The sequence below is a fragment of the Pelmatolapia mariae genome, linkage group LG10_11, assembly GCF_036321145.2.
Source record: "Pelmatolapia mariae isolate MD_Pm_ZW linkage group LG10_11, Pm_UMD_F_2, whole genome shotgun sequence".
Classification (NCBI taxonomy): domain Eukaryota; kingdom Metazoa; phylum Chordata; class Actinopteri; order Cichliformes; family Cichlidae; genus Pelmatolapia; species Pelmatolapia mariae.
The window spans coordinates 54,199,572-54,267,337 of NC_086236.1; the positions used below are offsets into that span (position 1 = coordinate 54,199,572).

Genomic DNA, 67,766 nt, shown 5'->3' on the forward strand with positions numbered 1-67,766 from the left:
GCAGCAACCTCTCTAAATGGTCAGCAGGGGGAACACATGTCTTGAAAATAAAGAAATAAAAGCTTCCTCTTTCAGCAAGTCCCCAAACAGAAAAGCAGCTGGTTTAACAAAATGTTAGTATGCACTCCCGGACAGGATAGGGGCAGTTATAAGTTAAATTGCTATACATCACGTGACTAGAAATACGCTTTCTTTTTTGGGTGGGGACAGGACCTACAGGTGTTTGGGGGCGAGGCTTGTGTTATAGGTGTGTGAGGAAAAAAAATCGGTTTCAGGTGTTTCAGCATTCCCAGCCCTCGACGACTCAGGAAGTGAGTGCTGAAGCTTTGATTCATTGTCAAAAAGCTACAAGATTTACTTATTTACTTTTTACTGAACACTACAGCTGCAAGGTCCGAACCTCTGCTGAATTTTTGTGAAGGGGAACAAACTAACAAGCTACAAAAAACAAAAAGGGTTGTCTCGATCCCGTGGGACTTCTCTTGGATCCTTCTTTGAAGATGCATTCCGCCAGATATGACAGAGATGTAAGTTTCGTACAACTTGATATGCGAGTCTTTATTTATTTATTTATTTATTTATTAAGTCTTGGGTGTCAGCATTACCTCAGTGTTTCCTGTTTGGTCGCGCTCACAGTCGCACAGATCTTCTGAAGTTAAACCTGCTGCTGACAGGCTCTTTGTGGGCCGTGTCCACGACAAGAAGAGGCACTAATACATCTCTGCAAAATGTAACCCTTGATCCTCGTATATTTAGCACCTGACAGCGTTTCTGCTAAATCTAGTCTTAAATGACTCTTGTTTCTAGGCCTCGCCCACCTTGGGATCAGCGACGTGATGTCCCCTCATCATAATGAATGGATAAACTGAGACTTCTTGAGTAGAAAAATGGGTCCTTCTCCGTTTTTCATTTTGGGCAAAGTGTCCAAAAGTTTGTGTTTGACATGTTATTAAGACAAACAAACAGCTTTTCAGCTTTTTACAAATCAAAGTTGCATCTTTTAGGCAGGTTTAGTGTAATATCAGATCAACTATTAATGATTAATTATTAAGCCTGTGAGCTATTTCTGGTTACCACCTGAGAAGAGTTGTTTTCTGTTCCTGCAGTAAGAGAAGGTGAAACTGAGATGGTCTCAGACAGTCCTCTTTTGTCAGAATAGCTACTGTTACTAGAAATTAGAATTATCTTCAAGTTTGACTGAATGTAATTTACAGCTTTGAATTAAAAAAATCTAAACTGTAGATTGCCCCAATCCAGAAAACTGGGTAGCCTGTGCTGGCAGAGAGGCCCTGAGATTTTCTCACACATTTCTAATAAACTATTCTAGTATCCAGAGCAGCGTCACATTTCCAGTGATTTCCCAGCAAAAAGGTGTGGTGTGGCTTTTGTAGAATGGAGGCTGGCAGATGAGCAGGACTTCAGTTTTGACAATAAAGTTATTATTATTGGCATTAAAAGCTTTTTACTGAACAATATTTACTCAGGCTTGCATGTTCAGTGCTAATAGGATGAGAAAACTGCCAAGAGCGTTCTTTGCTCAACCTACAGGTCAAATTTTCCAGGAACATGCATACATTACGGTATTTAAATGTCCATACCGTTCTACTTATTTCATACGGTAATTCAGTCTTGTTTAAGACTCTGTGCATTAGCAGTACATCATGTGGGTGGAAAGAAAAGTGACAGACAGCCAAAGGTGAATTTCTCTTAGCAAAGGGATTCCTTAATGGTTTCAAGGCTTTGGTCAGAACTGCTTAAAACCACTAGCACTTCAGCTTCTCAGCTTAGTGAGAAACGTTCAAACTTCCAGGCAAGTTCACTGTGTGGTGTATTGTGAATAAATAACAGGAACTATATATTGAATAACATTAAGAAAGAGCTAACTAATAATGTGTTGAAATATCTCCAGTACCATCGTGTAGGTTGAGGATGCTCTCAATATATGACATTTGACCCAAGTAAATGAAGGAGTGTATTCTGACTCGACCTCTGACTTCTACTAAGACACAGAAAAATACTACCTTTTATATTTATTCTGAAATGTTACGCATATCTACAAGACTCAAAATCAAATGCTATAGCAGAAGAAGTTGTTGTAGATGGTAAACCTGCACACATCTGTATGAACGCGTTCAGCAGTTGTCCAGCCTTGATAATAAAGATGGTAAAAAATGCATCCAGTCCTTTAGGGTTGTGGCAAAATTTGAAACCTGCAAAAGCTCTCAATCTTTCTAAATTTAAAAGTGTGCATATTGAAATGTGATAAAACAAAATCAGTTTTTGTAAATGTGTGCTTGTAGTTCATTTGCAACTGCAGAATTACTACATTGTCACATCTAGACATCTTATCTTTACTATATTTACCACCACCTCACTGCCTGACCTATTTCCTTTTCCGATGTGCTGTAAAAAATACTGAAGTAACTCAGAACCTCTGACATGTATACATGCTCAAGGACAGAGTTGGGTATAGATAGATTGATGGATGGATGGATGTTCCATAAATAAAAATGCATAAAACCCAATAAGAAATCTTTTAACTGCAGAGCCACAGAGCTGAAATGCCACGCCTTGCCTTTTTAATCTTAAAGCTATGACAGACTGTTTCTTGAGCGAAACTGTGGTTGCATAGTTTTTGAAAGTTTTTTTTTTTAAAGATTTGATTACTCACAATGAAGTCGATCTTAGATACTGGATCAAATGGGAATACTGTGATTAATGCACTCTGCCTGCTGTTTGTGTGGTGACTCAGCAGAGTTGGTAAATAATTCTTCAAGCAAGGCCGTGCTGCCTTTTCCTCTCTGTTTCAGCCTACATTTCAAATCAGCCATGTTATAACTTAGCAACAAAAGTGACGGAAACACGGTGATGATGTCAAATCTTATTTTGACTTCACCGAGTGGTACATCCCTGTTAATGCTGACAAAACTGGAGACGGCTTAAATCTTACACAGTCTTAAATGCGGTCAGTTATGTTCAGCCTGACAGACTTTATTGCATAATTCAGCTTTAGCCAGCGTCTGCATCTTTGGGTACAGAATGTGCCAGTGGGCACGACCTGATGTATTGTTCTTCCTTCAGTACTGGGAAAGATGCAGTAAGGGATGATTTGTTGAATTATCTGTTCCCAACCTTCTGCCTGGTTCAACATTTTTCCCACTGTATGCTTGGAGCTATTGTCAGGTGAGAAATGTGTGTAGGCGTCTGCTCACTAAAACTTAATGACATCGCTGCAGTCTGTATTGTGCTGATTGGCTCTTTTGGTTGCCGTACCAAAGGCATATAAGGTAAAGCCATCATTTTTAGACAGAAGCATGTTTGTGGATTTTAAGGTTAACTACTGCATATGTTTAACAAGCTGCATAAAGCCTGCTGTGGCTCCAGCGGGAGCTCAGTAAAAATCTGCATTAATTGATGTCACTTAGGTCACCATCTAGTGAGACTGCACACTAGTTTTACAGAGAAAAGTCTGGGTGTCTGGAGTTAAAAACAAGTGACCAGCCTGTCCTCGTCTCTGCCCGAGGCGATCAGCTAGAGGCTGTATTAGCTGCTGCTATCATAACGCAATGGATCTGCATTGTGTGTGTAATGTAGCCTCTAGGGCTGCGCAAGGGAAAAATACAGAAGAAAAATTTGTGGATTTTAGTCTATTGATTTTGATATATAAATTGTCCCTCAGTATTCTAACAATGGTATGGCAGTACAATACTTAAGGCCTGGCCTCTTGTGAGCTTTGTATCACTGTGGAGCTGTGACTCTGCAGCCCCCAGAAAACTTCAGAAAGTCCACGTCTAAGAAATGCACACGGCTACACTTGAGTTAAAAGAACAGAACAAAGTCGTCGCTGTCCTTGGGTATTTTTTAAATATCTGATAGGATTGCACAGAATACCAGGTGGCACCTATGTGAGTAAACACTGGTGTAGAAACATGGCAGCTTGCATGTTGCTCAAATTTTGTTCACACCCATTTAAGAGTCTTAAAGGATCAGTGGGTGTGTATAAGTGTGTATCTGGAAACATGTAGTACTTTAAAAAAAATGTTTTTAATGTCAGACATTTTGATTTGTTATGGTACCACAAGTTAATAGCAACATGTGTGGTACGATAACTCCTATGTGTGTGTGTGTGTGTATGTGTGTGTGTGTGTATGTGTGTGTGTGTGTATATGTATATATATATATATATATATATATATATATATATATGCTTTGCATGTCATCATTTAAATGACACTTACCATCTGTAACCACTTAGCAGTTCACTTTGGCTGTGGCTTAAATGTCAGCTGTGTCAGTTCTGTGTGTTCCTTCCTCACTAGTGGTGGTTGACTACCGCAAATTGCGTAACATTTGTCTTTGCCTTTCTTAGCAATTTATTATTGTAGTCATTAGATAAATGATTATGTCAGAAATGAAGATGTATAGAGTCCTTTAAAAAACAATCAAGTGAAATGGTAGTATCTCGAAATATAAGAAACTGCTTTTGAATATACTAAAAAACACAGTAAAAGCTCACAAGTAAGCTTTCAAGCCACACCTCATGGATGAACTTTCCTGCTTGTAAGACTGGTTAGACGATAAAGACGTCTCAGTTACGACTGCGGAATTACAGCTCACATTTTATGTTTAACACCCATGTGGTGAACCAGATTGTTTTCTTGTTAACCATTAACAACTTTTTAAGTTTGAAGCCAGTGGTGTAATGGAGTTTGGTGTAGGTGTAGACAACCTGTCCTTGAGCAACACACCATAACCAGCTCCAAAGTCATGAAACTTGAAACACTGGGGGCAGTGGTTTAGATCTTCATTAGATGACTGCACTGCTTTAAAGTTAATTTGGGGCTAAAGAAAAAAGAAAGACTCTCCGCTTTGCTAAAAGGTGTTTGCTTCTTCAATTGTTTGGCAAGTGCTCCTTTCGAACCGCGACAAGATGATGCATCTGTCTGAAAACCACTCCTCTTCTTCTTATTCATACTGTAGTGTTTTTTTGTGTGTATTTTTTGCGCTCCTCCTTCTTTGGTTGTAAAGATGGGGCAATTGGTACATACCACTTTTTTTTTTTTTTACTGGTGATGAATAGATCATAATCATAAACACATATTGTTGTTCTGTTTAGGTTATACATATTTAACCAATAATTGAAACACGTCAGCCGATACCAGATTATCTAAATACAAACCATCAAGAGATAAAATGCTGTTTACTAGATGGGCAGCTTTTTAATTTGTTCTGTTTGTGAGTTTGTTTTTTATAAGGGTTTTGCCTTGTGATATAATCAAATACCTTTATTGTCATTGCATATAGCACATACAATGAAATTTGTTGTCTCTTTTTAACAAAAGAAAGTTGTTTTCTTGTTAACCATTAACAGCAAGTTTGAAGCCAGTAGTGTAATAGAGTTTGTCCAATAAATAAAAAATTCTATGTAATGATATGAAAAAGCCAATGTATAAAGATTTCAATGTGCTTGAGAGGTAAAAATTGTGCAAGAGTTTAAAGTACTCTAAAACCATACATGCTACAAAAACCCACTTAAATGCCTTAAAAATGAAAAATAAAACATTGTAGAGGGGCTATTACTGTGCCTTGGAGCAGCTGGAATGATGCTAGAAAACTGAGAATTGACTTTAGTTATGGCTGCTGGATTAAAAACTGTTTGTAAAACTGGAAGTACGGGTCTCTAAAGCCCTGTTACATGTTCCAGATGGCAACATTTGAGAACCATTGAGCTAAGCTAGCTAGCTAAAGATCCATTTCGTTACTATGAGTCATCTCCTGTTGCTGTGGAAACAGGTAACTTCCTTCAATACTTCTACACTTGCGTCTGTCTTATTTTGTTTGTCTTTTTTTTTTTCTTTTCTGTTTATATCCACAGCCTTGAGGTGTTGCCGTAGTTGGTTACCACCAGATGCCAACAATAATGAGCCCTGTAACTGGTGCGCTCTCACTCTTGTGTGGTATGCTCACACAGAAGCTTCAGTGCTTGTGTCTTTGAAGGTTGAAGTTCTATTGCAAGGCTGTGTTGTTAAGTATGCTTGTGCATTTTTAAGTAGGCATATTTAAATGCCAGAGCTTTCTTAGCAGGTATACGCTGTAAACCTGCACATCAACTAGGCTACATCTTCATAGTTCAGTGTTGACTGATGGCCTACAGTCATTTAGGGTGGCATAGCTCACTGACTTGGTATTTAAAAAAAATGCTGCACATTCAGAATGAGAGAGTATTTCCTTCTTCTAGCGAGGAATAGAATATGGTGAAAAGTATGTAATAGTTTTATTAGGCTGTGATCAGGGTGACTAATAAAGAGAGACCCTGGAGCACTTGCTGACCCCATATCTAATGATTCCCCTCATTTTAGCCCATGATTGCTGTTGCAGATTCCAATTAGAAAGCATGTGTGGAAGCCCTAGCTGGGCAAGAATAGGCCTTAATTGCCATGAGTTATCATCTAGACTCATGTAATTGAGCCCCCATCTTAAGGGGCAGCACATCTGACAAATTGATTTAATACCAAAGTGATTCTCCATCCCTAATGGCACTCTGGCTTCTTCACTCAGGGGCTACTGGCACTGAATTCATTGTGTGTTGATTACTAACAGGCCTAAAACCTTTCTCTCTGTCCACCCACTTGAGCGAGATTGGTAACAGACTTTCATACAGTATCGGCACACACACACACACACCCTGAAGCACATGTCCATATTATGATGTTTTATCTTGGTTATCATGCTGAATTTCTGAATGTAAGCGTGTGTGCTGCTGCGTGAATAAAAAAAGGCACAGTTACTAAACTGGTTTTGTCAGTCTTGTGTAAAAACAAGTCACCTGTCTGAACTTGTCACTCCTGGAAAGTAGTCCAAAGTGTTTCACAACACATGTAACTGTTGCATTGCAGCAACATATTACTTGGAATAAAACAGTTTTTTCTACCTTGTACACAGGGAGCTCATTTCTTCATGACAGCCAATGAAACATTTGAAGTTTAAAAAGATTAAAAAGTAAAGCTTGAAGAACTCACAGATGTGCTTTTCACTTCTGTTGTGGGATTAATGAGTTTGCAAAGTTGTTTCTGTAATTAAAAGTATAAAAATCACTTTGAATCTACATTTCAAAATTTCATAGAAATGGTAAGTTTGAACCATAGATGGACAAGATAATAGCGAGAGGCAAAAATAATTTATACCCATAACAAACCCACAGCAGACCTGGGTGCACCTTCGTGCTTTGCCGCATCGTTTATTTGCTGTATACACACAGTTGGCTGCAGCTGTCTCTCGCTGCCAGCCACACACACTGACGACAACAACAATACTGCAGGACCCAGTTCCGTGCAGGTGCGTCTGCCTTCCCTGCACGGCACTGCAGGCCATGCCCCACCGCAATACCACTCCATGCAAAAGTCAAAAACATGTATTGATCATGGTAGTCTGTACATTACATACAGAAATTTGACTTGTGCAGACAAAAATCTACCATTAAACACTATAGGCACTACACGCAGTGCCACACCCTAAATGACATCATCCTCTAAATGGCACCATTATTTATAATGTCAACAAGTAGTTTTTATGAAACTAACTAACAATAAAGACCATAAGCTAATTAGGAAAACCTTTATTAAAGTATCAATCAAATGAGCAGTACACTAATTCTCTAATAGACTTCTATACTGCTGACCAGAGAGAACTAGCTGGCCATTAGGATACATTGGCTTCATTTTTCAGACCCAGAGGCTATGCCCATCTTCTCTACAGTCTGTTTTAAAGACCCACTTCTTACCGGTGAATTTTGGTCACTATTTTAAGGTTTAGGAAAAACTAAATATTTCTCTGCAGCTCACGGTGTAAATGTTGTCTGCACTGACAATGTGGCTTCCTTTCTGTTTGCTCACTGTGTTTTTTGCTCTCTTTCTGCATCAGGGGCACAGCAAACATGAGCGGATCGACTTTTTAAACCAAAAAGAGAAGGCACCACCAAAGAGCAAGACTGGCATCGTGATTGGTGTTGTTGTGGCACTTCTCATCCTTTCAGCCGTCGCAGCTTTCCTCATTTGGTTTTTTGTCTGTGAGTATTAAAAGCTTTCTTTGAATATGCCGTCCAGGGTGGGTGCTTGGCGTGCGTGCTTTGATATGCTTGATAAATTCAGGATGAAGACAATTGCTGGACATTGTGCGCAGACGATCTGTCCGAAAATCAGAGTTGTCCTTGACAGAATGTAAATGGATAGTTGCGTTGTTAACATTGCTTACTGCCAAACCTTTTAGAGCACGATAAACAGAAGTAGATCATTTACACTTGCTGTGAAAGCACAGCTCTTTGAATGTGAGTGCAAGAGTGGCTTGTTTGGGTTTTGTAATTTCCCATTAGTGTTAGCCTGTTTGACAGCTCTGACGTTCTTTTTAATAACGCAAAGGAGAAAAATGTCACAGAGACCATGGCGCAGCTTTCTTGTCATTTACACATACGGAGCCTGATAAAAAGGCTTCTGAAGTCTTGATAAACACCGTCTTGATTCGACTGACTGTTTTAATTGCCCTGAGAGCAAACTGTCGTCACAGCATAAGATTGCACTGTACAGTCTCAGCTAGTGCTTGAAGGCCTGTTGAAAACTTTCCCCTTTCATCAGAAGCAACCATCTCATCCCATTTTGTTGATCAAACACTTAACTCTCATCTGCTTCTCTTCCAAGTTAAAGATGCTGATTCAGATGCCGCCCTCAGTAAGCAGCTCCGTCAATCAGTACCGGTTTTTAGCGGGCGTATGAAGCTGGTTAATCAACCTTATGACCAAAACCTGGAGGACACCAGCAGCCCAGAATTCCAGGCTCTGGCAGAAAAATTGGAGACAGTTGTAAGTCTGACACCCTGTTTTGTTCCCTTTCTGTCATGTGCATTGTTATTGTTAACTATTTAGAGCAGAGTTTTGAGTGCTCTTGTTAAGGATTAGCACTGAATGTTGTTTGCCATTGAGGAAATGCTTTTTTAAATATGTCCATCCCAGTGCACAGAAAGCGCTAAAGGGCACATTTGTGTGGGTGGAATAAAACTCCGTGCATTCCCTGAGTAATTCCCTCAACAGCATCTCCTATTATTGGAGGCAGTGGAGATGTTTGTAGCACCACTTAGGAGAATGTTGATAACAAAAAGCCCTCCCTCAAACCCATCAAGCGCACACTTTCTCACTGAAAGCTACATAAGTGAGGGTGTTAGATGAGAATTAGAGTGGAAGTGCTGGACAAGAATATTAGATGACTACACAATTGGATGAAAGCTTTGCGATGCGCAACCCTGCTTCCAAAAAAAGTTGGAAAGGATGCCGAGTAAAATCTAGACAATATATAATGCACTCATTTCCATATCACTGAACCCTTCTATTTAATCTAAAATAGAACAAAGACAGCATTACATGCTGTAAGTAAGAATATTTAAGAAAATCTACACACATTTTGAATTTGATGCAAGCAACATGTTTTGTTGGGTTTTTTTGTTTTTGTTTTTTAAAGATACCCAATCATATTTACTACTGTATTGCATCATCTCTCTTTTTACCAGCACACCGAGTGTCCTGAGGATGCTGTATTTTTGAAAGCAAGTGTTTGCTAATTCTTGCTTGATATAGGATTCCAGCTGTTCAGAGCCTCCCTTTGTTTTAGTTTCAGTCTACTGAAAAATATTACATGATGTGGTGTACAGGTACTTCAAGAAAAATTCCCAAATTTTGATTTGTCTGCGCAATCCCACTTCCCTTCAGTCCATCTTAAATGAGCTCTGACTTGGAGAATGCAGCGTTTTTCTGACCCAAGTCATTTTCGCTACTTAATCAAGTCTGGTTTTTTGGTTTTGTTGAACTAACTTTTCTCCCCATTCTTACTTCTAAAAGACTCCAGTCTGCTCTTAAAATAGATAAATAAATAATGATTAAGCTCTAATAGATGTGAAATCCTCCACTAGACATTTTTTCAGCCTAACTTTCTAGCATGTTTTTTTTCAGTATCTAATTCAAAATGGTAAATGGACCTATACTTATATAGCACTTTTCTACTCTACCTGAGCACTCAAAGCGCTTTGTACAACTTGCCTCATTCAGCCATTCACACCAATTCATACAAGCACTTTTTTTTCTATGCTTTTTCCTGAGTAAGTGCTTTCTGTCTAACATCACATACATTCATACTCCGATGGGTGGATCGGAGAGCAACTTGGGAAAAGTATCTCACCCTAGGTTATTTGGCACACAGACTGGGAGCAGCCAGGGATTGAACCACCAACCTTCTGATTAGTTAAAAAAAATGAGTATGTAGTTTTCAGAAAGACCAAAATATTTCTTGGTCTGTCTTTGTGCTGCTTTCAGTCACATGTAATTTATAAAAAGGAAGCAAATTAAGCTTTTGTTTCAGCTCTTATCACTAACTATTATACTAACTGCTATGCTATTTATATGTTGAGTATGAACACATGCACAGATCTTATAAATATTAAGTGGAATACATTGTCTCTCCACAGCTGGGGAACTATTTAAAGAAAGATCCAATCCTCGAAAAATACTACACCAAATCTGTAGTCACTGCATTCAGGTACTGTTAGCTATTTTAGCTTTTGGTATTTAGCTGTTTAGGTTTTTGTGACCTCTTGAATGCTCAAATCTGTTTCTTTGATTCCATTTCCATTTGTCTGCTTACACCAGCGAGGGCGTGAAAGCCTACTACTGGTCTCAGTTTAACATTCCACACAGCGACCTGGAGATGATACCGGACGTTTCAGAGGAGCGGATCTTGGATGCACTGGAGAGTGGCATTAGGCAAAGCCGCTCGGCAAGTGCCCCTGATGTCAAGATCAGTCAAGTCACTGCCTCACGTATGTAACACCAGGGTCTGGTGGGGGGGGGGTCACAAGACGTGTTGCCCTAGTTGGTTTTAGTATTTGATTTTTAAAAATCAAGAAAGATAAAGCTTTGTGAATACAGATCAGAATAGCGTTATTGTTGTATGGTTTCCAAATTGGTATTCTGTTTGCTTTGTATTTATATTACAGGGGCTTGCTTTGAGTTGTGCTGATAAGATGATAACTGATAAGCCAGACCTCTCAGCTTGTGCTGCATCTGAGATTGCACATTTTATGCTGTTTGGATCCTCTAATGATATTAGCTGGGGCCTGGCCTCACTCGAGACAGCCATTTTTCTTCCTTCTGTCTTCTCAGCATTCACGTTGCATTTGTCCACATCCTGGCCACCAGCCAAGTGTTGGCCCTGTGACTCAGTGGTTTCGGTCCTCCTTTTAAAATGATTTCTGTGGGTATGATTTGATGTTGCTGTCCCAGATAGTTAGACAGAGATGTATGAGTTGCTGCTGTAGGGCAAGGTGAGATGGAGCAGAAAGAGCTACACACCATCACCGGTTCCCTTAACCGCAGGGAAATGGAACAGAAAATGTGCAACCCAAATATTTTAGGCTCATGCATCAAATTCTATCAGCCTCCCAACTTTAGTGACCCATTCTTACCTTTCCTTCTGTTTCTCTGTCACCCACCCCCTCTCTCTGTCTCTAGTCACGGATTCTCGTATGGCCAGGGACCCAAGAGCCAGTGAGTACTGCATGTCCCATTTCAATCACTCGCAGTTGTAATTTTCCAGCTGGCTAGATGCTCACGCTCCTGCCAGTCTGTAACGAATGACTGGTCTAGCCTGTACTGTACATGTGCTGCTGCTCTAGTCAGAGATTGAGAACTGAGTATCAGGCAAGAGTGAGCCACTTTTCTTTGACTCCGTCTGATGGGTTATAACCTTCAGATGTATTATTTTGCATTACCGTAATTGCCGTCCTCACGTTAACATCAAGTGACGGTATAGAACTAACTACAGATGAGTTATTTCTTCAGGCAAAAGTCTATTCATTTATTTACAATATTTGTGTAAATGTGTTTTACAAAGTCACTACAGGCCATGATGATGATTATGTTTTCTTTTGGCTGTTTCCTAGTGCCACATGTCCCTGCCCACTCTGATTTAACCCGTGTTCTCATTCACAGATGATTGTTTCTACCGCCTGGAAGCTGACACAAATCCCCAGAATTTTTCATCTCCAGGGTACTCCACGGGCTACCCCCCTAAGTCACGGTGTCAGTGGCAAATCCGAGCCTCGGAGGAAAACGTTATAGTTGTCAATTTCCTTTATTTCTACATTGAGGATGACTGCTCAGACGACTTTGTCTACATCTATGACTCTTTGAGTCCAGACGATTCTCAGGCCATTACAAAGTAAGTAGTGGTGTAAATATCCAGAAGGTTTGTGGTGGGAGTAATAATAATGATTCTTTATTAAAGGAAATTAAAGGATAATACCACTATACCATTTACTAGCTAAATGTCTTTTTGTTTTTACTGCCGTATTCCCTGTGAAAGAAATTCCATTATTTAAAAAAGTACAAAAATTGTGATCAAATATCGAGTATGATATCAAATAAGCCATAACACCTATCAACATGTTGGCTTTTCAGCCCATTAGTATAAATGGTGGTCAATTGTGCACTTTTCATAGAGGTCTGCTGTGCATTTTTCCACAGACACACCTGTGTATTTGCCTGCTAAATTACCAAAAACTGTGTTTGTAGTAGTTCCCACTATGCTGTGTATCTTCAGGACCACATTTTGTCATGACTAATACAGATAAGGTGACAAAAAGTAAACCAGTAAATTGAGCTTTTGTTTCTACAGTACATCAGGTAAACTGTAGTATTGCTGTAAACCTTAGTAGGAGGATTTCTACCAACATTTGTCTTTTTAGTCCCGATGATCAAAGAGATTCACAGAAGAGAACTGGTTACTTTATGTTTGACTTAAAGGTTGCAAAAGGATATCTGAACAAATATTTTCTTGATGTAGGTGGAACATGTTCCACTCCAATCCTTTCACTGGATTTTTGATTACATTTTTGGGGGGCTCTGAAAGCCTTTAGTGCTATATGTCCCATTTATTGTCAACTTCTGAGACCTTGGTGAGATTGAGTTGGCTCAAAAGGGACCTCTCCTATTAAATGTGTGAAAGGTGCCACCCTGAATCCTGCTACAGCACTGTCTGTAATTGCACTTTGTGATCAGTGGGATGGATATGATTCTGAAACTACAAGCTCCTGAATGCAACATCAGTTGTAGCTGCAGGCAATTTCAAACCCAGAAACCACTGCCAAACAAATGCGTGTTACCAAGTGATGCATACAATTTTTATAATACTATTGAGTGATCAGCTTTATCCAAGGTGACATGAGGTTTATGAGAGCCATAATATAATACTCTGTAATGACATTATTCTACTGAGGGTAGATGTATTGCTGCTCTTGCAGCGTCATTCACACCTCCGTGGCTCTGCTGCCAGCAGAGCCATGCTAAAACTTTCTTGCTAATGTTCCCATTGTTTGACTTTGAAAGTCGGCCTAAGCAATTTCTGTCCATCTCTCTCTGCTTCATTTTCTCTTTCTCCACTTCCCTCTGCTTATCTATTGATTTCTTCTCAAATTATTATTATTTTTTTTTTCCATGAACCATTTTAAATCTGTTTGCTGTATCGGTGTTTTAGTGCTTCTGGCTAAAAATGCATACAGTTACGTTTGCCCTCTCTTAGTTGGAGCACCCAATCTCCAGTCAGTAAATGCATCAGACACATGACTTGGCTTCATGGTTGTCTTTCCTGTTTTCAGACTGTTTTTTGGATTCCATAATCATAATCAATTTTGTTTACCTTGCTGCTTTACCGCTTCTCCTTGGTTCACAGGAAGTGTGGTCAGAGGCCTCCTTCTAACCCTCTGGAGGTTGTGTCATCTAACAACATCATGCTGATTAACTTTATAACTGAGACTAATGCTGAGAAGCCTGGCTTCCAAGCTGCGTACAGTGCGATCCCCAAGACTGATGGTAAAAAAGCAGACATGCATCTAGATGTGCCTAGATGTTACCTTTACACGTAAATCCATGACAAACTCTAGTATGTTCTGTAAGAATCTAAATGTATGACATGTTCATTTCAGTTAAGTGTGGTGGCAGCCTTTCTCAAAAAGAGGGAAACTTCACCTCCCCACTTTACCCAAGCTTTTATCCTCCTGCTACAGACTGCAAGTGGACCATCACGGTATGTACCACTCTGCCTTTCCCCAGCCCCTCCTCTGCTTGAACCTTTACCCCCACACACCCCCTGCTCCTCCTCCTCCTTCACCATGCTTAGCCTGCCATGAGAGAGATGCTGAGGCAGCACTACTGCACAGTACCTCTTCTATCTTCATCTGTCAGACTGCTGTTTCTGCTGCAGTTCTAGCTGGGCTGCAGTGTTTTGTGTGTTCGGTTGAGTTTGTTGGTGTGTGTGTGTGTGTGTGTGTGTGTGTGTGTGTGTGTGTGTGTGTGTGTGCGCTCAGTTCCACGATAGCTGTGGCTTGGTGTGTATCTTAGTTCTGTGTGTGAAGGGAGGAAAAAAAATACAATCAGCTATTCTTTTGTATTACAGGTCACTCCTGGGAGCAAAGTACGGCTGAGGTTCACCATGTTTCGCATGAAAGAGCCTGGGGTGGACACCCGTTTATGTCACAAAGACTATGTGGAAATTATGGGAAACAAGTAAGATATTCAGTTCCTCATATTGATGTCCAAAATAACACAAAGTTGATTCTGATACCTTTTTGTTTGTTTCTTTTCCTCATTGTGCCAAGGCCACAACGAAATATTATTAGAATGTGAAAACTAAAATGTGGCATTAACAGGTGCACATTTGGTGTGTATCCTATCAACCTGTGACATCATGATGCACCAATAGCATAATTACCCGTGACCAGTTAGAATCATGTGGTTTTTATAGCTTTATTATGTGAGGAGAGATAAGAACCTAATAAAGATGAGGTTGTATTGGAGGATGGGATCCAACATGCGACTTTCATCCACAAGAGTTGGTTTTACGTCCCATATGAAACGCAAAGCAAATGTGGTATTTTTCATTTTTAGTTGCAGGAGTTGTGATTATTGGCAGTATTTTCATCTAAAAATATCAGATAAATATGTTTTTCAAAAAAGCCTTTCTGGGATTCCTTTATGGCATATAGAAGGTGAATTTCTCCCATGTGCTGTTTTGTTCCCATAATTTCAAACCTATGAGATTTTGTGATCAGTGAGTAACAGTGATGGTCGTGGAGAAATAATTTTATTTGCTAATAGGCCAATACCAGTCAGGTTAATACTAATGTTGGCTGATATATGTACTATATTTACGCATGTGTATATATCTGTTAACAAAACTGTTTCCTTACTTCCTGGTCTGATTTGACTGCCTTGTGTATTTTCCTTGTTTATTTACAGTAAACTGGTTTGTTTACAACCTTTCTGTCTTGTGCTGCCTCTTCAGAATCTGAGCAATTACTTTTTCACCAAAAGCTACCATAACCGTATCCGAAACTTAAACTGAATTTTGCTTTTGTCTTTCAGGTATTGTGGAGAAGTCGCATCACTGTCTTTGACCTCTGACACCAACGTTCTAGTGGTTAATTTCCACTCTGATCAGTCTCACACTGACAAAGGCTTCAGTGCAGAGTACAGTTCCTATGATCCTTCAAACCGTAAGTCTTGTCTCTCAACTAAATTTACACAACATGTTGTGTTATGAGTGAAATGTCTGTCACAATGTGACGGTGACGGCTGTGAGACTGCACAGTAACCGTGTTGTTAGATGATAACTGACTGGTAGTCAAACGGAGCTGTTCAGTGTTCATGCTTTCTCATCTGTGGCAGGGAAACTCAAGAGCCACTCTAATCACTGAAGAGCTTATTTACTGACTCCTTTTTATTTGTCACTGTCAGTCAGGAGCACGTCACTTTCAATACTCTCCACTCTTTGTTGTCTCCAAGCTTGACTAAAATGAATTTATAATTGCTCTGATCAACAGGGGCAAGCATTGGCAGCATGACTCGTCTTGTGAACATGCATAACTCTGTTTTGCTCAATTTGTCACTATACCCCCACCCACCCACCCCGACCCATGTTTTCTATGTGTTATGGGATAAGCTTGCCCTAACCGGTTTGCCTGTACCAATGGCATGTGCATCGACCAGAAATTGAAGTGTGATGGCTGGAACGACTGTGGTGACATGAGCGATGAGAGGCAGTGCAGTAAGTTCGTCCTTATCCCTGCCCCGCTTTTCTTACCTTTATTCCTCAGAACTACTTCTTTTGGCATCCTTATTTGTGAATTTCCCAATCATTCATATATACATCTTCTTAAGATGAATTGTTGAAATTTCTGTTGTTTCAGATTGCGATAAGGACCAGTTCGCTTGCAATAATGGTATGTGTAAACCGAAACTCTGGGTGTGTGATCGCGTCAACGACTGTGGGGATGGAAGTGATGAGAAAATGTGCGGTAAGTATTCCCACCTCTTGGAGGACTCTTCAGTACATGCAAAAACCCTATTTAGCCTATTTGCTGTGCTAAAACAATAAAAGTCCATCACCACCACCACTACTACTACAGCCAGTGACGACTTGGCTGTGTACGCTCATTATTCTATCTAGAATGGAGTTTGTTTGAAGCCTTGCCCAGTTTACCCAGCGTCCTGTCAGATGCTTAATCATATACAACACATGCAAGAACTCTGGAGGCAGATGTTAATGGCGCCTCTGGCTGTACCACTAATGTCCTTCTAGAACTCATTGGATTGTCTTTTATTCAAGTTTTTATTTATTTATTTATTTTAAAATTTTATTGCAATTTCTTCATCTTGTGTTCTATTGCCTCAAGGTTGTGCCCTAAATGAGTTCCAGTGTGGGAACGGGGTTTGTCTGCCACAGAGTGTTCAGTGTGATGGTAAGCAAGACTGCAAAGATGGGAGCGATGAGGTTGGTTGTAAAACTGGTGAGTGTCTTCTGTTATTCTCTTCCCTTAAAACCACCAACATTGATTTATTTGGGTTGTTTGTTTTGAAGCATCTTACACAAACCATTAAATAATGAACCTTCATCCACAGCTCAGCAGTTATAGCAGTTTAACAAAGACGTTTCTCTGAAGACCTGATTCTTAACTCGAAACATTTTATGTTAGCTTTGTGTTTCTTTTTGTTTCATTCCCTCCTACTCTGTACTTCGCTCTTTATCAGCTTCCCTTTCGCTCACTCAGACACACACAGGGGGCACCCTTGCGTTTCCTTTTGATTTTCACTTCTGTGAATAAATAGGGATATTAGACCTCAACCCCAATCAATATGTCCAATCAATGCAATCAGCTCCTCAATCACTCTGTATTGTGTATTCAAGCGTCACTTTGAAGCCTCTCTGATTGCATACTATTTTACTGGTTAAAGCGTGTTTTCATTTTGGGACGTGTCTCCACCCCACTACAGATACGAGTATATGCACTGACTATAGCTTCAAGTGTAAGAGCGGAGATTGTATCAACAAGGTGAATGCCGAATGTGACCGCGTCCAGGACTGCTCTGATAACTCGGATGAGGCCATTTGTGGTAAGGCATGCTTTAATTGCTTCACCCCTTGCGAGATTTGGGTTTTTAAAAATTGCTGCAAGTGGTCCTAATTTCTTCATTGCCATTCAGGTGATATTGGAGAAGCTGGGCTGAGCTGCATGTTGGGCTGTCTGTTAGAAAAGAGCCCCAGGCCTCGACTGCTTTTATTTCATTCTTCTTTGAAAGCAGCTCTTGTTATCTCTGAACTTTTTGGGTTTTTTTCCCTACATTTCAGCCTCAGGCTTTGTCTCTATTTATTAATTTAATTTCTTTTCTTTTTTTGTTTTTTGGATCGGCTAATACGCATGTATGCCTTATTAAGATTCCAAAGAGTCATAATAGTATTTGCAGCCAGGTTTGGCATCATGATGGCTTTAACTTAATCGCAGTTTCTAATTGTTCTCTCTTACTTCCTCTCTGCCTCTGTTATATTTTCTGTCAAATTACAGATTGTGGCACCAGGCCTTACAAGCTGAATCGCATCGTAGGAGGGCAGAATGCTGAGCTAGGGGAGTGGCCTTGGCAGGTTAGCCTTCACTTGTTAACCAACGGGCCGACTTGTGGTGCCTCAATCATCTCTAACACGTGGCTTCTTTCGGCCGCTCACTGTTTTATCACCGGCGACCCAGTGTAAGTCACAGATCCGTAGCACTCATACACAACTGTAGTTCTCTCTGTGTAGCATACGAACTGTTCAGAAAAAAACAGAGTTCTGCAAAAAATTGCATCTGTTGCAATTCAGGAAGGAATCTTGGTGGTGGTGGTATCCTGGGAATGTTTTCATCAGAGTGCCTATAGGTGGTGCACTAAGCATACTGTTCAGACTGAGACAATTGAATTATGACTGAGCTTGAGATGGGTTTATTTTCACATATTTGCCATACAATGCATTTAGTATTCCTCACAGTTCTACACATTTTATGTCTTGAATAATTTCTTAATCCAATCTAAAAGTTAAATGCAATACTAATAATGAGTGTAGCAGGAGCTGCATTTGTGAAGTTTTAAATAAAAAGTTTTTGTTTAGCATGTAAGAGAGGTCTGGTCATTTTTATGTGAGCCCAAAAAAATGTGAGATGTTTTTTGCTTTCAGTTCAAAACTATTTTTTTTTTTAAAAAAAATTTATTTGTTTTGGTCGAGCTGACGGAACCAAAAGCAGTGACTAAACTCTTAAATGTTGTTGCAGGGCTGCTGTAATGGATTACATTAGATTATGCCATGCTTACTCATATTTCTTCCCTATTTTATACCTAAATACAAAAAAATGTAAAACTTTCCTCCATGATACTGTACTACCGCAGGAACAAAGATCCATCCAGCTGGCAGTCCTACAGTGGCATGCAGAACCAATACAACTTCGACAACGTGCAGTCCCGCAAATTGAAGAGAATCATCCCCCACCCGCTTTACAGTCAAATGACATCTGACTATGACATTGCTCTGCTGGAGCTCATTGAACCTCTGGTATTTGCCAATACCATCCAACCCATCTGCCTACCCGATTCCTCCCATGTCTTCCCAGCAGGCATGTCCTGCTGGGTCACAGGCTGGGGCGCTCTCCGAGAAGGAGGTATTATAAATGTAATGGTGATTCTCTGAACAACTGTAGTCATTTTAAATTTAATTTAAAAAAAATTCATTTATGTATTTATTTTTTGGTGACCCACTCTGTTTTTTACCTTTTGCTTATCCAGTGCACATCATAATTATCCTCCCTCCCTTCCTTTCCTTCCTTCCTTTTACTTTCCTTTATCTTTCTTATTCCATTCACTGTCCATCCCATTTCCTAATCTCTCCAATCACGACATACTCCTCTTGCACTTCTTTCTGTCTTCCTTTCTCAAATCTGCTTTATTCCCTATACATATATTAACACAGATGTCGGCTCTGCTGTGTCGCCTCTTAAACCTTCATTAGCTAACATTAATCTACCCCGTTAACCAATGACTGTAGAAAACAGTCATTGGTTAATACCTTTTTTATGACAGCACTGGAAGGCGAGGTCATGTGGCACAGTACTGACCCCTTTGTCATGCTCTTGCAGGTCAAGCCGCACAGATTTTACAGAAAGCATTAGTGAAAATCATCAATGACTCCGTGTGTGACGTGGTCACAGAAGGCCAAGTCACCTCCAGGATGCTCTGCAGTGGATACTTGTCTGGAGGAGTTGACGCATGCCAGGTGAGATTGTGTGCACATTTCCTAAAGACATGGAAAAAAACAAAACAATTTGTTGATATGGACAGATCGCATCCAAATGCAGTCTAACAACCATTCTCCTCCAACCGTGATCACCAGGGTGACTCTGGAGGCCCCCTGGCGTGCTTCGAAGAGAGCGGGAAGTGGTTCCAGGCGGGCATTGTGAGCTGGGGAGAGGGCTGCGCTCGTCGGAACAAGCCTGGTGTCTACACGCGCGTCACCAAGCTCAGAGAATGGATTAAACAGGAGGCAAATATTTGATGTTTGTGTGGGGAACAGGCTGGGTTGCAGAGTAACCCATCCTGTTGCTCAAGGTCATCAGTGCTTTAAAAAAACCCCATCAGACTGAACATGGTATTCTGATCAGAACAAAGCTTGCCAAGATTTACTGAGGATACTGTTGCATGGACAAAGCTACTCGCATCAGCTACTTGACTTCAGGCACGGTATTTTATGTAATTTTTAAAGACGATCTTTAGCACAATGAGCATAGTTACCCCCATCAATTCATGACCTCTTTAAGCGGTAAATACACAGAGAAATATGAAATATGTGTAGTTTGTGAATTATTTTTACTGAATTTATTATTACTTTTTGTCCAGTGTGACTGTTTTAAGGGATTCAGAGTGTTTCTGAGTACAGTATCATACTCTGGAAAGTGGTTGTATGTTAAAGTTTTAATGTGATTTTTTTTTTTTTTTTTTTTTTCCTCTTTTGTGAGATGCTTTCATCCTCTTGCTGCAGTAAATATTGCCCATTGCCAGTAGGCTCATGCGGTAAGTGGCTATAAATTTATGGTTTTATGTAATGACAGACGTTTCTTTAAAAACAAAAAACAAAACAAAAAAACAATAGCTACAATAAAAACAAATAACACAAGAACAAAAATCCAGGTTGGGGAATTTTCATATCCTACTAAAATGAATGAAAACCAAAAATTGCCTTGAAGGTAGAAAATGCAGTAATCAATCTAAAAGCCTACAGTTTGCTTTGGAAAATGGCCAGCAATAAAGTACACCAGTTTGTAGTCAGCAGTCTGAAAATAGGAAAAACACTAGCATGAACATTGAAGAGTTAGACTGGAGTGATTCATAAAAACTTGTAGCAACCCAGATCAGTTTATTTGTTATTTATAGAGGGCCCTGCCGGTGAATGATTAGGCAAAATGTCATACTCAAGAGAAGGGCAGAGGGTGGTGTTTAGGTCTCGCTGGCTTTTGCACATGTCTGCAGTTAAGCTCAGGGCGACTGGGGTCTTCAATCACACAGCCTGAGTGTAAATCAGTGCGGTTTTCACTAGTTGCAAGAGCAATGCAATCCATTCTTCACCGTGAGAGCTTCCTCTGTTTGATCACGACACAACTTCACCTTCAGCAACATATCTGACCCGATGGTTTATTCTAACGCACCTGCAACTGTTACACTCAGGATAAGAACTAGAATTTTTCCAAGGATTATTTATTGAAGGGGAGGAAATTGTAGAATAAAAAATTGGCAGGGTTATATACATATGTAAATGTGTATTATTTTTTTCAAAATATGTATGTAGAAAGTTGGGAGAGGCTACAAATTTTAGAAGATATTTTCATGAGCATTGTATACAAACTGTGACTTGGATTATGGACCTTTTATTCTGTGTGTGTGTGTGCGTTTGTATCTATTTTTATGAGTCATGATAATAAACATCTTTTATCTGATTCCTCTGCACCTAATTACATTACCTGTATCATTTGTCTTTGATGGGGCCTTGTTTTGTATTATGTTGTGCATAATGAATGCAGGCCTTGTGAGACTTTGTCCCTTCTCACAGTAGAATTGTAATGAGCGTGTTCTTCTCCTCCCTGTCGTGAGCAGCGGGCCTACCTGGGGAACAAAGGTGACAGGGCGAACTCATATTGTCAAATAATACCTACCTTTGTCGCAGCTCTATCCTGTTACCCTTCGAGATAGGCGCGTTGGCTTCAGGAGGTGGATACACATACAGTGGGGGTTCTACTATCTCATCTGTCTTCATTAAAAGCAGCACACCACTGGGGGAATAGGAAAATCAACATAGACAGTGCTGCTAATTTATGTATTCATCATTTTTGCTACATGGGAGGCTTTGTTTTTCACTGTTCCCCATGCCCAATGAAGCAGCTCACCAGGCTGATTAACTCTGAGGATTCACATGAGCCGTGTTCTTTATCGGAAATGGTTTTATTTAAATATAAATATGTGTACAAAGGTACAAGCAACAATAGCTCATTTTTTTTTAGCAAATAAAATTCTTAATACAATATTAAAAGAATGAACAAACAAAATGGCAATTAGTTGTGTTCCAAAGCATGGTAACTGCATTCAGAGGAATGATGAACAACTCAGACAAGAAAATGTGTGAATACCAAATAAAATAAACTGAGATAGATACATATGTATATAAAGATACTTTACAGTAGAGCAGCTTACACGCTGTACTTTAAGGCGTATACAAAATAGAAAAATAAAGACAAGCGATGATGTTTGCCTCCTCACTTTAAGTGACATTTGTTCTCTCATTAGGCTGCCTGGGAACGTTTCATTTCTTTCTTTATATTTTTAGACAAATGGCAGTACAAGCATCCACACCAAAAACGCCCAGGAAGTGGAATGCGGCTGGGTCAGGTGCAGTAACCGATGTCTCGAACATGAAATGGACATGAATAAAAACGCTGAAGAGTTTCACTAGACACATCATTTGCATGCAACAGAGAGAAAGTATGGACTTAGCCATTTGTACAGATACTCAGTTTCAGGGTAGTACTGTTTCTTGTAAACATAGCGAGACGATTTGATTGAGTTGAGTTGTAAAACTTGAGAGCGGGTGGTCCCCCGTCAGGACCACCTTCCACGTCTTACCCCACCTAAGCCTGCCGAAGTTGACGCTGCGTTCAAGTTTATTTCAAGTTCAAGATTGCCACCATTTTCCAAAAAAAAAAAAAAAAAAAAGACCACTTTTGATTGTTCTGGTAAGTTCCTACTCTTGATTTTACAATCAGAAAGTACAGCAGGAAACGATGCAGGGGTAGATCAACAGTTTTCAACATCAGCCCCTATTTTTATTACCTATACAATTTGTTACCATCTTTGGGTTTTCACTGCCTTAACTCGTCCGTGTCAGTACAACATAGAGTCCTCCATTAAAACGAAGGCAATATGCACATTCTTCTCTCCCCACTGGCAGACAACACTTTGTGTCCAACGTGTTAAGGTTATCACGAGAGGCTCCAGAAACACAGTTCAGTCCAGATGTATTCCACTTACAATAGAGTGCCTGTAGCACTTGTTGGTTAGTGCAGCTAGCCTGTTGTGCAGAATAGTTCATGTCTGTCTCTGTGGATAGCTCAGTCATTTGTAGATGATAGAGACACAAATGTGCTTACAATTCCTTTCGCATGCCAACGAAAACATCAAAATGACAGACAACAAAGGTTCTTCACACCTTTTTACCCCCTCCCCCTCAAATACTGTACGTGTTAGCTCGTACTATCTTCTTTCAAAGTATTTACGAGGTCATGTTTACAATTAGTGTTGACACAAAGTAAACTCTGGAATGCAGGTAAACAGCTACCCCAGTTGTTTTGGCCACCCAAATTTAAGGGATGCGTTTGATTTATTTTCTGGTTGGCCCACGAACTCGCAGAACATCTCCACAAGTTTGGGTGGTCATCATGTAGAGACAACCTAGTGAGGTATCGCACTGTAATGTTCATCATATGCTTGACTTGAACATCACAATCTGCTTAATTTTCTAGCTCTACAAGTTCACATTATTGTAGATGCTGCCGTCCATCGCAGGTTGGTTATTCATAACCGAAATCATGCCTCCCTTCTTATACTGTCCTAACAAATCCCTGCAGGACTGTCCGAGTAAAGAAAGTTCATGTTAGTCCGCCCACACATGTGGTGACAAATAGTTATCTACTCACTGCTTCTTTACTCTTTTTTTTTTTCGGCCCTATCAGACATGAGTCTGCATACGTTGCGAGGGCCGGCCATAGTCGGACTGCTGGGAGGACACTTGTGACGAGGCGTAAGAGAAGCGAGATGAGCTTGAGACCTTGCTGGCCTGATCTGATTGGTCGTACGCATCCACCTTCTCATAGGAAGCAGGCTTAACATAACTGGTGAAGGCGTGGCCATAAGTAGCAGGTAGGTAAGCAGTGCCACTGTAGAGGGGGTCAGTGGGATAAACTCCCCCTTGCTGGGCAGGCTGCTGCTGGGCAGCCTGCTGCTGTTCGTATGAGGTTCTGCTCACTGTGGTGGTTGCGTATCGGTGGGAGAAGTCATAGGCACGGGGTTGGGTGCCGTGCTGACCGTACACGGGGCTGGGGGAGGGCAGCTGCGATGGAGTGTAGACCGGCCGAGAATTGGGCACGTATTCAGAAAATCCGCTGCTGCGAATATGACGGTCGTCGTGGCCACGAACATTGTAGTAACCATTGGTAGGATCCTTTGAAAAAAACAGAGGGAAAAAACCATCAATTTGACTTTAGTTCAGTATCATGTGAAAAAAAAGCATGCTTACTATTTTGAGAGTTTCTTCAAGGAAGTGTTTTTCAGTTTTACCTTGATGTCCGATCTTTCGTCCTCCTCCTCTTCCAGGAGGTCGCTGTGTTCTGTGCGCGATGTCCCGGGAGACTCGCTGCTGTTTGGAGCCTGAGGGAAGACCAAGAATTATTAGGATGAACAAGACCTTACTAGAATAAGAACAAAAGAAAGCCTGAACATTATGTTATAATAGTACTGATTTCTCTCTCACAGTCCATGGAGATGTTTGACATACAGAGAAGCTGAACAAAATAGACCTACCATGGGTTCTTTGACATCTTCCTCGTCGTCGTTGCCGCGTGTAGCATTGTGATCGCTGTGAACAATCTGAACTCTGATGTCACTCTTGGAAAGACGAGTGCATCTTTTGCCTATGGGAAATGAGAACAGATTCACTCAACATTGCCGGGAAGATTTGTAAATCCAATTTACACGAAGCTTTCTATTCAAACTCAAGGTGAAACGGCACAAAATTGAACATAATCTTTTCAATTTTCAGCTCGCAGGCACTTTATTATGTTCGATTTGAAGAATTGGCTGTTGACCCTCCTGCCCATACTAACCGTTGAGCTCACCTTTGCCTGTGTGCCTGCAGCAGAGGGAGACCAGAGTGATGACACAGATGAGCAGGACACAGCCGCCACCTACTGCCCCACCTACAATTATCAACATCGGCAGTGCTTCTGCAAGAACAATGGTAACAGAAGAAATGCGTGGCAAAGAGGGTGAGGGTCGATGGTTTGTCAAGAGATGGGGAAGGGATGAAATGAGAGACAGCAGAACATAAGTGTCTGTGCTAAGAAAGTGCATATTGGAGCAAATGAAAGAAACAGAAGAGATTCTGTTCTCTTTTTTTTTCTTGCCTTGCTAATCTGAAAAACGCTCTAGTGCCCATAAATTGATCTGCAGTAAGCCCTGATCTTCTCACAGTGACTGTAACATATGCTCATGTGGGCAATCCAGCATCTCACAGCCTGGCTATTGTCTCTAATCTCTCTGAAAGAAGGGTAACAAGGCCTGACATGCAATGAAGCAATAGACAGTAATCTAATTAGAGATTCCAGGAGATAGTGCTGCCCATTTCTCTGGAGACCCTGCTCTGCTACGTTGATGTAAATTACTGGCGAGGACCTCATTTTTGGTGTCTACTGCAACAAAGGTTTCCCCTAGCATCACTGGAGTCGTACCACCGCTGTTTAATTTTAAAACCACTTAAGGGGCCTGCAGCCTGAGATGCTGAGCTTGGCTATAAGACAGTGATAGAGACTATGATCCCAACTGCAAACACATGTGGCTTCCTCTAATTGACTTTTGTCCCTAATCAATATCTATGTTATGGGGCAAACATATTCATTAAAGAAGCCATCTGCTGATTAAATCATATCGATTAGAAGAGCATAATTAAGATAAGCACGAGACGGGGGCACTACTTTTACCCAATCTTCACAGCAAGAACCGAGACTATCGCTATAACTCCTGTGCAGGAGTATTACTCTGCCCGTGTGTACCTTGCTCCTTCAGCGTGACCAGGGCAGTGCCTGTGCCGAAGCGGTTCCAAGCAGTGCAGTTGTAGCGCAGCTGGAAATCTTGTGCCAGAGCCTCAGATAGCACCAGAGACGACACGACTCCGTGGTCACTGGTTACTGTCTGCACTGAGTAACGACCGGAGGAGCCGGAGGACAGGCTCATGTCCCCAAAGGTCCACACCTGTGGAGAAGAGTGAGAGAATAGACAACAGGGGGTAAGTCATTGTTCTATAAAGAATCCTTCACCTGTGAGCAAAGCAGAAGCCGGCACGGCTGTTTATCCTTAGATCCCTGCCTGCTGCTGTGTGAACGCCGGCTCTCTCTCTCTCTCTCTCTCTCTCTCTTGTGCTTTTTCCCTGCTGACCTCTGAGGTGCTCGGTGTCTGACACAACTCACAGACTCATGTTTAAGCTGCCTCCCACGTTTGCCCTGCAGGTGAAGCCTAAGGAGGGTTAGGTAGCTACACTGGGAAATAAGGCTACTTTTTGCCGTGTCTAGCACAGGGCCAGCAGGGCACCTGTCTCTCACTTCTCGCACCCTAATTATCCTCTCTCAGCCCAGCGTACATTCAGCAGTTCAACAGGGTCAGACGACTGATGCCTCTTGGGCCGCTAATTGAATGTGGTCTGGCTGAAACCTGCAGGAAGCCATTCTTTCGGCAGCTCCAATAACTCCACAATCATTCCGGTCAGTGTCTGTGTATATGTTTTGTTTTAGCAAGCAAGGTGGAGATGTGCTGGTGCAAAGGTGTAGAGGTGAGGTCAGGGGTAAAGCTCATGTTAGTGATGCTGCTTATGTGGGCGGGGTAAGGAATGGGGAGTATGTACAAACTGAGTGTGTAAGCTAATAAGCATTAGTGAATGACAACACACAACACAAATAAGAGGATCACTTACAATCTTATCAGGTGGGGGGCTGCTTCCCACCCGGCACTCCAGCTTGCCCTTGGAGTGTTTGACAGCGTGCTGTGTGGCCTCTGCTGTGATGATAGGTGGACCTGTGGGCAGATGAAAGAAAGTGAAGGAAATAAAGAGAGTTTTAAAAAAGACGTACAAGTGCAAGCACACAAAAAACCTAGACAGTAAAGTGGTGTTAGAAATAATAACTAAGTAACCATTTCCTATATCAGGCCCATCCAATGGCACAAAGGATAAATCTGGTATGTATTAATCTCATGACTTTTCTGTAATCTTTGCTCTTTTTGTGAAATGTTTCATGAGAAAACTCTGCTTTGGTGTTTGAAACTACTGAAAATTCTAAAAAAAAATAAAAAATAATGTTTTAACTAAATAAGTAACTAGACAGTTGTCAAATGAATGTAACAGAGTAAAAAGATAAAAAATATATAGGTTTTTAAAGTAATGAGGAGTAAATTTAACATAAAGCGATTTATTATTATTTTTTTTTGTTCTTTAAGAAACTTCTTACCATTTACAGTTAGAGTGACATCTCTTTCTGCAACTCCAATACGGGGTACAATGGCCTTGCAGGTGTATGTGCCAGCATCCTCCTGAGTAACAGCCTTCAGCTGCAAGGTGTTACCATTACTGAGCACCTAGTGAGAAATCCAGGGAGACAAGTGAGAACTATGTTAGAGACAGAAAGAGACAGAAAGAACAAGGTGGTGAGCAGAAGAGGCAGGCGAAAGCAAAGTGGGACCTTTATCAGTGGCCCACTCACTGTGCAGGCAGCACAGAGGTGGGCTGACCATTGTAACAAATGCTGGTGGTTTGAGTTTAATTTCATTGTGAAGAGCTTTAATCACAGCATTAAGCACTCCAGCCACTGCTGAGTGACCGTGCTGCTGTGGAGATTGTTGCAATTAAACAGTGGGGACAGAACCAAGCATGTGTGAGTGGGCCCTAGCCTTTGGAGCTGCTACACTCACTCACTCCTTAGCTCATTGATCCTGTCATTCCATCAAGCTGTGATTAATCCATTTACCCCCGCTCCATCCTCCTCCCTCCTCCCTCCCTCTCTCCATCTTCACATCTCCCTCTCACTCTACATTTTTTTTAATTTCACCACGCTTATGGAGTAACCCAATTAATCTATTACTCATGGCTGTGTGAGGGACAGTGGCAGTGGGTGGATTAGAAAAAATGTCTGCACCATTCCCTGAGTGTGGCTGAAAGCATTCTCTCTTTAAGATGACAGCATTGCTTATGCCATCCCACAGCATTCTTGACCGGGGGTGCTTTTTCCAGCATAGCTTCAGAAATTACATTAGTTGCCAAGAGAGATCTCCTATGGGATGCCCCCACTAATGGTGTGCACGCTAGAACACTTTTACCAGCATGATGTAACGTGAAGGTGGAAGTGTCCCATTTGTTCCACCTGCAAAATTGACTTTAAGGAGATAGATACGCAAGCGTAGCTGGGCCTTTGTGCTGTCGAGAAGCGGGAGATGCTGCTCTAAAAGTTACAAGTACAAGTAGTGATTCTCCCCTTGAATGACTGATTGATTGACCGATTGATTAAGTCGAGATTGTGACAACATGTCGTGTGCTCTGATGGTGCTCTATGAATCTGTCATAGGACAGGCAGTTTTCTGCCAGAGGCTTTAGCCCTCAGGGAGAGTGGTGAGAGGAGGTGTTGAAGTTTCTGCCTGAAAAAAGGAAGTGTGGGAAAAAGTGTGAGGGATTCATGCCTCAAGGCCATGTGTGAATGTTTCTCTCCGGAGGAATGGTGCTGAGATGTGGTGCTGAAGCTTTAGCATCAAGAAAATGTGGTGACTGGCTTTTTTGTTGTTGTTGCCTTACCACACTGGAGCCTTGCTTGGTCCAAGCCAGGGTCAGAGGAGGGTTTCCAGTCCACGCACAAGTGAAGGCTGCATCCATGCCGGTATCCACTGTCATGGGCTTCGGCTCCGACAGCAGTCTGGGGCCAACTAGAAGGGAAGCAATGCAGGCGGCCAGTTAGAATCAGTAAGAGACTTTTTTTTTTTTTTTTAAAGCTGCTCTACCTTCAATATCTGAAAACACAAACCACACCGCATACAGTGTTTGCCTTCAGTTAAACTTACACTGGACATCAACCAGAGTGCTGACATTGGTGCTGCCCACAGAGTTGGACACCTCACAGGAGACGGGGTCTGTGAAGTAGGAGTAGTCCACTGTCACCTCAAGGCTATCCCCATTTGCTTCAGAGATGGGGACTCCTCCTTTCGACCACCTGGAACAAATGAATGATCACAGCTCCATTAGTTCAGGTAAGGAACGGTGCGATGCGTATCAAAGTGGCTGTTAGCCGATTTGTGGCTTGTGCCAATCAAACAGCCCATTAAATCCTCGGAGTCTACTTGGCATCTTTTTGTCTCAGTTTATAACATTTTTGCAGCTTATAAAATTCATTTTATTAGGCTTTTATGTCTCAGTGCAACACAGAGGTTTAGAGTGGACACAGAAAAGACAGATACCTGTATCCAGTGATTTCAGGATTGGCTGAGGCAGAGCAGATGAAGAGAACCTTGGCTCCCTCTGTTACAGTCTGAGGCTGGACTGACAGAGTCACTGAAGGGGGGTCTGTGAGAAGCAGAAACATTCATGTCACTGACATGCATGACTTCGCAAAAGCATTCATTCGTCTCCACAGAACACTGGTGACTGCATGCTGCACGTTGATAATTTCAGAGTGTTTGTAGGCAGGTGGATGCTGGACTCACGCTGGACATTGATAGTGACTGATGTCTGTCGTCCAGCAGGGGCAGCTGGGTTAAGAACCCTGCAGGTGTAGGTGCGTCCGGAGTCACTGTCCTCTGGAATGATTGGAAGCTTACTGACAGCTGCTTCCCTCTTCCCATCCTCCATTAGGGACTATGAGGAAGGACAAAAACGAAGAGGTGAGTAAAAATCAGCTCAGCGTCACACAACAAAGTTGCATGTCATTAGTGACTTCACCATTTACACACCGCCAGTCTTATTTTATTTTTTTCATGCGTGAAGCATTAAAAATTGCCATCCTGTTCCCTGGCATGGCACTTAAATCATATATTTTATGATGCAGCAGGGGATATTGTGCTGTTCCCACATTTCTGAGAGTGTTCCCAGTCAGCGCTCCTTGTTTGTCATCATCTTTTAAATCTATTTACTGCTCACAGAAATCAATACGCCTAAGTGAGGAAAGGTGTAGATTCTGAGGATATGGCTCACTGCTCTCTCACTTTCTTCCTCTCTTCCTCATACATGAGAAAAAAACAAAAAAAAGAAAGTGAAAGCTGAGCTGCCTGCGTGTCCTTTTTTTTTGGTTGGTGACAGCGAGGGAGGGGTGTCACACATCATTGGAAAAGAGCAGGGGCGAGCTGAACCTTTTCCCTGGACAGCCAGATCAATGGAGCAGGTCTTCCATTTTCTAAGCCAGACACACAAAAAGCATTTTTATGCTAGATCAAATCACATCCCTCCCTGTCGCCAGCCCTCACTTGGACAGAGCACTGCCTACCCCCAGTTTCACTCCTAAACGTTGGAAATTCTCTTGTTCTTTCTTTTTTTTTATTTTCACAAAGCTATTAACAACACTTTGCTCTGTCTTCACTCCCCCCACCCCTTTCTATTCCTCTCCTCCACATTCCTCACATCTCATCTCATCTCCTCTCTCTCCCCCTGTAGCCCGCTTCCTTCCCTCCTCACTGTGGGCTCTCGCCTCCTTAAATGTGGCGTTTAGCATCGTTTAGCGTGGTCAGAGAGCATGAAAAATGTGACACTTTCCCAGCCGCGGCTAGCTTACGCTCTGGCGCATCCCCATTGTGTTTTTACAATTGTTGTGGGTGATTTCTTCTTTGCAGAAACTCTACTGTATGAAACACTCATGCCTGTCTGAGCTTTGGCATGCTCCAGTTATGCTGTAGTGTGGCTGCATTAGTGAGCAAAAAAAGGGGAGGGAGTAGAGAGTGAAGAGGGCTGAGGTGGTGTGGGGTGAGGTGGTGTGGGGAGGGGAGGGAAGGGAGAGAAGCTAGGGTGGAAGGGGTGGGGTGGGATGGGTAGGGGGGGTCAGGAATGAGTGGATGCGGAAGGGGGACTGCAGAGAGTAAGCGAACAAATCTTGTGAGGAAAGGGTGGCGATGGAAAAAGAAAGCGTGAGATACCGTGAAAGATAGATGGAGAAAAAAAGCATCCAAACAGAAATGAGGAAAAAGATAGGAGTATTATACCCCGAGAGAAAATATTTCTGTTTTTGAATAGCTTTGCATTTATTTCTGCCCGCTGTTACAGTTTGTAATATTGTGTAGGTGTGTGGTGATTGAATGATAATGCAAAGCGCGGCTCTGTTCTCACTGTACCTTGGAATAAATTGCAGTTTCCATGACTTCTCCATCTCTGTACCAGGTGATTTCAGCAGCAGGTTTGGCTCCCGAGGCTCTGCAGGTGAGGTTGTGCGGTGTGTGGGCCTTGAGACGTACAACGGGGCCGCCTTCCACCACAGGGTCAGAGGGAGGAACTGTAAAGCAGAAACAAACATACAGCTCAAAACAAAAAGACTCATTGCAGCTCCGGGCGAGCGCAGAACCGCAAAGACGCATTACTGATATTGAGCTTGCTGTTGCTCTTAGCCCATCGTCAATATATAACAATACCTTCTTATTGCCAAGTGTCTTTTTAACAAGGTGTAGTTTCAGACAGGAGAAAAGGCCGAGAGCTGTTGTCATTTGGTGAAAGAAAAAAAAAGCACACACACACTCAAACTTATTTATTTCCTTTCTTGGGGCTAGCATTATTGCTCTATTTGCTCTTACTGTTGCAGAGTGATGTTTCAACTGAATTGCTTATTTGTTCATTTATTTGCATGGTTTCGCACGCACCACTGTCAAGCCAAGCGTGCCACCCCTGATGAAGGCGTCTATCTCCCCAACCAATAAGGGAAGGCGTAAACATGGGGTTTGTGCTGGCCTTTCTTGCACCCTCTACCGAACCAATTTCACTGTGTGTATCTGAATTGTCAGAGGTCCTTCCGCTGCCGCGGCACGGACACTAATGGAATCCGAGTGCTAGGTGATTTTAATTTCCATGCCGATTCCCCTGACTGCACTCCCACCGTTGACTCCTTTGACTGTGCAGGATTGCTTTGGTCTCATCTGGCCACATTGATTTACGCACACACAGACACACACATACACTCACAAGTTAGGCACACGCTCCCTCCTCATGTCCACACAAAAACATGAGCAATGCACCTGATTTCATTTATGTGTTTATGAAATGCACATAATGTTCATGAAGCACCAGCCTCGGTGTCGGCCTTGGTCTTTCGAGAGTGCATTTAATGTTGAAGAGGCAGTTTTATCAAGTTTTCATGACTGCCTCCACACACACTCTCTGGTTGTGTGTGGGCATGTGGCGACCGCACTGCTTCGTGCTACGCTGCGCAGCTTTTGACGGTGACACGAGACAGATAAAGGTGGGCAGATGAGCTCGGGTGAGTCCTCAGATTCTGTTCATTTAGCTGAAATGTTTCTACCTACCACTCAATTTGCCCTCCCATTGTAGTGCTATCTGCACCACTTGTCACTCTGCCTCAGTGACTTTGAACAGACACCTCCATGCAACGGATGGATTCAGTGACAGCAGGGTCTTTGTGGAGAAATGTTCACATAAGCTGCAGCAACAGATCTCTATAATTGTTCCCTTTGAGTTTTCCTTTCTTGATGAAAAATGCTTGCCTTGCAGGTCCATTTATGGGCAATTGACAGGGCTAATTTATAGAGTGATATTCCTTTTCATGCCACCAGATGCCAGCAGTACTATGTCAACTCCAATTCCCAAAAGATCTGGCCCCCCTCCTCCTCCTCCCCGTACTCCCCCATCCCTACCCCACTCCGCTCCACCTCACCCCACCTCTGAAGGTCTGTGTGAAGAAGTAGATCACTCACATCACGTTAATGTAAAAACCGCCGTGCGGTTGACAAATGTTGTGGCTCACTGTAAAATGTGCTAACTATGCAGACTTTCAAGCGACTACGCAAGTCATTTGCGACTGCAGCAATCACATTACCCTAGACGTCGAGAGTCTTGATTATCGCGACTAGGAGTGCTCGTGTTTCTTTTTTTCGTCTTTTTCTTCTCATGGTTGAGTCTTATTTGGTTTGAATTATGCTTTCAAGGCATGTTTTCCACTTGGAAACTGTACAGATAACGTTATCTATAAGTGCTGATTGAAAAAAAAGCAAACAAACAAACTATGAAGTTTAAGACATTTAATGTTTTGAAAGTGATTCATTTCATGGGATGAACATGTATTATTAGGGTAGTTGTCTGCAAGCTTTTATGCTCTGCAATGAAGACACTCCCCTGATTTTTCCCATGCACTGCCAGCCTGCAGGCCCTGGCACAAGGGCCGGCTGTGAGGATCATGCGTGAGCTGTGTATCTTACCTAGTACAGTGAGCTTGGCACGGTGGGAGCGAAGCGCTGCCTGTGTAGCCTGACACTCATACACCGCGTCATCCGCCAACTCTGCTGAATCGATCTGCAAGCTGTGCTCGCCTGATAGCGGGTCGCCCATTAAGGAATAGCGTGTCCAGCCTGCATGAAGCCAGCACAGAGAATAGAGTCAGAGACAAACAAACCAACCAACAACAAACACATAATGAAAGGACTATAAAATGAACAGACTTGTGCCCCGAACAAAGCCAAAAGAAACGTGGCAAGGCTCTTTAAGACACAAATGAAAGCAAGCAGCACCTCACAGGGCCAGGCATTGAGCCATTGTGTTACCAGAGCAGCGTGAGCCTAGAGATGCAACACGTGAGAAGGCTGCTGCATGGGAAGACTGTCCTTTAAATACAGGCACAATGAAGATGGGGTGGCTAAGGTCAAGAGGAAGCTTCTCCACCTTTACGCTAGTCAGCCACACATTTAAATGTCAATGTGTGGCAAAAGCCAATTGATTATCCACCTTCTTACAAGAGTTAAAATGCTAAACAACAAATTAAAGTTCGGTGTGTGCAGCAGTAGCCAACCTGTCTGCAGTACATTGTTCACTCACCATTCATTTGTGTAAAACCCCAAAGGTTGACAGAGAGAGACTTGATTTCTAATGAGGCCTGGCATTAATTGCAGCAGGACAGACAGAGACAGAGAGAGCACTAAACACAGAGAGGGCAGGAGAAGAAAAAGGAGGGGGCTGGAGAGAAGAAGTCAGTGATAATACCTGGTAGATCTCTCTCTCCTCCCAGTGCCAGGCCATCTTTGGTCCACTGTACCATTCCCCGGTAACCCACGATGACACAAGGCAAGGTCACCGACTGACCGGATATAACCACCTGGTCCTGGGGCTGCTGGGAGAAGTAGGCTGCTTGGGTGGCTGCTGAAAGAAAAAATAAAAAGGAGACAACGTGAACATCTAAAATCTTTAAATTGACCTTTTCCTTGATGGCAAACTGCAAATTCATACCGAGAGTCACAATATGGCTATAAAATCTCGATGTATTCAATTCAGAAAATGTAATCACAGTAGATTTCTGCAGTGCCAGCAGAGACGCATGACGAGGAAAGTGAAACTTTCTCTGTAAGGGCTTTGACAAAATAATGCAACTATTTAAAAAAAAAGCAGACTGACATGAACTGCTCAGCTTACTCTCCTGTTACCACAGCACTTGGTGGGAGAAATGGACATGCGTGAAAATATTATTTGTTCCCCCACTACAAATGCGTCTTCTAAGAGGAAGAGTCAGCTGTTACTCATAACTTATTTAACTCTTTCCCAAGACCATATGGTTACATGCTCACTGACATGAAGCAAACACGCTTGTGGAGAGAAAACGCAGCCACTCCTTCAATGTGCTTTTTGTAAAAACGGATGTTAAACAATCAAAACTCCATTAAAGTTCCCTGGGGACCCGTTCATTCGAGCTTGCTGAAAGTCAGCGGAGACAACTGCCGCCACCGCTGCCGCCGTTTCGCTGCTGTGTTTAAGTCAAAGTCTCCCCGGATTGGCTGGCTTGCCTTCACACGCATGCAGAAACACAGCGTGAATACGGATTCGCAGCTCCTACAGTTTGTGCCACTATGCTTAAGATTGTGTATTACAAACCCCACTGGCAGGGGGGAAGATGGCAGCACTCCAGAGGGAACTAATTCGTAAGGGAAGGCAGGAGGTGAGAGGGAGAAAGGCAGTTGGTTGGTTATCTAAGTAGGATGTCTGTGTGAGCTGGGAAGGGGACTTAAAAAACCTTCCCTCATTCTCCTCTCTTTGTTGCTCGGTGGAGAATGGAAGGGAAGGGGGACAGTGGAAGATAAAGAGGGTTCTATTCAGGCAGTGCTAAGCCCCCACTCCCCCCACCCCGAACTGCTTCTCTTGGTGGGAACGCTTAAACAGACAGGATCCCCCCTCCCTCCCAACATGAAGAAAGCCACTGAAAGGAGGGCAACATACGGCGGCCAGAGACGCGCTATTGTCCTCTTGTCCCTCTCTTTTAATAGGCCTCTTCATTTCTAATCAATCCTGCTAAATGCAAGTTTAATAGCTTTTCAATAGCAGCTTTTCCCCCCAGAGGGTAGCTGGGATTTTCTCGCTCCCTCACCCCCCCCTGTTATCCTCCCCTTCTTTTACCCTCCATTCTTTCTAGTTTTTCTTTTCTGAAGGGGTGGTGTGTTGAGGGGCTTCCGTGGTTGTTGGCACTGTTTATCCTGCACTCAATTAACCACTTCATCTCAGGACTGCACCCTACCCTTCGCCTCCCTCACCCCTTTGCACCCTCCTGCCTCTGTCATCCAACAGCACGATTAAAGCCGCCAAACAGTGAGCTCATCAGGAACATGAGCGCTCAACACTTTAGACCGTTGTGGCTCTCGACAACTGCCTCGAAACCCATTTTCACATGCTCCCATTGTCTGTTACTATCCATCTGGGCCAAACGAGGTGTTAATAGATCGAGTCGAGATGTAAAAAAAAAAAAGAAAAAGAAAGAAAGATCAGAGAACAATGCATGTCGGCTCTCCAGTATTGTCTCCCTGTACATCATTTTTATGAAAGAGCTTTAAAAGCCGATTGAGCTGTGGGTGCAAACAGGTAGACTGCTGTATGTGTGTCACGCACTGGGGATCAAAAGAGGCCAATTTGAGAGCGTCAATAAGAAGTGAAACGTCTTCGAGTGAAGGCCATTAGGCATTTACCGAAGGCTGGCATTTTCCAGTCATACCTTCAAAAAAAATGCTGTTTTAACAGTCTGCCCGCCTGTCCCTTACAGGCGGCTGCCGTTATGAGCTATTGAGCGTTTTCATTTTCCTCCCATTGCAAAGCGAGTTGGGGGATTTTCCTCTTTGTACTTGCAACAGTACAAACATTGATTGTAATTAAGTATCTTGCCCAGAGTATCTAAATGTTTACAATGGGTAATAGTTCACTGCATTGGTTGATTGTTTAGATGGATTACATGCATTGAATTACTTCTCTTTACCTCGCCCACGTACAATTTCTCATGCTCACAAATGGCAATTAACACCATACGCACACACACTCACGCATATGCAGCCGTACAAATATAGAGTACGGAGCATGTGCTGTAGAGAATGTCTTCACGCCATATGAGTGATTCATTGCTCTCCAGATCCCTTATTGAAAATGCTCAACAGAACATCTCGACTGGCTAATGACTCATGCCAGATTCCTTTAATTCCTCCTTGCTGAATTAGACAATTCTTTGACGGTGTATTAGCAGCTTAATTACATGAATACATTTCTGACGGGGAGAGAGGGAGGAACGGAACCAGACAAAGAAGTAGTGGAGGAGAAGCAGTCAGAAGAAGTAGGGAGCTGTGGGTGTGAGGAGGCTTGTTCTTGGTGTGCTGCAGTGTCACGTACACACATGCATGTACACAAATGAAAACACACAAATAGTTTTCGGTGATTTTCAGCAGACTAAAAATGGGGAGCTTGTCTATTGGCTGCAGTTGAATCGCATTCGCAAAGAAAGACTTGAATCCCCTTGAAATTCCAACATTTCTGCAGAGGATGTGAGTTTATTTATCGTGTTGTCTCGATTGCTACGCAGGTAAATATGTGCAGAGTAGATTAGTTATACAACACGTTGCGTGCTTAAATGTTACACTAACACCAAAAATGCAGTATTCGCTCTTTATCACCTTGCTGTGCGTATATGTATGCGCGTGACTGCTTTTCCGTCCCCTAGTAACAAGGTCAAAAACACATTTGGCCAGATACATTTTAATCCGGATTTCTCAAAATGGAATATCATTTCACACCGCTGGATGCACATGGGGCTAAGTTTGTGTGTGTCTGTGTGTTCGTGCATTTCTGCCTGACACCAAGTGCTGAGTGTGTGTTTGCCTACTGAAAATGGGCTATGTATGTTTATGTCTGCCGTTTCAGCTCAACGTGTGAATGAGTGTGGAGGTTGGGGCAGCGTTAATAGGGTAAGCAACTTGTCAGGCACTGGAGGGCACATTTAGCAGTTACTTTGACACAGTGACTTTGCTGTTTCTGTCACATGGTTGGTGTTAAGTGCAAAACAGCCTCCTCGACTTGGGCGAAACCTATTAAAGAGCTTTGCGTTGACCCTGGAACTGCTTGCTCTCTCTCCTTCATCTGAACTGATAGGGGATGCGCTCACATCAGGAAGGATCAGGAAGGGATGGACAGATGTCGGCAATGATCCGTCCTCCACTGGACATCTGCCTTGATAGAAATAGATAGAAGCAGTCATTCTGCGTGTGCGAGCGCGCGTGCGTATGTACGTGAGTGTGTCTCGTGTGCATTTATCCCGGTGGGGACTTTAACCTGACTGCACACAAACCTGTGGGAACAAAAATCAAGGTCCCCAGAGGTATGGACTGCTTTTTGAGGCTTAAGACTTGGTTTTAGGGTCAGGGATAGAATTAAGTTAAGGTTACGTGGATAACGGCGAATACCCAGACAAGTAGTCGTTCAATGTCATGGTCGGAAAGCGTTGTTGTTGCTGCTGTACTGTAGTTTCTGTGTGGACACGCTGCAGTCACAACAAACTCAAGGGCGCTCGGACACCCCCTGTGGAGTCTTGCGTTCAGCCCTCATGACAAAATTTGCACCAGCAGGACCCAAGCTAACTCTCACGTACGTAGTATAACGCTGCCATTAGGATTAGGCATTCATTTATTGTGATGGATAAGGTGAAGGCAAGGGGATAAGAAATGCATTATCAATGAGGGAGTCCCTCTGGGCTACAGAAACAAGATTGTGTGTGTTTGTGTTGACCTTTAGATAAAATGTGGCTCTACTACACAGTGCATTTACAGCCAAATCATTGCACTAACAGTCAGTTACACTGTCTGATAAAATCAAAAAAAACCCAAAAAAACATTAATAATAAATAAATGAATACCATCTGAGGGCACAAAAGTCAATTTAAGTGCATAAGTCGGAACCTTCAAATGAAAAATAAAATAACATCAGCTACTCCACTCTGTTCATTTTCCTATGTTTTACGATGACACTCAGCTGCTGATGGCAGTGTTTGCAAAGAGTTCCTATTTTAGTCCCGATTTTATGCCATGTCCTCATTCCCATCCAGTACGAAGAGTACAACATCCAGTCCTGTGGGGTCTATAAATGTAAGTGCTCTCAACTTGACTGGACAATTTGCTCTGTGCAGTAATAATTCAAAATGCTAAAAAAAAGAAAAAAAGAAATAGCACCCGATATCCACTTGCATTTCAGCCCTATGCTAACGGCAAAGACTCCCGAGCCCAGCTGGTGTGAGTTTTCCCACAATAAGAGCCAGAGATGAGAAAATGAGGAGGAAAAGCAGACAAAAAACATTACAAAACAAGGCAATTGGCAAAAAAGTGTCAAGCTTGGAATAAACAACCACTTTCTCCAAATGCCATCCATTGTGCCTTGTCTAGATAAGGCTTCTAAATCGGGCTGGAAAATGGGAGCTCCATTTCTCTCTGTATGGAATTATTATCCCTTTGTTTTGAGTCAGCCTCTTTTGTCTTCCTTTTCCTGTGTGTGTGTGTGTGTGTGTGTATGTGTGCTTGTGTGTGCATATAAACAGAGAGTAATGCTGAGTAGTAGCTGTACCAAACAGTATGTCCCAAAGGGGACACGGCACCCATCTTATGTTTGATCTGGCTACTAAGCTCATTTCCGTGACTCTCACAGAACTTCTAAGGGGCTTGAAAGGCGCTAACAACAGATACCACCCACCAGCCCATGGCAGTATGGCCACCCGCCCCATCACACACACTATATGGGTGAGCACCTCTGTATTTTTCTTTAACTGTTGCAAACAGCTTCACCCTGTGCCTCTGCAGATGTCTGTATCTAGCGTACCTTAATGCAACCGAGCATCTCTTCCATCTTTTCTTTCCCACATTGCATTTCAGCTGCACTCCCAACCGCCCACTCTCACTATCTTCTCTCCCATTTTGCTTTTTTGTGCCCAAATTGCAGCCTAACAGCTTTTTAAGAGCTGTTTTGCTGGAGTTTAATCCTCCTAGCCTCCCCTTTCAGCCTTTATTCCATTGTGAAAATCTTGGCTCAGACCTAGGCCCCTTTTTAGAGAGTGGACCCGCTCATCCACCCAACCCCCTCCTGGTGTTCTGCCGAAACCCCAACCGCGGGCATTCTCTCCCATTCCTGCATCCATTCACAATCCAGCCCAATCCCCTCATTCCTCTGCTCATCACCTTTACGACCACACTCAGTGAACCATGATACCTGAAATCAATACTTACCAGCCCCCCAACCTTGTGCGTTCTATAAGGTGCTACTAATTGTTGATTTGCTTTCTCCGTCGCTCTTCCTGCCATCACTCTGCTTTTCCAGACTCTGTGTCAGCTGTCATCTCATACCAGACTCTCCCTTGCACTTTCCCTCCCCATCCCTTCCTCTACTCTATCCTGTATCCCCTTCCCCTGTCCCTTTTCTCTCGCTCTCTGCATCCCTGGTGTGAAAATCACAGGGGTTTGTGTCAGCTTGTCAACACAACACTCAAGAAAGCAGAGTAGGGGGGGAACAAGAGCAAAAAAAAAAGAGGTACTATATTTTAGAAAGACCAGAAAAAACTGAGGTAAGGTAAAAATGGAAAAAGTGGGCTCCTGTCAGCTTCCAATTGCAAAGGAGGGAGCCTGAGAGGGGATTGATGGAATGCTGTAATCAGTCTGTCTCCGAGGCTGTCACCATGAGGTTTTTTCCCCTGCTGGAATAGGGCGCTGCACACATCAGGGCAGCAGTGAGGCTGATCGCATGGGTGAGCAGCAGCCGAGGTTCTCCCTGGGTAGCTGCTAACAGATGCAGTGGATAGTGTAATAGAGTGGTATGCATACGGGGAGAGGAAGGAGTGAGGGAAGAAAAGGGGAGGCTGGGTAAGAACCCAAGAGTGCTGATGTGACATAGTCAGCGTGTGAATGCACGTGAATGGTTCGCACAGTCAGTGTGCTGCAGTGCCCGACAATGTGCCATAAATACACTCATTCTTATACTGTCTTCTCACACTTGCCACTCACATGAGCACATTGATGCGCACTCAGTGTCAGAGGCCCATATCTTTAGGGTTTCTAGTGGGCAAAAGCATCTCTCTGAGTATAATTCCAACACGGCTTTTTTAAACAGCTCCCCTATACTGAAGCCGAGAGCTAGGGGAGCTGAGAGCTGACTCCATGCAGACAGATAGTAAGTGACTGGCTGGCTGGCAGGAGGACAGGAAATAAAAAAGCCATATAAAAAGGAGAGAAAAAGGGGAGGGAGTCAGTGGCAGTGGTATGAAATTGTCTGTACACATCAGCCAGCAATGTTGACAAGATGTTGATTGAGCTAGTCTTGTCATTGCGCTCCTGCTTACCCCCTGGTGTTTCCACCACAAGACAGCTGCTGGCGGGATCTGTGTCACAGTTCCAGCCCTCTTCTGCCCCCCACCCCCCCGCACGTCACCAGCCCCCTCTTTGCTCTTTGCTTTCTCTCTCTCTCTTTCTTTCTGTCTCTATATCCCAATTTCTCTCTCTGGCTACCCCCCCCCCCATTTTCGCCAGTGTTTGGATGGAAGGGCTTTCAATATAATTCACTGTGCTTTTACATCATTAACTTCTTGCGCTGCTTGCAAAAGCCGCGGTTTAGTGTGTGCATAACAGCTGACATGGTGGATAAAATAGCAGTGGTTCACAACATGTGGCAGTGAGGCAGCTCAAAGATGAGACGGGGGGGCAGAAAAAAAACTGCAAATCTTTTCAATCTCAGCTGCCGCCATAAAACAAGTAAACAAAACAAATATATCAATAAATGACACATTAAAATCCATAAAACAATGAGGAGATAATGTGAAAATTGCCACGATATCTTGCTTTAAAAAAATGCAGTGGAAATGAAAACAAAGGGATTCTCTGCACAGATTCGGTACTGGGACTCTGGCTCTAATGCTCTGGGGTATCAATTAATTTAGTCAAGGGATTTGCGGCCTGCTCTTCCTAATTGAGCCCAGTGGAGACCCCCTCGGCTCTTCGCGATAGGAAGTAGTGCGTTTCATAATTAATACTTTTTTTCCCCTTTATTATTATTATTTTTTAATGAGGGTGGTAATGTTGTAAATGTATGCATCTTATTACGGTAAAGGGGCCATCTACGCTATTGTTCACTTACGCAGTGTTTGCTGCTGGTGAGATAAATACAAAAGACAACCTCATTGAGAAGCTGCAATGGCACACTGCAAGTCAAAGCCGCGCTTTTGTGTGTGTTTGAATATAAAACACAGGCAGCTCAATGAGAGTCTCATTAGTGTTGCTTAATATGTGTGCTTTTTAAAGCTTAGAGGTTAATGCCCGACTTGCCTCCATTTCAGTGGAGCTCTCTTTAATTTGATGCATAATTCTTTTTTGTCAGCAGCTGACAAGAGCCTCTTCAGAGAAAGCAGCTGAGCTCTGTAGTGAACTCTGCATCCAACAGGAACACAAAGGCACACAAACACTCCTAATTAAACCTGTTCACAATATTTCTCTCTGCTCTCCCTCTCGCGCTCACGCCACGTTGCGGAGCATATTTCTGAACGATCCTATCTTCCCATCTCTCTGTCCGGAGAACATAACTCTTAGCGATTAAACAAATTACCTCCTCTCCCGGGAGACCCGTGGATCCGGTGAAGAGAATAAGTATGTGATTCACAATGCTGCCACCTCTCTGTTCTTACAAACAGCCTTCAAATTGCCGCGTATTAATCACTGTCTCAGGATAGTCCGCGACCAGAATTCCTACTCTTTTTTTTTCCTCACCCAGAGGAGATGAAAGTGCGAGTTTTAATTTAACATCAATTTTATATTCTGTTCATCAGATTGCCCGTTACTTGAAACATTCCTTTAAAATTCCTGATGACTAAGAGCTTCCAGAACACAAGAAAGTGAGATGGTGACGGGGGGGGATGTTACCTGCCGACCTCAATACATTCTGCTTTGTGCTGAGAAAAAGAAGGGAAGGGGAAAACTAATTTCCTGAAACTCCATTTCTTAAGCGTTGATTAGTAAAAGGAGCATAATTAGAGTGAAATGTGAAGTCAGGGTTTTTTTTTTCAGATTGCACCACTTCCTCTAGAAAAATCAGGCCATGATTAATGAATAAATGATTAATGAGCGAACTAATTAATCAATTAATTATTAAGCAAGCACTCGGAACAAGAAATGGGTAGGATGACAGTGAACAGTGGATAAGAGATTTTGAGGCTGTGTGTTAGAGAGAGAGAAAAAAAGGATTTAGGATAATCTGCCTGTTTGTTCTGTCAGTTTGTTTTGTCTTCTGATAAAGAGGAGGATGATGATGAGGATGGAAGTGGAAGGGAGGAAATGCAAAGTTTAGAGCTTCATTTGAGCTTCCCGAGTCAGACAGCAATGCCTCGCATAGGAGCAGCGACCCCCTCCCCTCCTTCCTCCAAACTGCTACCTCTGCAAGTTTCCCCTGTGGTCAGGTCTCTGGGTTATACAGCGGTAAAGCCCTACACAAGTCAGATGCAGTGATGATGTTTGCACTGGGCTAGACATTGCCATGCGAGCCCTCCAATCATCACCTCTGAAAAAGATCAGGGTATAGTTCCTGCCACTAACCAGTCATCTCTCCTCCCCTGTCTTTAACTAGGACACCCCATCAATCTTTGATAATCTGCAGCGTGGGTCTCCCCAGTGTGACCAGGCTGATGAGACATCACAGCAGGGATTGATGTATGAAATGCCGCCTCCAAATGTAACTGTGATATACTGGACCGTTTCAAGTCGGGTTTGACCTTTTTTTCCTAGATATTAATCGCTGCGGTGAAAGAATATATGTGAGATATATCTCTCCCCCAGGAGCTCTGCACTCTTTATTCTTTGGCATGAGGTTTTCTCCTAGGTGGGTTTTTCATGTCTGCCCAAAAAAAAAAGTTCCCAGAGCTGTTGCTACCCACAACAGGATATGGGACACAAAATAATATTTTATAAGCAGTTTATTGTTTCTATTAAAATGCAGCATTACTCTAAAGCTGCATTTCTCCACCTTCCCCTGACACCCGGAAACACATCCTCAAAGCGAGAACATGAGAGAAGGATCTTTCATCCCTGCATATTTTTCTTGCCGTTTACTGCTGGCCTTATTAAGAGAGTTGTGAGTGACGGAGGCAGAGTGTGCCGGGGAGAGTCTCAGGGGGCTTTGATGGAGGCAAGCGATGGAGCTGTAGCAGGCTGAGGGCAAGATCATTCTTACGTTTATCCGCTCAAAGTGCTTTTTAAAGTTCTTTGTCTAGGTACCCCTTCTTCCCTAACAGTCCTTTTATTCTGCGTTTGTTCTAGTCTATTGTTTTTCTCTAACGGCCGAGGTCTGCGCCAGTGCTGCATTCTGTCCTAATCATACCATGGCATTGCAGATTTCCTTAGAGTCAACTGGGTGTGAATGGGCCTTTGTCACAGTGGGTGGGTTGGCTCATTGACTGTGAAACCCGGACATATGGTGGCTGTGTGTTGGGATGTATCACAGCAGAGAATGCCATGGGTCGGGTTCTCGACCCTAGCCTGGCCTTTAACACCTTACCGGCTGCACCGAAGTCTGTGGTTTGATGAAGTTAAACACTTCATTGTGTGTTTTGTCTTGGGGTGTGTTTTCTTAGCGGCTTTTACTCGCCCTTAAGAATGCGCAGTTTGCAGTTGAGGTAGATGCGCTGTTATGTGACTGTTTTACCAAACATGTAACGCATGCCTGCTCTTGGGCTGCAGTGACACGCACCGCTCCTCAGCATAACACTTTGTAACACGCTGTTTGCATGGTAAAAATAAAGCAAAGCTGGTATCTCTGGTGGCCAGGCTTCTGGAGAGAAATCTCCTTTTGTCACGGTGTGATGTGACTGTTAAGTGCCCGGCCTTTTCACGCATCCAACTGCACCTCAGAACTTTTCTAGACACTGATGATGACGCTGCAACCGAGGGACGCAATTGTCCCGTGAAGTTGAAGCATTATACGGTCCCGCCAGATCGATGGTGTAAAGTCTGTTTGATGGCCAGTTGAGCTGATGTGAGTATAGTGCGGTTAACAGTCAGAAGAACGCACAGCAGGCAAGCGGCTGCACCCACTAAGGGCAGGTCTAATCTGAAGTATCTTTTATGTTTGCAAGGTGCAACACTAATACCCAAATGTAATGCAATGAAAAATCAGTTTAGCTTCTAACCATATCTGATTATGCTACAAATAAAAAGCTTTAGCTTTTAAAACATGCCCCCCTCAGCTCTCTCCTCCCTTTCATGCATTGTATCTATGGAAAACATTCTAGTTCGGTGCTCTGATAAACAAGTGAGGCGTTACAGGCTCTTAAGCCCATCGTGTGAGATGATCGATCATTGGACAGAGTGTGGAGATAACTCCCTCGGCTTGCCTGCTGGTTACCACTGATCCCATATCACCCTCACAGGATATGGTATGAATCACAGGAAGTTTAGATCAATCTATATAGATTGTGCAGTGTGATTACAAAAAAAAAAAAAAAAAAATCCAATTTGGCTTATCCATCCAAATGCCTCAGTGTCTACCTGTTTTTGCATTAATGTATGGGCGTGTCCCGCGTGTTATATAATAGCTTTTTCACATTCTCCTTTTACCGATTTCTGATATTTGCTGAGACATCTCTACAATCTGTCCTACCTTCGCTTATTTACTTTGCTTAGTCCATCCTGCTCTTAAATCTCCCTTCTTGAGGGAGTCGTCTTTTAAATCTTAATTAAAACAGACTCCAAAGCCCCCCACCCTCCCAGGGGCTGAAAGCAGCTTAGAACAATCAAGAGGACGGATTAGAAGTGAGAAGAAAGGAAGAGGAGAGGAGATGCAAGAGAGAGAGATGGGGGGAGGCTGGATGGGGTTTCAACAGAAATGGAACGTCAGAGAACAATATTGAGGGGAACGAGAATAATGACCTCTTCCCTTCACTCCCCCTGATTCTCACTCCTTCCCCTCCTTTTAGCTTCATCTCTCCCTCTCTTGCAGGGCTCTGGAGTCTTGGCCTCACCTATTGACATTCAGCTTCTCGGCAGATTAAGCAGCGAATGGAGCCTCTGGAAAGGGTAAACACAGTGGAGGAACAATGACCAACAGGCGGCAACCTTATTGGATTCTAATTAACTGCCAGGAGAGATGGCCAGGGGCATGTTAAGTGCTGTGGGACACAAGTTAGGGACCCAAACCTCAAGTTCCACAACTCACATCACCTACTCTCCACTAAATTCTTGTAGATTGTTTCTGTCTTTCCCTTTATCGTTCCCAGTATCGCTGTCTCCTTTTTAGTATTCTCCTATCTTTGAATCTATTTGCCCACTCTTTCACATATGGCCCATGAGAATGGCAAACAGAGGCATTTAAAAGCACTCCTTGGAGAGCTATTTGCCATCCTTCTTTTCCTGGGCTACCTCTTCCTCTCTGCTCCCCATCCTCACCCCCCCCTCCCTTTTTTTTAACACGGTGGAACGAGGCACAGCTCCCTGAGGTAGCTGTTTGAGCGATAAGGTTAAAACAGGCTGAAAAATTGTGAGAGATTATTTGATATTAAACAGATTGAATTATCTGGAGTGAAAAAGAGGGATGAAGAGATGAAGGAGAGCTAAATCATATTTCTGCATCGCCCTCGGGAGGAGCACTACCAGAGGGAGAGAGGGAGCTAAATGGGAATGAGCAAATAGCCTATCCTCAATGGTCAGAAATCTGAAAATATAACCACTTTTTTCTTTTTTATACTCCTACCCCAATGAACCAGCGCGTTAATTTGAGTGTGAGTCCAGGCAGGTCTCTCTATATGTGTGAACTTTCTCACTGGTGCAGTGGGTCCTCGGTCTTTTGAGTGGTCTCCTGATTAGGCCAGCTCACAATGGTGATGTGTCCTCCAGGGCCCCCCTGTCTGGAGCCACAGGCACTAATTAGACCGGTATCATTAATGAGTTAGTGTGAAAGAAGGTTCAGCCCACCTTGAGTTAACACTGAAGCGGGCAAAAAAAAAAAAAATCCAGCGCCCCACAGGAGACAGGCCATCGTCACCTCAGCGAACATATAAAGCAATTCGTTAATTGGTGTGAAAATCCGCACACAAACTTTGAAGCCATACATGTGCAAACACAGACACGCATGCACACACTCTCACACCTTAATGTGAATACACATACTGATGTTAAGGGTGCTCCATGAAGGCATTGCTTGTTAACATGCTACCTGGGATCAAAGAGGCAACAGCTGGAAGGAGAGAAGTTTGGAAGAGCCATTATTTGTTGAGGAAAAAAATTGCAGCCCAGTGTTGTGTTTGTCCTTCGGCAAACCTGGCAGAAAAAGAGGTTTCCACCATTTCACAAAAACGAAGGGATATTTCTTTTTCCTTCTCACCATCATGTGAGGGACTCTTTGAAATACTCAGAGTACTTTTTTTTTTTTAAAATCAAAGCTGGGAGGAAATGAATCACAGCTTCACTTGTGATCTAAGCCCGGAGATATAAAAGGGATCCACATGACTACTGTCCATTTCCACACCATTACAGCAACAGTCATGGCTGTAATAGGTTGAATTGGGCCATTGATTTCTCTCATGCACCCTCTCTTTCACCCACAAAACTAGTCTCTGCCAGTTCCGAGATACACCCATTTCTTTTTTAACTAAACATCACATGCTCAAAGACGGCTCACACACACACACACAGACACACAAAAAACAGAAAAACACCACCAAATCTAAGCCACAAAAGGGCACAGACACACTCAGTCGCACACAAACACACACGGCCAATACAATATGTCCCAGCTTGAGTTCCTGGGGAGTTAAACAAAGAACTGAGTTTAAATTGGCTTTTAAAGAACTCCCCCAGAACAATCATGGAGTTGACTTGAGCCACTATAGAGTGTCAGAGGACTGCTTTAGAGAAAGAAGGGTAGTTAGGCTGAGGTCTATAGTGGAGTGAGTGGCTAATCTATAGTGTGACGACGCAAGAGCTTCTCTTGACCGGCTTCAATAGCCCTCCAATCAGGCCTGACTGCCCCTCAATCTTCGCTTAGCTTTTTTAACTTGCCTGTGATTGTGCGGCTTCATTAAGGGCCTATTTATCTTTCCCTGTACTACAGTCCTAAAAGGCTACATGACATGTTCAGCACACCCATGCACCGCCTACACAAGGACCTGGCAGATGCACGACTCCATTAACACACAAAGAGAATCTAACATAGCGAAATCTGCTGGAATCACAGTCCAGTCAGCTGAAAACATTGCTACTTTTATTTTTCTTCCTAAACTGTAATAGTTTTAACAAATTTTTAACTTCTCTGTCCTCTAAAGCAGGCAGCCTCCATCTGCTAATCAGCGTTCCTCCTGCTTGATCGCTTCGTAAAAAAAAGAACAGAAAAAAGTCTCTTAAAAACAATCGTTCAGGTGATGAAGTAGCCTGCGAAGCGTTCAGTGTGTGGCTGTGCTGCAGCGTAATGCCGCCTGAACAAAATAGCAGACCGGGTGAACCCATGACCCCACAGAGACAGAGACCCTCCCAAACAAGCCACAACAAACAGCCTTCTGTAGCCACTCTCTGCCTTTGATCTGAAGAATCTGAGATGAGATCTGTTTCCTCTTCCGTCTCTTCTCTTGTGCCCTTTTTCTCTTTTCCTTTACAACATCTCCTTATACTTTTCCCTCCCCTCCCCGCTGAGCAGGTGTATTAAATGAGGTGACTATTCCGGCGGCACTGGGCCGCACCTCAAAGTGCAGTCTGTGAAGAGGGCTTTTCTCTTCCTCCTTCCCTCTTATCTTTCATCCCTTCTATATGCCCGTCTCCTTTACTCTCCCTTTTCCTTTCCCTTTATCCCTCTCCATCCCCTTTACTGCGTTTAACATGTTCCCTCGTACTCTTGAATTTGAAATGGAGAGGGCCAGGCCTCTCATCTATTCGGATCTATCTACTCCTCCCTGTCTATCTCCGTCTGCGAATATCTCGGCCTATTGTCTGTTTAGCTATATGTCTAATTATGCTGTCTCACTTATGCAATTAGTGCAAAAATAAATGGCTGCCATAGCTTTGTGTCTCCCCTTCACCCCTCCCATTGCAGGCTCTGAGAAAACAAATTATAGAGAACAATAGGTACAAATGGCTTCTGCACCAAACCACATGATGGATGCAGCCTGGGTTCCCTGCATCTCATCCCTTCCTTTTTTCCTCTTCCTCACTCACTCCCTTTACTCTCCCTCCCTTCTCCATTATCTTCGGCTCTATATGTCTCTGTTTGGATACAGGGGAGGACTTGAGCACTCTTTCGCCCAACTACCCGATCACTGTATGGCTGTATCATCCGTCTTCCCTTCTTGGCAATGACACTATATTCACACTGACATCATATTAAGCAGGCTCCCTTTTTTTTCCCTATACCTTTCTTTCTCTTTCTCCCTCTTGCCTTGTCTCTTTCCCTTCCCCTGCTGTTGTCTCCGCAAGAACTCTCTTCTGCTCTATCCCCAAGAGCATTCTGTACACCATGACTGCAAAGCAAACGCTTGGGACTTTCTAAAGCAAACAGCAAGCATCCTGTGCCATAGCCCCATCTGTGGATAGTCTGAGCAGGGAACAATCAGTCCCTCTCCTCCTCCTCCTCTGCTTCGTTCTCTTTCCAGCCCCCTGGGATCTGCACAGCACTAGGATGCCTCAGTCAGACGGGTGCAATGTGCTGGAACAATGGTTGGGCTGCTTCCTCCAGGAGGGGTGTTAGGTTTACCTCAGCCAGCTTGGGAAGCACTTAGCCATGTGTTCTTGCCCTCCTCGCTGATGCTGCTTCGCAGGAATGTGGCAGAAAAGCTTCTTTCCAGCATACGCCTCCCTTACTTCTCTCTCGCACACCTGCTTCCCCCCACCCAGCCCACCTCCAGCTCTTTCTCACACACACACACAAACACAGGTATGCACACAATCACTTTCTTTGCATTCAAGTGTACACTTGAGATCTAATGTTTAGCCTGAGGTGCTATTAATCCCCCTCGGACTTGCAGTCAGTTACAACTTTTCTTTTTTTGTTTTTTCACCTCTGCCATGCTCAAAGAAAAACAGCAGGTTTGGTTTCCACTGAAACAAGCATATCCATTACCTGAAATTCTAGGCTCCTGGCAGTAAATCCCTTTGACCCCCTCTGCCTCCCTCCTCTCCCTTTCTCTTCCTCCCCCTATTCTCATGCTGAGCCCATTGTTGTTTTTGCATCAGCTTTCTTTCGCCAAAAGCAGACTTCAGGAGAGAGAAAAGGAGAGACACACCCCTCAACCAGTTAACTGCCACCCACCTCTACCAAACACCCTCCCACCCACACACACTTCGCTGCTACTCACGTCTCAACACAGCTCGATAACATTAACATGTTTTGCCATTGAGGGAGCTGCAGTTAAAGGCTTGATCAATACGCTTTGACTGACATCCCTCAGTTGATAGCAAATTGGTTGCCTTCTCTCGCAGACCTCCCAGCGAGAGTTTCTCAGCCCTGTCTGAAATTCTCCACAGAAGAAATGTAAATAAAAGACATGGCTACACTTTCTCCAATCCTTCACACAGTCTCTTCCAACAATAGGAAGAACAACAGCAGCAGCAGCACAGGACAATCTTTCATTGTGCAGAGGAAGACAAGGGCAAGCCACAACCAACCCACTATTTTGGTTAATGGTTGAGTCACCAACACAATATTAGCCACGGCGTTCCAGGCAGTTTCAACTGACAAGGTGGAGAGATGAAAAGGAGAATAAGGAGTGAGCGTGGACTTCTTCAAGGAACAAGTAGTTGGAATATTTATTCCCACAAGGGTACACACTCTTTCCATATCTAATAAAATGAGCAGCAGGCAGACAGTTTCTTGTTTCCTTGAATGTGTTTTTCACCCTTAGCTGGTTAAGGAGATGACATGTCCTGAGAGCTGGAGCATCATTAATTAGACAGTTGGACTTTGACTAATCGCTCCAGAAAGAGCACACAGCCCTGAAGATGCCAAACACTCATCTCGGCTCATCATCCACAGCCCCAGCGTGCGCCCTTGACCTCTGTGGGTGCGCGAGTGTGTTCAGGGTGTTGCTTCCGTGAGCTCCTTGTGATTCATTTCTGGATGATGTGCACACGCCATATAAGCCCTAGTGCACTCTGCTGAATATTTCACATCTCCTTCTAATCAAGTGCCACTGCCAATCATAGTTCATGCAAAGAGAGTAAAAATAGAAGTAAAATAAATCTGCATCTAGTGCTAAATAAATGTTGTCTGATGGGATTCCCAGCTGAACTTTTTTCTTTTTCCTGAAACTCTTCCCAGCTGCCAGAATTCTACTCCAATAAAGCTATCTTTAATACAAGGTTAAGGAAAGCGGCTGGTGAAGATAACACAGGAACAGATATTGCTGCAACGCAGAAGATAAATTTCAATTTGCTGTTGGTTTCTGCGTCTCGGCAGGAGATATGAAATTCTTGTCTTGCAGGGCAAGAATTGATTGGAAAATAAAAATGAATGTGTGGTCTTGTGCATCTGTTGTATGTTGGTTTCTGGGCTTAAGGTCTTTTGAAATGGTGATATATCTCTGCAAAAGGAAGTGACACTTGCATTTTAGGGAGGAGATAAATGCAATACAAGTCTTTCTTAAAATAGCTGCTACTGTATAAATTCAACTCTTTCCCTTGGGGGCCTGTTCTAATGACATGCACGGAATTAATCCCACTTTCTTCCTCTCTCTATTCTTTCCATTACTGTGTTTGTACAGAAGAATGAAAGAGTCAACAAATTTGTGCCGTCCCCCGCCCGTGTGTATGCTCACAACACAGCCCCGAAGAGTCACAACTGGGGAAGAAGACTCTAGGAAAATGGCAGGAAGCTCCCATTGTCCTGTTCCCTGTCATATCCTTTCCGGCTCCTCAAACCACCTCAGAGGAAGACACGCTGAGGATGTGCAGAGACAGACACAAGGAGAGAGTGAAGACAAAAGGAGGATGGGTGGGAAGAGGTAAAAATAATACCAAAGAAGCCAAATGTCATCAACAGTTTGCTACCTGGCTACTTGGGCTTCCTGTGTTGAGCCATACCAGTGCGCACATCCACTTAAGTTGCTAACAGCTGATAACAAAGCCTCGGGACACACTGCCAAGTTCTTTATCTGTGTTTACCCACATGGCAAAGCTGATTAGAGATGAGCAACATTATGAAGCCCCATTGTTTCCTTTCTCATTCCAGTTTCTCCTTCCGTAAAAATGCTGCAAGTGCGTGTGCAGGAAGGGGGGCTCAGAGGATATGAAGAAGAGCAGAAAGACAATGCCTTGTGTGCATGACGGGTCTTCAGGATGAAAGGAAATAACAGGTCTTTCTTGCAGATTTTGGACATTCATTACTGCCGGCTTGGGTGTGCCTGTGCGTGTGTTTGTTTGCATGACCACATCATTTGTAAAAAAGACTGGATGCCTTGCTCTAAAAATATTCATCCAGTCCAGTCACCGACAGTAATCTTGACAAAACTCTTAAAATGCACATGTTGGGATAAAGTTTAAAATATAAAAAAGCATATGTGAATCTTTCATTTTGTGTTTAGTTTCTAGAAATTTCAGATACAGCGTTAAAAACGAGCAACACGGACTGAACATCGAGTTGACCACATGTTATCTATCTTTGCCCTGACTTTGTCTCCTAAATTTTGCAAGGCACTTCTGTTCAAGAGTCAGCTGCATTCAGATTCTGCTGTGTCTGCACTTGGTGCACCTCATATCTTACACTCCTCCCTGGCTGGCTACAGTTCTTACCCCCAAACTTTCTGGCACTTAGTCTCTCTTACTTTATCTCTGATCTTTTTTATCACAGAGGAAAAGAAAAGAAAGGCGCATGATACAAGGAGAGGAGGTAAAACGGAGGCAGAAAGAGAGCGCATTGGTTTGTTTGTGTGTGTGTTTGTGCGACAGAGACAAGACTAACAAGACAGGGAAAAGGTTAACAATGCTCAGCGGTCTTCTTCTGTGTTTACCCGCTGCTTGTCCGCTTAATCATCAAGACACTGGTGACACATCTAAGTCTTACCCCTCCTTTAAGACTCTCCTTCCATCTTCCACCCCCAACTTTGTCTTCAGTCTGACTCCCCTCCGAAAGAATTCAAAGAGCAGCAAAACAGCAGTTCATAAAATATGCGCAGCTCCCTAAAACAAAACCTCCCAGGCCATGTTGTCACTGCATCCTCAAGCATTGTTGTACTCTATATTTTAAAGACAAATCTGGTAATGGGAAAACCCAGGGTGGTAATGCGGGGAGGAGGGAGCTGGGGCTGCATTTATCACTTTCTCGGCTCGAGTTTATTTCTATGTTTGTGTCTGTATGAGGTATGAATGCGAACAGGCTTTCAACCGTCGGTGAAAGTCTCCCATCTGCCTGCGGCCCATTAAGCAGATACGCTCTCCTGTCCCCGTGTTCCACAGTCACACATTCTGCGACCGGGCAAAAAGTAAAAAATAAAAAAAATGCTGTGAGAAGAAGCAAGGTGGAAAATTTCCACACTGCCACACTATAGTGAAACATGAGTGGCGACACGACTTAAGAGGAATGGAGAGAAACTTGTAATCTCAGCTCACAGCCTTTGAACTTGGCCCGATGAGACGCAAGCGACCCAAAGCAAAAGGTTCCAAAGAAGAGCTCACTGAAGATTACTCGGAATACTGATTCAGTGTGGAATCCAATTCCTGTGGGAGCCCAGGGGACTATCCGGGAAAGTAAATTATCTGTGTTGTAGTACAGACTACATACTTACAAAATGTATGCAATATGCCATACATAAATTTCAAAGTGAGGCCATGTGTTGGAGCCAAATTTGGATACCACAAAATACATTTATGAGTGCAAAGAATTTTGAGCATCTGTGACTCTTTATAAGACTGACACAATAAATGAGGTCTAGGGTCTCTTAGGTTCTAATTAGGGCAGCTGTTACCATTTTCATTATTTGTGTGCTTGAGTGTGAAAGGAGGGAGAGTGAGTGTGTGCGTGTTGAGGTCCGGAAAATATGCCACTGTCTGGCTACTGCTCCTTCTCATCCAGCTGTTGCTAGTCTATCAGGGAGTGGAGGTTTACTCGTTTCACATTCCTCCCCGGAGCCTTGAATGATGACAAAACCACGCTGAAGGTAAAGATGTACGCACAACACATGGTCATTGGGCATGCTTGGGCTTTTGGTGAAAGTCTGTCTGAGGTGAAAATACAATAAAGCCTAAAGGATTTCAATTTCATTATGCTATCTTTCCTGCCTCCCCACGCTCCTCTTCCTCCACTCACCCCGGAGAACATCTGTGTTTAGTGCGAGGTTGTTGTCTATTCTCTTGCATTCAAATTTAATTATTATTTTTCCTCATCCCAAAGTGTTAATACCGCGCTCTAGTTTATCGACGCTGAAAAATGCTGATAAGTCAACAGTTGCTCAGTGTTAATTGCCGAAAGCGTCTTTTCTGCAACAAGAGCAGCACAAAACGACTCAAATAAATTGTAGCAGCTGTTCAGAAAGCCTGCTTGCTTTTTTTGTTTGTTTTTGTTTAGTAATAATTGCATTTACGCCTAAAAACACATCTGTTTTCGGCATCGTTCTGTTAATTCTATTACAGGATAACTAATAATAAGTTACAATGTTGAAGTGTAGAGGGAACACAAAAGCTGACAAGTCGCATTTTCAAAACAAGACGTGCATCAAAAACATTCTTTCTCCTCACAATTCCTTCAAAATTAAAGCATTTTGAAATCTCGATACTGGAAGGTCTGGGGCAGAATGAGCAGACTTTGTTATAATCACTCATAAACTCTGTTCTGCCAATAAAAAAGCAACAGGGGGTGGTGGTGTTTGTGTAGGAGAGAGAGGGTGGGGGGAAACAGGTGCATTATGTCTGCCCGTCTCAAGAAAAACAAATGCTCTCCCTCTCTAGTTTGTGTCTCCCTCATTCTCTGCCCCTTTGCTTTCTCGCTGCCTCCCCTCTTCCCCGCTCTCACTCTTACCATCTCAAATGCGTGTCCTCGGGAGACCGTGCAGTCCCCGTTGGAAGATACACCGTGTCCGTTTTTGCCCGTTTACGCACCACATGAAAGGAAAAGAAACTTTAGACGCAATCCTGTCAGCTCAGCAGAAACCCCCTCTGGCTTTTGTGTTATTCCCCTTCTTCTTCTTTTTGTTTAAGGGAGTGCAGCGTGTGCAACACCGGCCAACTTCAGGACAAAAAATAAAATAAAATAAAATAATAATAATAAAAAAAGATGCAGGGAGCTGCAATGAGCTGTCTCATTCCCAGCTTTAATTGTTCTGTTATCACCTGCTTAAATGCGCATTCTCGACAAGCCTCGTTTAAAAAAACAACAACAAAAAAGCATTTTATTTAAAAGACACTCGCGTGTGGAGGAACACTGCGGTCAGGCGCAACCGGTCCCCAGATTTAAGAAATCAAATAAGTGAAACTTTCCGTCTGTGCACCCTCGTACCATGATTCTGAGCCTTTCCATTAAAAACAAGAAAGCTCACTTCGCTCAGGCTTCCGATGTTTGAATAAGATCAGGGGTGCAAAAATCACTGCAAATCTCACTTACGCAGTGCCATTTCTCATCAAGGACTGCTCGCAGACAGAGAAACCTCCTGATGTAATCACTCTTTCAGAACTAATTAAACATTTACTGGCAATTAACAGCAGTGAAATGTAGCATTGCAGCAGATCAGATGCCCACACTACTACAGCAGCGCACTGAATGGCTTGACGCAGCGCGCCAGCACGGAGCGCGGTCCATCCTTCCCCGTTAATAAGGACCCGGGTGGTTAAATGATAGCAAACAAAAGAGTATCTTACCTGTGACCATCACGCAAAAGATGAGGTATAACGAAGACATTTTAGTTGCTCTTGCCGCTGATTGTGTTCTATGGAAAGAGTCTCGCTCCGTCTATGCGACTGAGCTGGTTATGGTCCACCGCGGCACCGGGCTCGGGATCACCGGAGATTCGTCTACAATAGCATCCAGTTTAAAGAAACGACTCAGAATGGTCCGAGCAGTCAGTAAACTCGCAGTTAGCAATACATCTCCACAGTTGGTAACTTTCCCCTCTGCATCAGCTTCTTTCCCAGTCTCCGTTCCTTGCCACTGTGGCACAGCTCTCGCCTCACTGTGCTCTCCAGCAGTCCATTAGAGAATCGGGCGTTTCAATCAGAAGGTTCATCCAGAGTCCACTTTGTAACCTGCTTCAGCATGCTGCGCGAAAAAAAGCGATCACTCCTCCTAGACAGTGCGCAGTGATAACCTCGGTGAAGTTACCTCTCGCCCCTCCGCTGGAGTCTCTCACTCTGTTCCCTCTATAACACACTCACTCCCGCTTCTCTCTCTCTCTCTCACACACACTCTTCCCCGATCGGTCTCCTCGGTTTACTTCTCTCTCCCTCCTGCCAATTGGAAATGCGCACTGACAGTCATCTGGTGGTGGTACTGGGTAGCCAAATCTGGCAGAAGCTGAGCCTGAGGAGCCCCTTCTTCCTCAGATGCTTGCGGGGGGGGGACCCCCGCCCCTAGGGGACTGGGATTGGCTGAGCAGGCATCACGAGGAGGGCATTTAAAAAACTTATTCACAGTTAAATGACTGCTCTAACAGCTTTGGGTGGAAAAACGCTTGAATAATATGAATCCACAGAATAGAATGCTGGAAAAGCAATGTGCTCCCTGTCCTGTAGGGGAAAATGCAGATTCTTGCTGTGGCCATTAGTTTCTTTTTCCAAATCATACACAGCACAAAAAGCACTTGCCTCTTCCTCATTTCAAAGGTTTTTTTTGTGTGGGGTTTTTTTTTTTTTTGGTATATTTGTCACTTTTGAATGTTTCAGATCGTTAAAGAAATTTTGATATTAGACAAAGCGAATCTTAGCAAATTCAAACTGCAGTTTTTACATGATGCTTACATGACATTTATTAAGTAAAAGAAATATTAAAACCCACCTGGCTCTGTGTGAAAATGTAATTGCCCCCTAAACCTAATAGCTGGTGTTGCCACACTTGGCAACAAGAACCTCAATCAAGTGTTCGTGTAAGCTGGCAATGAGTCTTTCACACCGCTGTGGAGGAATTTTGGCCCACTCTTCTTTGCAGAATTGTTTTAATTCAGCCCGTTGGAGGATTTTCAAGCATGAACAGCCTGTTTAAGGTCATGCCAAATCATTTCCATTGGATGCAAGTCTGGACTTTGACTAGGCCACTCCAAAACCTTCATTTGTTTTGTTTGAGCCATTCAAAGGTGAGCTTGCTGGTGTGTTTTGGATCATTGTCCTGCTCCATAACTCAAGCCGTAGGGTACAAACTGGCCAGATATTCTGCTTCAGGGTTTTCTGGTTTAGAGCAGAATTCATGGTTTCATCAATTATAACAAGTTGTTCAGCAGTCTCTGACCATCACACTACCACCACCATGTTTGACTGTTGGTATGAAATTTATGAAATGCTGTCCTAATTTTAGGCCAGATGTAACGGGACTCAAACCTTTCAAAAAGTTCAGTTTTTGTCTCATCAGTCCACACAATATTTCCCCAAAGGCCTTGTGGACGATCAAGATGTTGTTTGGCAAATGCGAGATGAGTCTTTATGCTCTTTTTGGTCAGCAGTGATTTTCTCCTTGGACTCTCCCATGGATGCCATTTTTGCTCAGTCTCTTTCTTATTGGTGAATCATGAACTCTGACCCGAGGCAGATGAGGCCTGCAGTTCTGTAAATGTTGTTCTAGATTCTGTTGTGGCCTTCTTTGAGTAATTTGTGTAGGTTGGTCACTCCTGGGAAGGTTCACCACCATTCCAGGTTTTCTCCATTTATGGATAATGACTCTCACCATCATTCACTGGCCATCATGTGTTGCTTTGTGACATCTTTTGGCCACTTCACCTCACCAGACAGGATCTATTTATGGGTTTTCTTAATTCAGCAGGTCTAGCAGTAATCGAACCTGGCTAGTGAAAGTGAGCTCAACTTTCCATAAAAATGTGGTTAATTACAGTAAATGAATTTAAACTCAAATGTATGTAATTTTTCTTCAAACAATAACTGTATCTTCGTCATTTATTCATTAGCTATGGTAATGATTTATATGCCACAGACAACATTTCAATGTGAGAAGGAAAATCCAAAGACTGGCTTCATTTTAAATATGCACAAAATCTTCCTTCCTCTCAGTGAAGTTACACAGCAACTCTCCTATTTTGGTCAGACAAGGGCCAAATTTAGCACCCAAATCAATCCCTGCCTTCCATTATGCAACATATTTAGAAGTTAATGAGAATGGGTATGAAGTACAGAATCAGTTAAAGATGTTTGGACAATCTGTATAATGATCACTTGACACATAAACCCCAAAACAGATGAAATAATAGCGGAAACCATCAGCTGCTGTTTCAGAAAAGTAAACTAGTTTAGTTGATGAGCCTTTTGTCTTTTATGTACTCACTTTCTCCCACACAACTGATGACTTTTACCCCAGCCATGTGTCACTATTATTTCAGTTAAAATGATAACTGGATTTTTAGTTAGTCAGGTAGCATAAGTTCATGTAAGTTTTTTCAGTTAGTTATTGTTCAGCGTCATGTAGTGGGCACCAAAGAGAACAGAAGAGAACAGAATCATTATCATATTTCAACAAAAGCTAAGGCTTCTATAAAGAGATGAAAACACTGCAGTCTATCACTTGCCTGTGGCTGTTTGTAGGCTTGTTCTTTGATGTCGTTCATTAGTTATTCAAGGATCTATTGATTAACCAAAATAATAGGCCTCGGAGTCATCTGGTTAATCAGTCTTTCACACATGCAAAGAATGAATTTAATGTTAACACATCCACCCTTTAGAGACACACACATGTGTGAGTGCGCACACACACACACACACACACACACACACACACACACACACACACACACACACACACACACACACACACAGAGACAAAGACACAAATACATGTGCCCTGTTAGCACATCCAGGTGGTTGAAGCACCATAACACTGTGAAAAATTCATCAAAGTGTGTAGACATGGACACAGAGGACTTCAGCATGTGTTGATGTGTTCCTAAATAAATAAATAAATAAAATAAATAATAAAATAAAAAAGCATCAACAGCAAAAATAAGAATCTCTCTTTTTGACATTTAGCATTGCATTTAATTAAACACTGAACCACGCGGTGATTAGGGCTCACGCCTCATGAGGGTGCCCCCCTCCCCAAACAGTAGTTTTAAAACCCTGGGGCTGGCCTTCCTGTTTATTGCCTCCCTGTAATGCAAACATAAGGGTCCCCTGCCAGTAAACACATGTTGATGGAAAAAACAGCTTGCACAGCTGGGAAGCCAACCCAGGTTAGAGTGACTGAGCACATGGGTAAATGAGCGTGTGTGTGTGTGTGTGTGTGTGTGTGTGTGTGTGTGTGTGTGTGTGTGTGTGAGAGAGAGAGACACACACACACACACACAAGGACAGATACTTGCTTATTGTACTTGTGTCAGTGTGCAAATCAGGTTGAGTATAGGAAGGATAATCAAAGGAAATCATTCATCAATCACACACACACACAACACATAGTGTGTGTTTGCCGGGCCATAGTAAGCATGTGTTAAACCGTCAAGGAGTGACTGAAGGCAGGGTTAGGGTGAGCTGTAAAACAGCAGGGTGTCTCCACCAGTTGTGCTGTGATAATAAAATCAACATCCATTGTGCAAAGTCTGTCACCAGGCATGCTGCTGTGATTGAAATGTATGATCTCCTATGGCTCGCACAGATGGACAGATAGATGAGGGCAAAACAGATGATACTTGCACCAGCATCAGTTCGAGCCAATAGTCTTAATTATATTGGCCTCCGTGGCATCAAATGGAGGGCGCCCTTGCTCCCCGAGCTTTTGAGCCTGTGAATAATTTATAAATAAAAAGGGGGTTTTCAGCTGTGGGTTTATTAATAATAAATATGGTTTGATATTTACTAAACTGTTCAGAGGGAGAAAGGGGTGACAGTTAAGACATCGTTTGCATGGTAATTGTAGGGAGGTAATAAATAAGGCATGAAGTGGAGATATATGGAAATGTGATTCACAGGGAAATGAGAATAATTTAACAAAATATTATCCCAGTCCCTATTTGACCCGGGGTCAATTAAAAAAAAGAGAGAGAGAGAGATGTCAGTCATGGCGAATGGAGTTGCGCTTTAAAATTACAATCCCTTGCGTTCTCTTTTGTCTGGCTGGAGAGTGGATAACGCTCAAGTGGGGGGAAAATGCATTCATACTGACACAAAACATTTGTTTATCTCGAATGAATATTAAGGAGAATAAAAATCATCCTCATCATTGCTACCAGAGGAAAAGAAGACATTTCTCTATCAAAACTGAACTCTGAGCGGCTCGAGCTGAAAGCCGAGGAATGCGAGTTGTGTTTTGCTTCAAAATCTTCTATTCTTCTGGAAAAACTCTGCGTGGTTTTCAATGAAAACACATATTGTGCCAGCGCTATAAAAACGTTTTCTATAAAAATATGAAAAGTTCAAACACAAACTAATCATTTTCCCCTACCTGAGTCATGAAATACAGAGTGATTAACATCTTGCTCTATATACTGTGGTGTATGTCCATATTGCAGTGATTCAGTTCCTGGTCTAAGGTTTATGCTACTATCCATATGAGAAACATTACACCAGCTCTTACTGTAATTGTGATATTGAATGTTGAGCTGATCTGTGTCAACCATAACTCTAAATGCCGCTACAAGCTCATAATTCATAAGGACATTTACCTTTACTAGGAAGTGGTATCCATCTGCACAGCTCACAAGCAATTCAAAACCTGTCTCCTCTCTCCCATTCCGCTAGGATGATGTCAGGCTACTGCATCGGTCTGAAATCTGCAATTAAGCATTTTCCTTCCGCGTGATTGATGAGCAGGAGGAGGTCCATTAAAGCTCAACATGTAACCCGGGGCTCACTCTGAAGTCTACAGGACTATTTCCAGGCTCATATCAAATCCATGTCCCCTGCCCTAATATCAGAATATGACTCTGGCCACCCATGGATTCTGTTTTTGTCTGTAATGAAAGTCTCTCCGGGGATCAGGTTGAGGGATTCTTTTCCTCAGGGGTCAAGGAGAGGTTGAGGCTTCTGGTCCATGCTGTGCTTAGAAAAGGGTGTGGATTACAGGAATGTGGATGTTGACCTCAGTGTCTACACATATATTGAAAAGATCTACCGTCTGACATTACACTAGATAAATAAGCAGCAAAGCTTTGACAGAATCGCCATTGTTTGACCCAGGATGAAGAGGGCTTTGTTTCCATCTCTTGCGTGCTTGCACAATTTCTTCTTCCTCTTTTCGCAAGCCAGCACTTCGTCAACCTATCGCGCATTTTTCCCCCACTTCTTCACTAAAGTCGTTGCAGCATCGCCCAAATTTAAGATCAGACCGGCTGGGTCCTTGCCCGGCATGAGTGTGTTTTCGCTGATAAGTACAGCAGTAAGCTGTCTAAAATATTCATAGACTGATGCAGAGTTGTTGTCCCTTGATGGGCCTCACCATGTGCAACATCTGTTCCTGATGTCATGGCGCGTTCTTGTGTGCCAGAAAAGCCCTGATGGTGTCCGTGGCATCTCTCCTCATTTCTACTGTCGTAAGCCAAGTCCAGGCACACTCCTCTCCGCTCAGCTCCGATAAATAGCTGAGACAACGATAGTGACTCAGTCGCCTGGACAGAACTATTGAACACGTCTGCTAATCCATACACATAGATTTAGTCACTCCGGTCTCACACTGACATCAGCAATTCTGCCATTCACTGATAAATGTGTCAGTTGATTGTTGGCCCTATCAACAGCCCACGATGATTTGGAGACCATTCCACAATGAGTTGCTGCGCAGTGGATCCGAGGAGTAAATACATCGTAAGCTGTCAAAGCCTTAATGCACTTAGCTCAATAAAAATCTAACATATACGTTTATGTTCTAATGCTGCACTTAACATTGCATTATGCAATTAAAATGTCAAGTTTAACGTAAGCAGCCGGATTGTTTTGAGCAGCCTACTGTTGACACTGACTCCACGTATCTATGACAACGTGAGGGATGGAAACAGAATCGGCATTAGTCAAGGTGAATCTCGTCCTAGACGCACCATCCATACGAGGCCACGGCTGCAGTCACAGTTCCCTCACCACTGGGCTTGCCTCGCTGTCTGCTGACAATCACATCAATAGGCCACGACTGGCTGCTTGTTTTGTGCCATGATCCCTTGCTGCTCATGCTGCTGAAAAAAAAATAAATAACCAAGCTCTGCACTGCTATAAATAATGGATGACTCGTCCACTGTCACTTTTCATAGCATGTCAAGCCACGGCCTGGCCATTATTAGGGTCTGTCCTCTCCCCCTTTCTGCCTCTGACTCCAGTTTTGTTATTGTTCTGGTCGACTTGCCTGCACACCTCCTCGGCGGGTCGGCTGTCAGTCTTTCTCTTGGTTGTTGCAGTTGATGGTAGCCACAGAGAAGAAAAACATGCTCCGGGGGCCTTATACAAAAACGGGTGATATGGCAAGCCTCCGCTGGTCTGGCGACAGCGGGAAATCTGCCTTGAACAGGTAGCAAAGCACTTTCAGCTTAAGGTTTGCCAGGGCTGCGGTTAGAGACTGACCTCATCATCTTGACACAGACTGTCTTTCGCTCTCAGACCCCATGAAAAGCTAAGAATGTTGCTTTAAAGTCAAAAAACAAGCACACACATTGGGTACAAAAAGAAGAGACTGCTTACTTAACCAGACACACAATACGCCCCAGTCCACTCGTCCAACAGGAGAAATCATGGATTATTTACACATGCAGCTGCGTCTGAGAAAAATGAATGAGGAACATCTGGCTGAAGGGGGAATATGAGAGAAAGATAAGAGAAAGATTTAGTCATTTGGCCTATGGAACACAAACACGAGGGTGTGTTGTAGAATCAGAGGAGGTTGTTATTTTAGGGGGACTTAAAAACTGTTTTACTCTCCATATCAGTTTCAGCTCTGTTTGTTCAAAATGTGCTTCGGTGCCACCAGGCCAAGCCCGAGGCAAGCGGTGTCCACCAGCAGCTCTCGGCTCCCGCAGACCGAGCCAGCCTCTCCATCTGCAGAGTAATAGCATCAAATCAAGGCCTGCAGCAAACAAACCCTGACAGATCCTCTCATTTGGGATTCACTTTGGGACAGCTGTGGTGCCATCCAAAAAGGGGGGACGGAGAGGAGGAAGCCAGCAGTCAGTAATGTATGCAGAGTGCCTGCACGTCCTGGATGACAGCAACATGAGCGCTTGTCACAGGAGACATCAGTTCTACTTAGTCACAGCGCTGCGGGGCAATCCATATGACTGCAGTGCTGTGCGAACTCTATTAATAGTTATCTACCTTTCAGGAGTTATTATGCTGAGTAGGGGATGACAAAGGAATATAATGGAATAAGTCCCAAATGAGGAAAGGAAACAGGGTCTGCGGAGCATCCTTTTTGCCACTGGGGTTGTTACAACTTAAGAATCTTCCTCCAATCTCCTCTCTCTCACCCCATTCCTGGCAGCCTTATGCCAGACCCACATTTTATGTGAGAGGCATTTTAAGGATTAGTTATGGGGCAGGGGGAGGGGACGGGGTGGGGGTAATGATACTGGAGGAAAAGACGAGCAAAAGCGGGGTGCAAAGGAAGAGCTGAGACAAGGCAAAATAGATTGATGGCAGAGAATAGAGCTCACTAGAGGTCCCGTTGCCACTGAGGAACTCGATGCAGTGCTTGAGTCAGACTGGATCCAAAATGTCTTAAGCCAGGTAGTGACTCATTTTATTGCAGTATGCTTGGGCTTTAAGTATCAATACTTCCTGATGCCATGTGATATGCACCTTAGTGTGTATCTTCCATTTAAAACAGCATTCTATTTGATTTCATTGATTGAAATAATTAATAACAGATGACACTGCAGCTTGCCACTCTGTTTAGATCAAGTGCATTGCAGTTAGGGCTGATTCATCCTCGGTCTACTCAGATGGATTCTCCATAAGTCCAATACAGATCAGGCCCCAAATTTCTGACTGGTGAAGGTCTCGTGCAGAGGGAGGAAAAGGTAATGCAGGAAAGACAGGTGGACCTGTTTAAAAATCAAGGTCTTGAGTTGGCCATGGTTAATTTTTCATCATACTCCTAAATTAAAAATGTGGATGGTCATCACTTATTTGTCAAATTGTCTTCGCTCAAAAAAGATGAACGTCACATCAGGTTTGCAAAAAGGTCAGGGGAGCCAACAGCTAGGGAGGAGGAAGAGCAGATCAAAGACTGCTGATCCCACCAAATGCTCTGCAAAACCGCCTTGTTTAAGGGGGCTTTTACTCTAAATGGAGTCCCTGAACTTTTACACTAAGTAGAGATGACAGGATTTCAAATACAACATCTGGAATGGTTTGGCATACTTGTTCAACGTACTTTCATGGTCCGGTATAAATATGGGGAAGATATAAACAAAGTATACCACGGCATCCATACATCCTCCACTTAAGCCTAAAAAGCCTTTAAGTTAATACCCACATGCTCTAAATCAATACCAAATTCTGCTCACTGTAAGCATAAATATGTATCTTAGTTTCCCTGGATTGTAAAAACCACTCACATCCGCAGTAGATATAATGTAAAGTGAATCCATTGGATTTCAGCATATTATTTGATTAACTCTCACTGTCCATCATTGCTTGACTGTTTCTATTCTTCTATTTCTTTTTCCTTGTTCTTGGAAAGGAGAAGCAGTGTGTCAGAAGTAAAAACACAGTAAAGTAATTAACTTCCCCCCCATTTATGATCACCGTTCCAACATTTCTAGAATTAAGGGTAAGAAAAAAAGGAAGAAGAGAGGGAAAATGATGGGTGTTGCTTCTACTTCTTCAAAATTGCAAATGTGTAGATCTATGGATGAGTGCTTAGCCCACAGCTGCCAGCGAAAGGAGAGAGAAACACAAAGGTCCCTTGTGTTCAGGCCTAAAGACTGGCCAAGAAAGGGAGCTAAAGATCTACCAGTGCACCTCAGCTGCCTTGAGGGTTGATAGATCTTTTCCATCCGACTAAAGGAGCCTACCACCCCCACTGTTTTCAACAGACAGGTCAGTACTTGCAAATCAACTTGATGAAATATGGCATGTAAATAAACACATTTCAGCTACATCTCCGTGAGATTGTCTACTGCAACGTTAACTATATAGCTGCACATCAAATTTGTTTGTTTCCTGATTGAATAAGAAACTGGATCGCTCAGAAAAGACTACATAAGAAGAGAACCAGACCCCTGCCATTACAAACACAGCCCTTGTTTTGATTTGACACATCTGGGAGAACTGGTTTCTTTCGCCTGATCCCCTCATTTCTTCTCGATAGGCTAAGAATAAGCATCTGTTACTGGGGACAGCTTGGGAGATAGAGCAGCCTAGCAGATTGTTTTTGAGAATGAAAAAAAGGTTGTTTTGATACAAAAAAAGGAGGTTTGATTTAACACAAAGCCTTCCTGTTAGTCCCCTGATCTCGCCTAGCGCAGGAAATAACAAATGATGATTTTCAGTGGAGGCTGCATTGGAGGACTGCTGGGGTTAGAAAACAGCAAAATGCTAAATGTATTTGTGCACATTGAAATCACACAACTTTAATGTGTTTGATCATTTTACAATATAAAACTGAATTAGCTGTTATTCGAATCGTCTAATCTTGTTGTAAGCTACATATTTAAAAGCAGGGGTGGGGGTGGTGGCAGTGGTGGTGTCGGCCCCTAAGATGTATGAAATATTGGTTATATTTCATTGCGTCTGCATTTTCAGCTCATGGGGATTGCCAGAGTTGTGCAAATCATTAACTCATTTTCCTGCAAGACCAGATTTAAAGGAGTTAGTCTGCATACTGTTTGGGTTACACTGCTCTCTTATCAGCTCTATTATTAGCTGGCCACTTGCTCTCTGCAGTTGCCTTCCTTCCAGTATTTCCTGATTGCATTTTTCATCCTTGTCTTAAACACATCCTCGGCTCTTGTGTGCTCTGTACTTTCACTGTTAGTCCGTGCGTAAGGCCACATCCTCACCATGATTAGAGCTGTTTTTAGAAAATAAGGGTCTTAGAGGAAGTTTATCATGCCCTTGCCACCCAGGCCTTAGTCAAGACACACCCCAATTACCAATGCGACTTAATTACACTATACTTTACAATGGTGGGTGGGGGGCAGGGGGTTACAGGCAAAGGCTGTACTCTACTGTCTGTCAAAAGCTAAAGAATAGTGTGAGGAATTGTCAATCACATATTGTTACACGTGGCGGGAAATAAAAGAATTAGCAGCAATTGAGACCTTATGTAAATATTAGTGTTATTATTTCATGGCTTGGCAGAGGCTTTCATCCCAAGTGACTCACAAATTCTGGAACCCATTTGCAAAGCGCAGCTTTGAACCAGTGAAATGCAGGTAAAGTACATTGCTCAAGGGTACAACTGTTCCACATAATATGTGTTGTATTAAAAAAAGGTCGTGCTCAAATTAAGTGGATCCATGAATTGAAATGAAAAAGGGCCCCTTTTGAGAGGAAAATAGATTAGTTTTGCTGATAGATGATCACTTGAAAGCTCTGTGATGTGAATAAGGAAATTTTGACCAGTTGCAGTAAAGCTGATTTATATCAGTTAAACGTTGTCCTGAGGGCCACTGCAGGGGGGTGGGGGATATGGCAAATTATCCATGAATACATCAAAGCCTTCTAAAGTGGCTTATTGCTACAGATATTCTTTTTCATTGTTTACATTGAATAATCTAATTTAGGCTGTCAGGAGGAATTGCTAAACAGTGATTTAGCTTTGTATTCCTGGAAATCTTAGCAAGATAGCGATTGTATTTGCCAATGTACAGTATGCAAGTCTGGTGCAGTACTGCCTTATTAATAAGAGTATATTAAACAGAGATCCCCATGGTACCATTCATTATTGTTGTAACACTAACTCAAGCACTTTAGTGGAAAGCAGAAATTGTGGTTCCCCTCAACCAAAACCTGCTCATTATTGTCCATGTGAACAGCTTGTCTGATTCATTAAGCGTTTCCCGCACTATGTGCTCAAGAGACACAGACAAAGCAAAGAGGAAATGTAGGGGAGAGGGAAGATGACGGTAGGTTGTGGTTTAGCCCAAGCGTGCCTGGAGTGAAATATGACTGATTACTGCATTCTTCAGTTGACATGCCCTCACTACACCTGAAACCTGTTAACTCAATGTGCATGGAACGGCCCGAATGAAGAGTCAAACCTGTTTTGACTGCCACATGGCAAATATTATGTTTGGCTGACCAGGTCACAGCTCAAGTAGGCTAGGCGAGATATAAGCAAACATCCTGCTCTGAGAATTAGGGTGTGTGCAACACTCCACTACCATATTTGTCTGAATATGCAAACACGTGGCTGTTTGCATTTTTATGGATCCAGGCATGCAGTGATGGATTGTGTTTTCTGTGGCTGACATGCAGCATGATGTGTCAGATGCCGCAACTTTTAAACAACATAGATGTCTAGCACAAAGTCAGACAGCCCTGTATCTTTTGGATACCTTGAAGGCAAAGAAACAATGACAGTACATGGTGACATAAAAACTTTTGTTAGCTTGAGTCATCTTTGTTGGATCACTGACAAATAAGCTCTGTTTCTTCATTCACGTTAACGGGAACTCAGTAAATTATCAGAAGTCAGATTACATTTATTCTTAATAAAGAAAGAGCCGAGTATGGGGAAATACTCCTACCTGAAATTATGACTACATCTGACTGGATTTAAGTCCAGATGAGAAATCTGGTCACTTTCAGGATCATCTAATGAAGTAGTGATAGTTGCTTATCACTTTCAAGACTGCGTAAGTATTCAGTTGCAACTCACCAAAGTCAGCTTGTTTTGGAGAATGCCCTAAACAGCAATAAGAATTTCTCCTGGAACGCACTCAAGTTTGTCTGCATTATAATTTGTGCGCTCGACGGGGTCAATCTCATAACGCAAACGTTGCTTTTTCCAAACCAACTCAATGAAGATGAGAGGAACATTAACTAATAACTAACCTATGAAATGAATGAAAAAAATAACAGCATTATTTAAACAGACTTATGAAGCCACATATCCTGTGTTTGTAAAAGGATTAAGAAGCGACATAAGCCAGGTGTGAGCTTTTCTTTTCCTCTAATTCAGACACAGGTCAATTATATTAATGTTAGTCCAGGCTTCATTCAGACATTCCCACAACAGAGACGTTAAATGTCCAATTTCAGCCGTACGTGCAAAATTTTTGCTGCATTTATGTCTGCACCAGCTCCAGTGCATTGCAACAATTTTGAAAATTTAGTTTGCTGTGCCATTGCCATTAAGGGCAGTGTCTGTGGGTGTTTGTATATGTCACTGTGTTTGTAGCACTCTGTAGCAGCTCAAACGGAGAGCTCTGTCTCCTGGATTAGTAACAGCAAAAATACAGTATTAACAAAATACGTCAGACGGAAATGGTCAAAGTAACACTTTATAATATGGCCTGTATTATGCCCTTAGTTGCAG

General features: G+C 43.0%; 2 protein-coding genes across 5 annotated transcripts; one reads left to right on the top strand and one right to left on the bottom strand.

The window, feature by feature from the left end:
* Positions 1-426: 426 nt before the first annotated feature.
* Positions 427-21,263, top strand: st14 (ST14 transmembrane serine protease matriptase). 2 transcript variants are annotated; one of them, XM_063486381.1, is made up of 19 exons: positions 427-527; positions 7,921-8,065; positions 8,691-8,851; positions 10,504-10,574; positions 10,685-10,854; positions 11,546-11,581; positions 12,026-12,254; positions 13,764-13,903; positions 14,017-14,117; positions 14,487-14,596; positions 15,455-15,585; positions 16,032-16,136; positions 16,279-16,386; positions 16,765-16,878; positions 17,363-17,482; positions 17,932-18,112; positions 18,785-19,053; positions 19,528-19,664; positions 19,782-21,263. In XM_063486381.1, the coding sequence occupies exons 1-19, from the start codon at positions 501-503 to the stop codon at positions 19,941-19,943; spliced, it is 2,517 nt and encodes an 838-aa protein (XP_063342451.1). In that variant the 5' UTR covers positions 427-500; the 3' UTR covers positions 19,944-21,263. The 2 variants fall into 2 exon arrangements, with proteins under 2 accessions (XP_063342451.1, XP_063342452.1); XM_063486382.1 differs by lacking the exon at positions 427-527 and adding an exon at positions 3,084-3,183.
* A 610-nt stretch (positions 21,264-21,873) lies between these two features.
* kirrel3l (kirre like nephrin family adhesion molecule 3, like) lies at positions 21,874-55,651 on the bottom strand. Of its 3 annotated transcripts, none has more exons than XM_063486413.1 (15): positions 55,016-55,651; positions 33,921-34,073; positions 33,143-33,292; positions 31,055-31,212; positions 29,441-29,591; positions 29,195-29,300; positions 28,802-28,950; positions 28,539-28,666; positions 27,205-27,331; positions 26,673-26,773; positions 25,759-25,957; positions 24,814-24,933; positions 24,512-24,621; positions 24,269-24,358; positions 21,874-24,152 (listed from the first exon to the last, which is right to left on the bottom strand). In XM_063486413.1, exons 1-15 carry the CDS (start codon positions 55,053-55,055, stop codon positions 23,661-23,663), a joined length of 2,274 nt encoding a protein of 757 aa, XP_063342483.1. In that variant the 5' UTR covers positions 55,056-55,651; the 3' UTR covers positions 21,874-23,660. The 3 variants fall into 3 exon arrangements, with proteins under 3 accessions (XP_063342483.1, XP_063342484.1, XP_063342482.1); XM_063486414.1 differs by having other exon boundaries at positions 24,826-24,933; positions 33,921-34,076; XM_063486412.1 differs by having other exon boundaries at positions 33,921-34,076.
* Positions 55,652-67,766: the final 12,115 nt, after the last annotated feature.

What these genes read in the sequence shown, in the direction of transcription:
- st14 (XM_063486381.1), top strand. Translation starts at nt 501, where the DNA reads ATGCATTCCGCCAGATATGACAGAGAT. An exon ending in CCGCCAGATATGACAGAGAT is followed by an intron (nt 528 to 7,920) that starts GTAAGTTTCGTA and finishes TTTCTGCATCAG; the next exon opens with GGGCACAGCAAACATGAGCG. An exon ending in CAGAAAAATTGGAGACAGTT is followed by an intron (nt 8,852 to 10,503) that starts GTAAGTCTGACA and finishes GTCTCTCCACAG; the next exon opens with CTGGGGAACTATTTAAAGAA.
- kirrel3l (XM_063486412.1), bottom strand. Translation starts at nt 55,055, where the DNA reads ATGTCTTCGTTATACCTCATCTTTTGCGTGATGGTCACAG. An exon ending in CTTTTGCGTGATGGTCACAG is followed by an intron (nt 34,077 to 55,015) that starts GTAAGATACTCT and finishes TTTTTCTTTCAG; the next exon opens with CAGCCACCCAAGCAGCCTAC. An exon ending in CCAAGCAAGGCTCCAGTGTG is followed by an intron (nt 27,332 to 28,538) that starts GTAAGGCAACAA and finishes ATTTCTCACTAG; the next exon opens with GTGCTCAGTAATGGTAACAC.